The following is a 60948-nucleotide window of genomic DNA, read 5'->3' on the forward strand; positions in this document are numbered from 1 at the left end:
CGGGCCTAACCATGTGGTGGGTTCGGCCTTGCCCAAACCAATGAAGGAAGATGGCCCAGCTAAACCGGTCCGAGTCTTAGGCCGTAGGAGAAGATGCCATAGATCCAGATTGGAAATAGAAGTGCTGATTGAGTGGCAAGAAAAGCCCACTGACGAGTCTACCTGGAGTTAGAATCAGATATCATGGATCGCTTTCCTCCTACAAAAGTCAGCCCAACCAGTAAATCCTCCACCATGGATAGCTGATTGATACCAATGGAATGTTGTTTCTTAGATATGAAAGCTTGCCATCTGGACCTTTTCGTCCTCTGCTGTCCCTTGACAATCAAAGTATTGTTCCGTTTGAAACACCCAATCCATCAGATCATCACCTTGAAATTTTAGAAAGTCCTATTACGGACCAGATTTAGAATGATCCATCTGTAGGATGATTATAAAAATTTAGGTGGAGGTAGCCTCGTGAGTTGGAGTTCTAATGGCTGTAGTTTCACCTAAATCGGAGGTCAGGATGAAAAGATAAAAATAAAATAGTGGAGATAGGTCAGGGAAGGCAGAACGGTAATTTCTGACGTTGTGGCGCTTGTCGGAGGGTGGTGGATGGCCAAGGGTGGTGGTGGACGGCCGTGTAGTAGGGTGGCTGCTAGAGGTAGGAGGTGGCTAGGGTTTGGAAGCTTGAAGGGGATCTATGGTTATAATCTAATCTTATGAAGATAAAGATAATCCAACGGTTAATGTAAAAAGATGAGGACGAGAATAATAACTGGTTAAACTCAGATTTCTCTCTATTTAATGATCATTATCAACTCATGTCCACCCCTATTTATAGGAGTAAATTCCCTAATCGAATCCACATGCGGATTATCCGATTTATTTAAAATTCAAAATAGAAAGATAAAGCTGAGTAACTAATCTCTAGTAGATTGAATCCACAAGCAGATTATCTGATTTATTTGAAATTCAAAATAGAAAGATAAAGCTAAGTAACTAAATTAACTCAACTCGACTTACTCGACTTAACCCATGTGGTCGGATCATAACAAGTCCAAGCGTGTAGTTCTCCCTCGGATAGCATTGTCAGGTTTGCGAAAGATCCTTGATTTAGGTATGAATCCATGTGGTCAGATCTCCTTCTCTAAATCCTCGAGCACGTCCATCACCATCTCCAAAGGGATCAGTATCATCCTCTAAGTGCCAATCCTCTTCATAGACGAAACGCATCGATGCCTCACGCCTCTTGAGTTCCACAATCGTCAGTCTTGGGTTGTGTATCGAAGGTAGGGGATGATGTGTAGGAATAGGTAAAAGAGGATTATTGACATTAACATGTCGTGCCTAGACCTATGGGGTATCGGTTCGATGTGGCCCACCGCTGGTCTTTCTTGAGGCACCGATCTTCGTCGAGGAGATGATGAAGCTAATCAGTTCATGACATATTCCTTTAAAGCATTATGATTATTCTGCATTGCGTCAACCCTATGCAGCAATATTTGGAACATGCCCCTAAGTTCATCTGCCAAGTCCATATTCACACCCATGAACATTGGTTAATTCGGTCCTGTCGTGGTCGCTCCAAAGAAATTAGCCTCACGATTATGGTTATCGTGGATTAAGGCTTCCCTTGTCAGTGTGTTCTCCATTGATCTCCTTGTTGATGTCATTTTTCTTATTTCCACAATTAATAGAGGTCTGAGGTTCGCCTGGATCTGATACCAATAACAAGCTACGGAATAATTCCTTCAAGATCTGGATTTATTATAGAAAACAGTCCGTACAATTGAGGGAAAATATTCATCAAATATTCTCTCGTAGTAAAAAAATTACAAAATTAAGTGGACTCGATCTGTAACTCCTTGATCTATGCTTTCCATATTTATTCTCTTCACATATTCGAACTGCAACTGGGACAAAATCATGATATAGTGCGGATGATGGTGGTGGTGACGGGTAGAGTGAATGTTAGGGTTGTGGATGATATTGGAGATAAGGGTGGATTGTTGATGTAGTTTAAGGAATAAAACGAAGGGGAAGAAGTGGCCGAGATTCCAAGAAAGAAGGATGACTTGAAGTTAGAAAAGACCTTGTCGATAGTAGAGGTGGTAGGTTGGTGAAGAGGAAGGAGGGAGATTAGAGTAGAGAGAAGATAGAGAGGCAAGAAACTAATAATCCAATAGCATAATGATTTTGGCTGCCATCCACACCTTTATAGAGGTTAGCCAACAAGCCAAAATAATAATTATTAACCCTAATTCTAGTGGACTCCCGCCAATCGCGTTCAAACGCGCCCGATCATGTTCGAACGCACAATAGACATTCTCTATATTTGTGAACCTGATGTAGGCATTTGCAAAGGCGTTCGAATGCGCCCCCAACCATGTTCAAACGCGACCTATAGAAAATTAATAAAAATAAATAACTAATGCAATAAGAAAAGACTCTAATTAAGTGTATCAGTCCAACAAGAAGAACTTCTGAGAAAGTGCAAGAGGAGAGACGAAAGCTTGCTCAATCGTGAAAGGAAAGGAAGCACTCTAGGATCTGATGCCTGAATTACGCTCTTCACTTTATTGGACAATGAAAGGGTAGACGGTGATGCTCTAATTGCTCAATCGTCATTCTTGGATTGACCAACAAAGTAACAAAGTGGAACCTACTAAATTAGGATAGTCTCTTTCTTCTTTGCTTGGTGGTTGAAAGAAAAAAGAACCCCACAAGCTTCAAGAGGTGTGTGTTTACTTGGTGAAAGCCGACCAATGTTCGCATTGACCACACATTCAGCCTATCAGAAAGAGCTGAAGCAAAACGAAGATTCCTCCTTGACCGCTGGCCCAATTGTGAGCTTGAATTGAGTAGAGTCATTGGGACTCGCTAATCCCCCATTGGATGGACAAATGAGTGGTCTCTTCCTTGCAATGCCTACCTTGATGATAAGGTTCAATGTAGTTAAAAGCATGGGCTTTGACAGATCATTGGTTCTCATAAAGTCTACCATCCAATTATGTGATTGGTCCCTCAATTCTCATCAAGGAGGGTGCTTGATCAGAGAATGGAATCTGTTACAACAATCGAGGGGTCTCTTCCTGCAAACGGTTTATTCCATACATCCATACAGAAAAGATGACTCCCCTCCATGGATGATGCCATCTAAGAAGGGGAGAACTCATTCCCCCCACCCGCCCCCCCCCCCCCCCCCCACCCGCGCCTATTTGGAGTAACTACAAACTTCCATACACTGATTGATTGTACGCTTGTTGTTCTCAACTGGGCCTCTGAATCTCGTCTGGTTTCACCAATCAATGAGCTTTGCGAGTCAAAGTAATTTTTGAAAAGAAACAATCAGAGGAGATTTGTGGGCTTTAGTCCAAGGTAGTGTTGGATTAGGCTCGAGCCCAATCCAGCAAAGCTAAGGAGATTTGTGGGCTGCAGTCCAATCCACAACCCACCAAAGGAATGGGTGGGGGTTTGCTTAACTCCCACCCTTCCACATCATCTCCTTCTAAGGGAAGGAGGCAGAGGAAGAGGTGGTCAAGGATGCTACCGGCGATCGCTATTGTCGGCGGCTGAACCTCGAGGCTGGCGACCGACACACATCACCTGAGAGTGGATGGTGACAGAAAAGAGAGGAAGGAAAAGGAAAAAGGAGGAGAAACTCGAGCTTGACGACAATGGAGGGAGCACAAGCTCGAATCCAAGGTGGAAGGGGTTTTAAAGACCATTCCAATGCCTTCAATGGAAGGAGTGGGTGCAAACTACTCGTCAGCCATGCACTCCATGGCCGGCAGCCATGGAGGTTCCCTATTCAATAGAAGGCTCGAAGCCCACTAAGGTGAGCATCCACTTTTTCCGCACTGATAGGTGGAGCTCCCGGACTAGTTGGAAGGGACGACGGGCTTTGCCGATGAAGGTGAAGTGGAGAGTGATAGTAATTGAAATTAAAAAAAATGAGTACAAGAGAGGGTTAAGAGCTAACTTAAGGGTGGCTTTGGGGGCTTTGATGCTCGGTCCAACTCCGGTGCTAGGGCTTCGTTGGCTCCTGTGACGACAATAGTTGAGAAGAAAGAGAGAGGGGTGAAGGTGGAGTGGAGAAGAAGGTGAATAGTGATGGTTGGAAATAAAAAGAAAAAGAAGATGACGGGAACGGGTTAGCTAGGGTAACGCATGCGCGCAGCACGTGTAGAATTTTTTTTCTAAGTGTTACACATCTAGGCTGGGCACCCTTTCTAGCTGATAGAAATCACGTGAGGATAGCTCGTCACATATGTATTGAAAAACAACACGTATCTAAATGTCTACTGCGCACACAGACTAATAATTCGAACATAATAGGATCATGAATATATCAAGTGATTAATCATCCACCGAGTGCATCCTGACCCTCGCGCCCACTCGAATATCCTCACGTTTTCTATCAAGTATCCTATAAATCAGATTTTATGCTTTCTTTCAAAATGACGGATCCTATGTATTTATCTAGTACTATAACAGATTATGCAACACAATAATTTAGGTGGTTAGAAAGTCAATAAAAAGATGATGCAATGCAGTCTTTAATCATATATCTCTTACATACATACTCATATTACATATTAACTCGACATAAAGTATAGATAATACATTCATCTCCGATCATCACTATATATCATTAGTATATTTATATCCAAAATTGATCAAATCATATGAATGATAAAATATGCTTATCTGTAACCATTTTTATACAGGATCATATAATCATAGTGGAGTCCAAAACATGTATATATATATAATTATATAATATATCATAATTTAAGAAAGACGTCTATGGGATAAGACTACTCACCATAATTATAATTACTAGACAATTACTTTTCACATTTGCTACACTAACTATCAGTTTTCGTTAGCAGGGTCCAAGGGGTCTTGAATAGGAGGGTCGGTGTAACGCCCCTGCCCGACACGAGCACGTGCATGCCCACACCCACACGCTCACACGGCACGCACGGCTCACGCAACAAATCGAGAGGGGCCCGTCACGCACAGATACACTCCTGTGCACATATAATCATGACATCATCAAATAAAACTTGTTAACATATTCATGCTCATATAATCCATCATCAAATAAACCATACTCTTAAGTCCACAATAATATACACTAGACAATGGTATGACCCACATAGGCTACGCTAAACCATAAGATACAACTAAAACAACTGATACATGAGTGTACTATAATCTGACATGTATTATACAAATCATCATCTAATACAATAAAATACAAATGTAACAAACAACGATACAACTCAATTTCTATATAAAATATTATCTATATCATCTCGCACCTATAGCTCACCTCATCATTCTAAAATATCTTCTTAGGATATTTCAAGTTGGTATCACGTACCACATATCTAAGGGGTTTAGAAAAGAAATAAACAAAGTCATGAGCAAAAGGCTCAGTGAATAGACCTTACTCTAAATCAGTAATATCAAACAGAGAGTAAATCATGTACTGCATAATATGAATCACATAAGAGCATTATGTCATGAATGAGTATATGAACGTATCCTTAATACTATGTAAATAAAATATAGATATGATGTCACAACTACTCAAAGTTTATAATTTTCAATAATGTATAAACAATCTCCATGCTATACCATCATCATAATTTTCTCTTAATTTAACACATATGATGCATGCTGATCATGACCATGCTATGATATCAAATGCAACCATATATGATGCATAATGACCACTTGAAAATCAGGTACATCAAATAATAATGAAATCATATGTATTTCTCAATATCTCAATCATCAATGACATCTTGGTATAATATCATACTAGACCACTGTGCACAGTCAACACCTGATACCCGATCTCAACATCATGTTCGTAGGCTCAAAGTATACCTTGCCATATGCTAAGAGTATCTCAGTCATAATTATACCCTATCATACGTTAAAGATATATCAAAATCCATCTAGATCGAGTTTCCACTAGTTAATAGAAATCACATGAAGGTAACTCGTCATACACATTTTCTAGTGAACGGTAGGTGTCCGATTATCTGTACGCACAGACTCAACTGACCTCAGACATAGGCCACAAGATATCGCATATCAGCGACCATAATTATCAATCCAAACACCCTTAACCTTAGCGCCTACTCGGGTACCCACATGTTTTTTCTATTAACTTTCCTATCAATTAGATTTATTCATTTTTTTCTATATGATAGATCACGTGCATATCCAGTACTATAACAAGTCATGCATATCAAAAATTTAGGTAGTAAGGAAGTTAAGAGAAAAATAATGCAATGCAATTTCGAATCATGCATCTATCACATGTATACTTCTGCTAGTCTATCATATGCATACTCATAATAAAAATCATCTCGACATAAAATCATAGCACTATAGTTATCTCCAATCATCTCTATATATCACCAGCATACTCATATCTCATATCAGCCTAATCAAATGCATGATAAAATATGCTCGATTAAAATCATCTCTAGATAAAGTCGTATAATCATACTAGAGGTCAAAACATGCATACATAATTGTATAATATATCCTAATTTGAGAAAGGCGTCTAGAATATAAAACTACTCACATACACAAACTACGTATCCCTCACGTCCGACAACCGAGTGTCAACTCATCGCTAACAGGGTCCATGGAGTCTTACATAAGGGGGTCGGGATCTAAAAATATTTAGGTAACATAAAGTTAGTCATTTATCCGATTGTAATCTGTTCGAGTAAAATATGATGATTTATTAGGTTTTAGAATTTCTACTTATCTTTATAACTAGTTAAATTTATAATTAAAAATAAAAATATAAACATAAATATAGATAAAAAATCTAATTATAATTAAGTTGTGGTTTTCACTCTATCTTGAGTAATTAGGGACTATATAGTATTTACTTTATAAAATAATAAATACGTAAGCCTAGTATTTCATTTGTTACAAAATAATAGTATATAATAAATTATTAGAATTACTTAAAAAGTATATCATAAGAATAATAGTACATAAACCTAATAATTATAATTTACAAATCTATCTAGTCTATCTATTATTTTAATAGAGATATAAATAAATAAATATAAGCATTACCTATAACTATGAGTAATAGTTTATAACCTAATTAATTATTAATTATACTAATTATAATTAATAATAATCATATTGAAGAATATATGTTATTATTAAAATAATTAATATCTAAATAATCTATTTGCATTAATTTAGAAAGAAATACCTAAATAAATAACATAAATAAAATAAAACAAAATAAATAAATAACACTACCACCAGTGCTGGGCTGAGCCCAGCATTATGCAAAAAGAGAAGGAGAAGAAGCTGAGGAAGAAGAAGAAGAAAAAGGAAGAAAGAAGAAATAAGAAAGAAGATAAGAGAAGAAGAAAGGAAAGGAAGGGAGGAGGAGGACTCGCGCCGGCAGGGAGGGCACCGACCGCTAGTGGCCAGCTAGCGGTCGACCTCTCGCTGACGACTCGGCTCCGACAAGCCCGAGCCCAAGGGCAAGAAAGAGAGAGGGCAAGAGAGAAAATGAGAGAGAGAGGAAGAGAAGTAAGGTGTAATAACCCAAGTAGGAAAAATAAACTACTAGTAAAGCTTGCAGGGCACGACGCGACCGACCACGCTGTAGCCGGTCTCGTGCCCAGCATGCCAAGGATGCTGTGGCGCGGTGGGGGTGCCACACACCTCCACCAAGCCACTTTTCTCCACGCCGCGGCGATTTGTGGTGGTGGGACCCGGCCCACCGACCACTCCGCCACTATCGCCTAACCCGCTTTTTCTCTCTCTAATATTCGTCCTCTCTCTTCCCCTCATTCTCTCTCTCTCTCCCTCTCTCTCTCTAGCTCACTCTCTCTCTCCCTCTAGTGCACCAGCAGTCACCGACGCCGGGAAGAGCCACCGTTGGCCCTTCGGTCTCTCTCTCTCTCTCTCTCTCTCTCTTTCTCTCTGTCTCTTTCTCTCTCTCTTGCTCTTCCTCTTTGTCAGTTGTCATTCGGGACGCCAAAGGTTTGAGCCGCCGGCGAGAGGCCGACCGCTGAGTGGCCACTAGCAGTCGTACCCCTCCCTTGCGGCCCAACCCTCTTCCCTCTTCCCTCTTTTCTTCTTCTTCTTCTTCTTCTTCTTCTTCTTCTTCTTCTCCTCCTCCTCCTCCTCCTCCTCCTCCTCTTTCCCTTATTTCCTCCTCTCGATTTGCATCCTGCAATTGGTGCTGGGCTGAGCCCAGCACGGTGTATAGTTTATATATATATCTATATATATATCTATATATATATATATATATATATATATGCATATTATTGATTTCTAATTATATTTGATTATGTTATTAATTATTCAATTAGCTTAGTTAATTTAATATATTTAATTTATATGAATTAAATATAATTATATCATAGTTAGTAAATAATTCTAATTATATCATGTCTAGCAAAATACCTGCAATATAAGTTACTATTTTAATCCTAGGTAGGTAATAGTAATTATTAGGGTTATGTACGTATATTCTTACGTAAATATTTGCAGTAACTTAATTCTTATTTTCTTAATTATCAAGGAGAATAATAGGTAGATAATTATGTTTTAAATACTCTATTAAATAATATAATTAGGATTAATAAATAATAAACAAATATAGAAATGAAGAGTGCATAATTACAACAAGAAACTATCTTTTTGCTAGGTTAATTTTAATTAATAGAAAGACTGACATTATTTGTTATAAATAATTTCAGATTTTGACCCTCCTATTCAAGACCCCGTGGATTTAGCTATCGAGGCTTGATCGTTGTCGTAACAACGTGAACGAGTGGTTATTTAGTATTTGCAGTGGTGGTGAGTAGTCTTATCCCTTAGACGCCTTTGTCAAATTAGGTTATATTATATATTATTGTACATGCATGTTTTGGCCTCCAGCATAATTATATGACTTTATCTAGAGATGATTATAGTCGAGCATATTTTTATCATGCATCTAATTAGACTGATCTTGATATAAGTATGATGATGATAAATAGAGATAATGAGAGATGATTATACTGTTATAATGTTATGTCAAGTTGATCTGTAGTATGAGTATGCATGTAATAGATTAGTATAAGTATGCATGTATTGACTACATGATTGGAGACTACATTACATTATTTTTCTCTTGATTCCTGTTCCACCTAAATTCCTATTATGCATTGACTTGTTATCGTATTGGATATATGCATATGATCTGTCATTTAGAAGGAAAGCATGAAATGTGATTGATAGGATAGTTGATAGAAAGCGTGAGGATACCCGAATGAGCGTGAGGGTTAGGACGTGCTTGGTGGATGATTGATCGCTCGACATAGTCGCGATCTTGGTGACATATTTATTCATTATCGAGGATTATATACTTCTATCAGTTATGACATGTTATTTACTTTTCAATTATGTATTATTGAGGAACATCCATATACTCATTTATTACATAATACTCTTTCTGATTCATATTATTCAGTACTTGATTTACTCTCTATTTGGCTTCACTAATTTGGGATAATGTCTATTCACTAAGCCTTTAGCTCATGACTCTCTTTGTTTTCTCCTTTCCAAAAACTCAGGTGAACAAGTGGAGCAGGATACTCCCTTAGAGATCTTGCAAGTGAGTGATGAGTAAAGTGTGGTTAGTGTTATATGCTATATGAGTTATCTTATCTGATGTATTTGTGAACATCCTCCAAAGTGTGTCTGTATTCTTGTCCTATATTTTAGTAGATGACTTTGTACTTGTATATTATGTATATACTACCGTTGTGTAGCTCACCTCGACGGTGATGACAGCGACGGCGGTGGTAGGCCGGTGTCAGCAAGTGGGGGAGAGAGAGAGCGAGGGAGAGATAGAGACAGAAAGAGAGAGAGAGAGAGAGAGAGAGAGAGATTTAAAGGGAGAGAGAGAGAGAGGCTGTGGCTGTGACATCGACGGGCCGACCGGAGCTAGTTGGCTCGACCTGGTTGTGGATGGCCATGTCGTGCCATGCAAATTTTTTTTAAGGGATAGATTGTTATAGTCGGTATGTGAAATTGTTTATAACATATAATGTTAGTCTTTTCACTACTTGAAATTAATCTGACAAAATAATAATTTCTCAATGTAATCATATGTTACATTGAGAACGTATCAAATCCAACAGTCGTTTCTTGGATATGGAGGATGATTATGGAGGATTAAGGATGAATGGTGGAGATGGAATGGCTATGAATGGTAGATGAAATATGATGGAAGGGAATAGGGAAGAGATGGAAGGATATTTAAGGAAATATAGGAAAGAATTCAAAATAGATGATGATTGAGATCTAATTTGGATCTAAATATAGCCATATCTTCCAGGCTGATTTACCGATGATCCGATCGTTGGATACTTATCAAATTTGGATGAAGATAGACCTCTAAGTCAGCTTTCCAAAATAGGGTTGTGGGATCTAGGGCGATATGTGGATTTCTAGATATCAAGGTTTTACCAAAATACTCCACTAGATCAGAATAGATCTAGAGGTGGATATTTTGAGATAAATTATGGTCGATCTAACCGTCCAGAAGATCTGATATTCTGGTAGGTTGTTCCCCTAGAATTTAGGGATCTAATGAAATCGAAATCAGGTCGATCGGATGAGTAGATCAAGAGTTATGGTGAAAACATTAACCAATGATCAGATGGTTGCGAGATGGACGTGAAAGGTGGAACCTACGGATTGACAGGATGGAGGTCGTCGATGGATGGTGGAAGGCCTATGGGCGTAGGGAAAACCTTAGGACGTGGAGGAGATGACTGATAGAAGAGGGAAAAGTGGGCTCAAGCCAGAAGTTTCATAATAATTCATCCATGATCCTCAAGTGAAGATCAACCCTCCTATTTATAAGAGGGAGATATAAGTGGGCTTAGCCCATTACCCAATATGGGACTAAACTAAAGCAAATGCAATAAGTAAATAAGCAAATAGAGTGGATAACTGTATTGAGCCCAATCCAATACTCTTTGAGTGGATCAATTGGCCTAAAGCCCATCTTCTAGACTGACCCAGCTCACCCGGATCATATCATAAATTAATGCAAGTACCTACATATAAGTATATGTACATAACTCCAATAATTATTATACCTGGGTATGATTAATATAGTAATTATATTACATGTATTTTGCTAATCATGGTATACCTAAATTAATTACTAATCATGGTATAATTAAATTAATTTATGAAAATTCATACTTTAGATTAAATATAATAATTAAATAACTAATAACATAAATTAAATAATTAAAAAAGAAAGGAGAAGAGCATAAGTTTGTTGTTAAATAGTGCTTGGCTCGGCCTAGCACCTCCTTACTATAGGGTGCTAGGAGCAAGTTGAGGAGAGAATAAGGAAAGGAGCATACCAACGAGGGAAAAAGAAGAGCATACTGACAAGGGAAAAAGAAATGAATGATAAGAAGAAGAAGACGGAGAGAAAGGAAGAAGAAAAAGAGATAGGGAGGGGCCTAGGCCGTAGAGGAGGGGAACGGGTGCTGGTGGCCACTTTAGCAATCGGTCTCTCACCGACGACTTGGTCCTTCGACAGCCATGAGTGGGATGATGAGAGAGGAAGAGAGCTAAAGAGAGAGGGGGGAGAGAGAGAGAGAGCTAGAGAGAGGAGAAAACTGAGAGAATAAGAGAGAAGAAAATTAGAGAGAGAGGGAGGGCAAGGTGGTCATGTAGTGGCGACAGAGTGGTCGATGGGCTTGGTCCCACCTCCGCACGTCATTGTGATGCCAATTAGTGGGGGTTTGTGGCACCTCGACCACAGCCCTTACATATAGTGCATGTTAAGTAAGAGGCCAGCCACAGTGTGGCATTGTTGCCAGCTATTTTTTTAGCTTGGGTTATTGTAATAACTGTGCATAATAACTACTCGCTACAATGTACTCGACCTCCATAATAAACAAAGAGATCGATTTTTGTTTCTTACTATGTCAAGCAATAAGATTATTCCCAATATAAAAATATCCACCTAAGGTACTGTAGCACTCGCCACCAAACACGTGCCCCTCACAAGGGTAAAACCCACATGATTACCACGTGACCTGCTAGTAATGTTTCATCATTATATACAAGCAAAAAGCCTACATTTCTACAATTAATATAAATAAAGAAGCCCATAACACTAAGGCAATAACAAGCCTAAATCTATCCATAACAAAGTAAGGCAAAGCCGACACATGAGCTACAAGTTATTTAGCTTAATTTATATGAATAAATAAGAATAAGAATTAGAATAAGAAGACTCAAGCCAGTCTTCGCTAGATCCTCCATGGGCCCGGGGTTCATCTACTAATCTGAAAATAATTCTACTAAATGGTGGTGAGCATAAAGCCTAGCAAGTATCCACTACTATGGCCTAAAAGTAATGCGATAAAAGATACAATAATAAATAAATATGAATATGCGCATCATGATTATATAGATAAATCAGTACCATGTACTCATCATGCTCATCTAATTCGCACATGTATTAGTAATCAATAACCTACCATGCATCATCTTGATAAGCTACGGAACGATCTCTTTAAGATCTAGATTGATTACAAGAAGAAGTCCGTGCAATCAAGGGAAAATATTTGTCAAATATTCTTTCGTAGTTAGAGAATTATGAAACCAAGGCTGATCAATCCGTAATTCTTGATCTACGTTTTTCATATTTGCATCCTTCACAGATTCGAACTACAACTAGGACAAAAACACGATATAGATATTGAACATCATAATCCTAATGAACCAAATGAGGAGAATGCATATTCTTTCTCATCTAGTCATGCAATTTTTTCAAATCAAATAATATTTGATATCTTATATACTTACTTTTAAAAAATTATTATATTTCTGTTTTAAATTGGTTGACAACACATTGTACTATAGTTTCATCTACCAAAAAGGAAGGCAATTCAACATGACATCCCAAGGAAAATAAGTCATTATATAAACTTCTTTTTCTCTACATATGTACAACATTTCATATATGTTATCTATGATTCTCATTTTATTTATGAGTGTGGTATATGTTAATTTTTTTTATAGAGTGGAAAAGAAGCAAAATTGTTGTCTATTGGAAAACCTCATTGTCCAATAGCCAAAAGCATTTTATTTAGCAATGAGCCATATATAATTGTAGGTGGAGAAAGGTTAAGAAAATGATTTTGAGAGGTCCATGTTGAAGTGGTAATCGTGGCTAATAAGAATTTAATCACATTATAGGAACCTTAAGGAAAATTGGTGATATTGCGGGACAAACAATTACTTAGCCATCATATCTAGTTTATGGTAGTAACTTGTTTTACATATCTTTTAATTATATAAGCTTTTTTTCTCTACAAATTTGCAACTGATTAGACGTCATATCTTTTCTATAGATTAAACAAACGTAAATGAAGTAGCGGCCCCACTTCCTCACTCCCCCTCGTTCTCCCGCTCCATCTCTTCTTCTCTTTTTTATCTATTTTCTCCCTTTTCTCTCTCATGACCACCAGCCACACATCTTTGATTCTCTTCGTGCCGAAGCGCCATCCAAGGACACCGACCTCGTGGAATGACTTGTCGGAGCATCCTTTTCAACCAGATATGAGTAATTTGGGTTTAATAATTTATTTAATGTTTCTTCCCAATTTAGTTGAGTTTAGTTTTAATTTCCTTAGGTATTTTATTAAACTTGACTTTATTGAATTGAGTCATATAAATTTAATTTTCAAGCAATGGTAATTTATTTGTTTAGAATATTAGAGGTCATAAACTATAATAATTGTGAATAATATTTTATTAAAATTAATTATTTATAATAACTATTATGTTAAGTATTCTTAATAGTCTTTTTGACTAGACAAAAAATTATACTTATCCGAGCCCACGTCTGAAGCCCGGCCCGAGTGGTTTTCAGGCTTAGTTGCATTGGGGTCTTTGGGCTTTGTGCTAGCCTAAGTAGATTAAGTACTCCCTAATTTGTATCAGTTTACTTTAACTATTATTTATTCTTGTCAACTTGAGCCTTAATTATTAATTATCCTTAAAGGGTAGTTTTGGTTAGTTTTAAAAATTTTACTAAATTAATATTAATAAAGAATAATCATATTAAATTGATGTGATTCGGACCTCACCGAGTCGTCTCGAGCATGGATACATCCTATGAGAGTCTTTACTTATTGTGTTTAGTTGTTTATTTTAGAAAAATAAGGATTCTGTATGTCGCAGGAGGGGGTGTGTTTAAATGCCTACAGGCGTTTACATCGATAAAGAACACAACTTGTGTGTTCGAACAAGTAGACCTCGTTTGAACGCCCACATGCGAACGCTTACATTCATTCGCATCGGCGGAGAACGTGAAATGCTTATTTGGTTAGCTTTTTAAAGTGTGGATGGCAACCAAAAATATTATGATAAATGAATATTGAGTTATATGTGCTTTCTTGCCTCTCTACCCTAATCTTCCTTCACATTCGTTCAAGCCCTAGCCGTGTGCCATCTTGACGTCGGTGATCTTCTAACCTCCCTCGTCTATCAAATCTTACCTCCTCCTTCAGATCTCAACCCCTTTTCCCCCCTCATCCTTATCCCCTAAACACCACAATCCATCCACCTCCTCGCCATTATCATCCCTAACCTCATCATCATCACCAGCCGCCACTTCCACCACCACCCTTACTTTTATGTATTTTTGTCCTAGTTGCAGTCAAAATCTACAAGGGGCATAAATACCAAAAACGTAGATTAGGAAGTTATAAATCAATCACCTTTAGTTTTGTAATATTCTGACTACAGTATAATATCTAGTGAATATTTTCCTTGACTGCGCGAGCTGCTTTCTTACAATCGATCCAGATAGAGAAGTGGACATTAGGTCCACAACAAGCGGTATCAGAGCCACCTTTTCTCGGCCACCATGCCAACCACCAGATCCATGGCAATAAGACCCAATGAAGGCACCTCAGTGGAGGGAGAGGCCATAGATATTATCAAATCGGATGCCAACCCTAACTCACCGATCGAAACGTCTCCAACGATCTCCACGGTCAACTCAGATCTGATCAAGATGTCTGCAGATATGATAGAGACACAAAGAGCCATGCAACCATTAATGGAAGTCATGACTCAAGCCCTCTTAGGCACACACAAGGGGTACAGCGGCGACCGAGTTTCCAACTCGGGACTGGGCTGCACCACCAAGAGAACTGCATTTTTGCCAAGGGACACCGCCTCCATCATTCCGTACTAGGCGGAAGGAAGGCCATGAAGATCCCATGTGTAGTCATGCTAGGAGGCCCTTGCTGCCCATGCCGGCTGAAAGGCGCAACATACCACCGTCGGTCTTTCACCGTGACGTACCACCATCGGTTAATCATCGCGACTGAGCACCATATCTATCACTCCATGATGATGATGACAAGTGGGCAGATTATGAAGAACCAGGGACCCCACGACACCATCCTAGGGATGCTGGATTCAATCCAAAAGAAAGGAGGCCTAACCGATATGAAGAAGAAGAAGTAGGCATTCGTACCGAGACTATTCGCCTCAACTTCCCACCCTTCAATGGAGGAGACCCACTCGATTGAGTTTATCGAACGGAGCAGTTCTTCGAATACCAAAGAACACCTATTGCTGAAAAGGTGTTATTGGTATATTTTCATCTCAAAGACACCGCCATTCGATGGTACCAAGCCACAAATCGAGCTCAACCCTATCGATTGTGGGAGGAGTTTACTGAAGCGATTTGCGTCGGATTTGGACCCTCTAGCTATTAGGATTTCTAGGCTGCTCTTACCAAGCTAACTCAAAGGACTATAGTGAGAGCATATCAAGAGGAGTTCGAGCGAGTTAGCAATCGAGCGCAGGGCTAGTCGAATTCTCAACTCAAGAGCACTTTCTTAGTGGTCTTCGACGAGACATTCAAGCCAAAGTGAAGGTCGCCTGATCAACCATGTTGTTGGAGGCTTTCGGAACAGCTCAATTGATGGAAGAGAAGCTTCAAGAGTTGCGGATAGCGACAAAAGAGGACTGGAGCACTACGGGGTCTAGAGGAGTGCCTTGGCAAACAGCAGCCACATATCTTGTGTCAGCACCTCCACTGAGAGCAATGGGTGCAAGAATACCTCCACGGCCACAATCAGAAGTGAGGGGACCTTCTTGAACTATCAAGAGGAGACTTACTCCAGCCCAAGTTGAAGAGAGAAGAGCAAAAATGTTATATTTTTATTGTGATGAGCAATTCACCCCCGGGCACAAATGTGTTCGACCGACGGCCATGGGGATGGTGTTGGACGAAGCAGAGGATATGGAGGAAGAGGAGATAATGGAAGCTGAACTAGAGGATGCGACGGAAGACCAAGAAGCATTGGAGGGCAGCGAGGAGATCCACACTGAGATATCCATGCATGCCTATATCGGTGCCAATGCACCTTGGACGTTGTGGGTCGATGGCACGATGAAGAATCAAATGATGAGGATCCTCATCGACACAGAGAGCACTCACAACATCATGGACGAGCATGCGGTCAAGAAGATAGGGATGGCTATAGATTCTACTTCGGGATTTGATGTAGCATTGGGAGATGGCACAACACTCTAGGCAAATGGTGTATGTCGCGAGGTTCTTTTGAAGATTCAGGGTAATTCCTTCACCTTGGATCTTCACCCATTGGCTTTATGAGGGGCTGACATTGTACTGGGGACGTAGTGGATGCAAAGTTTGGGCCCGATAACTTTTGACTTCTTGGAGATGTGGATGGACTTCCAACAAAGTAGCAAGCAAGTACGATTAGACAAAATTCGACTACGGCTCAGAGCGCAACTTCAACCGATGGTGGGACTGCCAAAGAATGGATGCCATGGACTTTTAATGCAACTAATCCAAAGTCGGCGTATGAAGATTTTGTTGCCACATTAAGCAAGATGGTTTAGAGGACAACCGTGTTGGAGTACCAAGCAGAATTTAAAAGAGTTAGTAGTCGTTGCGAGCTACTTTGGCCAGAACCGACATTGATGAGCACATTTATTTCAGGACTGCCAGAGGAGATTCAGGCGGATGTTCATGCTCTTTGTCCTACCACTCTTGAGAAGGCTTTTGAGAAGGTCGTGAGGATGGAGCAAAAACACAAGGCTCTAAAAATGGCAGTAAAGGCAAGTTGGGGCAACCGAGATAGGCAGTTTGTGCTGAGAACGCCGGTTAGAAATTCTACAGGTTCAAAAGCAACGGTTACTAGTATTGGGGTATGACTACCCTTGAGACCTTCTTTCGATGTTAGAGGAAGCATAAGACCCCCGTTCGAACTCTCACACCTGCCTAGGTGGAGGAGCAAAGAGCGAAGGGGTTTTGCTTTCAATGCAATGAACGTTTCACCCCCGGTCATCAGTGTTCCAAACTGATCGGGAGTATGATGCTCATTGATGATCTCAAGGGGGACGATGAGGTTGTTAGTGATGGAGAGTATATAGAGGATGTCCATAAGGAGGACGTGGAGGAGGACGTGGAGGAGGATGCAAAAGAAGATATCAAAGCTGAGATATCTGTGCATGCATATTCTGCTACTTCCGCACTGAGGACATTACAGGTGGACGGACTCGTTAGAAAGCATTGTGTGTATATCCTCATCAATTCTGGGAGTACACACAACTTTCTAGACGAGAGGATGGTGAGGAAGTTGAGCTTGGATGTTGAATCGACCGCCAGGTTTGAGGTCGCTATTAGAGATGGTATAAAGCTTCGAGCGGAGAGCTTGTGTTGCCGGATCGGTATACGGGTGCAAGGACACGACATCATTGTGGACTTGTATTCGTTAGCATTGCGAGGAGTGGACATTGTCCTTGACACTCAGTGGTTGTAGAGCTTTGGACTCGTCACATTTTATTTAAATAAGGAAATAAGGAGGTACGGCTTGATGGCATTCGGCCCCTACTGATTCTAGTGATGTAGCCGATGGTAGGGCTGTTGTGTGTGAGTGATTGGGCCTATCTTCTTCAGTTAGGACCAGCTGGAGAAGAGCCTCAAATGAGTCAAAGTACTGTAATTGATTTGTCTAATTTGTTGGATAAATTTACTAGACTATTTGAGGAGCCAAAGGAGTTGTCGCCGTGATGAACGGCGGACCATCGCATATAGATTGTGCGGAGAGCTGCACTAACGAATGTGAGACCGTATCGGTATCCACATGTGCAGAAAGAAGTTATCTCCAAGATGGTGGCCGAAATATTGGAACAAGGTCTCATACAACCAAGTCATAGCTCTTATTCACCACTCGTGTTATTGGTGTAGAAGAAGGATGGGTCGTGGTATTTTTATGTCGACTATCGGGCACTAAATGCTATCATCGTCAAAAACCGATATCCCATTCCAGTTATAGAGGAGCTGCTGGACGACCTTGTAGGGGCGATCATATTCAACAAACTTGACTTGAGAGCCGGGTATCATCAAACTAGAGTTCACCTGGCGGATGTGCACAAAACTGCATTTCAGACTTTGGACGAGCACCACAAGTTCTGGGTGATAGCATTTGATCCCACCAATGCTCCAACTACTTTTCAAGGCCTCATGAATGATATTTTTCGACCTTTATTACGATAGTATGTATTAGTATTCTTTGACAATATTTTGGTGTACAGTAGGACTGAAATAGAGCATTGACAATATTTAGAGGATGTGCTGAATTTGTTAAAGCAAAATCAGCTGAAGATTAAGAAATCCAAGTGCCTATGGAGAATACCACAAGTGGTGTATTTAGGCCACATTATCTCAGCAAAAGGTGTAGTGGCGGATCCTTAAAAGGTAGCATGCATGACCGCTTAGCCGATCTCTATTACCCCCATAGGATTACGAGGATTCTTGGGGCTTACCGAATATTATTGCCGCTTCATCGCCTGGTATGGCAAGATCGCTATTCCTCTTACTTCTTTACTGAGGAAAGAACTCTTTTAGATGGATGGATAAAGCTACTAAAGCCTTTGAAAAACTAAAAATAGCAATGACAACGGTGTCGTTCTAGCTCTACTGGACTTCACTGAAGAGTTTGTTATGGAATGTGATGCGTCGGTAGTTGGCATAGGAGCTATACTAATGTAAGAAGGATGTCCCATAGCCTTTCTTAGCAAGGCTTTATCATAAATATCTTAGCAATTATTGATCTACGAGAGAAAGATGTTGACAATTCTGTATGCGGTGACAAAGTAGAGGCCTTATTTAATCAGTAGGCAATTCATTATTCGAACTGATCAAAAAAGCCTTCCATACTTTATGGGACAGCATATTCACACTCTGGCATAGTAGAGATGGATCACAAAATTGCTGGGGTATGATTATGAAATTCAATACAACAGGAATAGAAAATAGAGTAGCAGATGCACTGTCACGCCAACTCGATACCGCCGAACTTGCGGCCTATTCTTTGTCCATGCTTGCTAAATCTGTTAAATGGCTACATTGAAATTGGCCAGATTATTTCAGCCTCTACCGATATTGGATCGTATTTGGGAAGATATTTCTATAGATTTCATAGAGGGTCTTCCACCGGTATGAGGTTATTTAGTTATTTTGTGGTCGTTGATAGATTGAGCAAGTATGCGCACTTTTCTATATTGTCACATCCATTTTCAGCCAAGTCAATGGTTGAAATTTTTGTTAGAGATGTTGTTCGGTTACATGGCATACCACGCACGATTATCTCGGATTGTAATCATGTATTTATGAGGGACTTTTAGATGGAGTTTTTCAGATTGCAGGGGACTCGATTAAACTTCAGTTCAACCTATCATCTATAGACAGACGGCCAAACCGAGGTAGTCAATCGAGGCATTGAGCAATACTTGAGGTGCTTTATTAGAGAGATATCGAGACGATAGTTAGAGTTCTTACCATGAGCGGAGTGGTCTTACAACACTGCCTACCACAGCAATATTGACATGACTCCATTTGAGGCGGTGTATAGGTGCACGACTTCGACATTACGCGCTTATGATTCAGTGGCATCTACAGATCCAACGGAGGTAGACTTAGCTTTGATGGATAGAGATGCCACATTGAGGAGGTTGCTTGCCCATCTTAAACTTGCTCAAAACTGTATGAAGCAAGTTTTTGATCGTAGCCATAGGGAGCAAGAGTTCGACATCAATAGATGGGTGTTCGTGAGGGTGCAACCGTATCGACAGGTGATTTTGCGTCCGATGCAAAACTAAAAATTAGCATATCGTTGCTTCAGTTTGTTTTCGGGTGTTAGAGCGTATTGGTCCGATTGTGTATCGTTTGGAGTTGTCGGAGGGGTTGAGAGTGCATCTTATCTTTCATGTTTCATTACTGAGTGAGCGGATTGGTAATCATCAGATCGTTGGATTGGTTTTACTGGCCATTGGAGCAGATAGAGATCATAGAGCCAATTCATGTACTTGTTAGGCACCGACGACGTCATGATACCAGATTAGAGATGGAGACTCTAGTCGAGTGGCTTGGCAAGCCATCCGATGAGGCGATATGGGAGTTGGAGATGGATATCTTAGAGTGTTTCTCTAACTTTACACCTTGAGGACAAGGTGGAGGAAGCGTGGTGGGCTGATACACTTAGTTAGAGTATTTTCTTATTATATTAGTTATTCATTTTTATTAAAATAAATTTTCTGTAGGTTGGACGCGTTCTAACGCCTGCATTAGGTTCGCAAAAACAAAGAATGCCTTTTGTGCGTTTGAACGTGATCAGGCGCGTTCGAACGCGATCGGCGAGAGTTCACTAGAATTAGGGTTAATAATTATTATTTTGGCTTGTTGGCTAGTCTCTATAAAGGTTGGATGGCAGCCAAAGTCATAATGCTATTGGAATATTGGTTTCTTGCCTCTCTATCTTCTCTTTACCCTAATCTTCCTCCTTCCTCTTCACCAACATACCACCTCTATCGTTGGCAAGGTCTCTCCTAACTTCTAATTTCCCTCGTTTGTCGAGTCCTTTGATACATCTTTTCTTATTGCATTAGGTGTTTATTTTTATTAAAATAAAATTTCTATAGGTCGCGTTCGAACGTATGTGAGGTCGCGTTCGAACGCCCTTGTGAATGCCTGCATTAGGTTCGCAAATACAGATAACGCATATTGTACGTTTGAACGCGGTCGAGCGAGTTCAAACGCCCACGTTCGAATGCTTGTATCGCGTTCGCACATCCAGAGATAAGGCTTTTTGAGTGCGTTCGAACACGATCGAGGGTTTCATATTATTTTAGGACTTGTCAGCTAGCCTTTATAAATATGTTGGATGGCAGCCAACTTTATTATGCTATTGGATTCTTGATTTCTTACCTCTTATCTTCTCTCTAGATTCCTCCCTTCTCCTTCTTCACCATCCTTCCACCTCTACCGTTGGTAAGGTTTCTCCTCGCTTCTAATCTCCCTCGATTGTTAAGCCACCCATCTTCTTTATGATCTTGACCACTTCGTTCCCTTCATCTACTTCCCTTAATCACTTCCACAATCCACCCTCATCTCCATACCCATCCATAACCCTAACATCCACTTCACCACCACCATCAACTACGTTATTCCATATTTTCGTCCCTTTTAAAGTTAGAATCTATGAAGGGCATAAATACAAAAGTTGTAGATCAGGAAGTTACAAATCCAAACCAATTAGTTTCGTAATTTTCTGACTACTATAGAATATCTAACGAATATTTTCCCATAATTATGTGGACTGATTCTACTTAGTTTCGTAATTTTCTACCTACCGGAGAATATTTGATGAATATTTTCGCTCAGTTGTGCGGCCTCCTTCTTGCAATAAATCCAGATCTTAAAGGAGTCATTCCATAACCTATCACAAAAGGAGAAGAATATCAAAGAGGAAGAAGAAAGTAAGAAGAAAATGGAAGAAAAAGGGAAGGGGAGCAAAGATGGGCTGATGAGGAAGAGCCTAGCTGCTGTACTAGTTATCTTTTATCTGACGACTTGATTCCAACGAATTTGAGCTCAAGAGAGAAAAAAAGAGAGAAGAAAAGATAGAAGGAGAGAGAGAGAGCTCACCGGCTGTGAGAAGACTAAGAGATAAATATACATAGAGATAGAAGAGACGACGACGGACCAATTATAGTGGCAGTGGGGCACACAGCTAGCTAACGGTGTGAGCAGGTGAGGGTGTGTGGCACCCTCATGCGCTCCCAGTGCTTACTTGGGCATGAGGCCGACCACGTCATGCCCTTAATTTTTAATTTTAATTTCCTTTATTTGTTTAGGATAAAGTTGTTACAAAAGCAATGCATGTATTAATGCTTGAAAATTTCTTTGATTATGAACCCACTAGTCCTACTCTTCGAGAATATATTTGTAAAGAATGGAGTGATGTGCCTAGTGTTTTTTTGTAACCGAGTGATTTGAAGAAATGTATTCATCTACTGACTTTTATTTTTTATTTTTGAAAAAGGATTTGATACAAATTTTGTCCAGAGTTCAAACCAAAATGTGGGTGTGGTTTTTGTAAACATAAAATCTTAATTATTTCTTATAAAAGGAAAATGTAATCACCTATTTGTCCAGTTGTTTGACAAACAACTAGCTAGTTGATTCGCAATCGTGTGAGAGCAGAGGGTGTGCCGCCAGTTCCGCAAAATGGAGGTGACAGATATGATTATTCAACAATATCTACGTGCTCAGTTTTCAAAACATGGAAAGGTTCTAATTTGATCCTTATAAACGAGGACAACTGCCACACAAATTTGACCTTCAGGGATCATTAGATGCAAGTTTGGGACAAGTGATTTGGCCATTCTGGACTCTCCAAACAATTCCATCCCCTATGACTGACTGACTGACTATTTCGTTAACGAATTCTGATCGAGATGGAACATACATTACATTATTTTGAATCACATACTCGATCACGACATCTACCCAAATATTATTTTGGACTAGGAGGAACTCTGTCCAACCCGATTATTAGCACGAGAGAACGACATCATTGCGAATTAACAATACAAGTATACAACTAATTTATTTAGTTAGTCACATCTGGAGTTGTCGGTGTTAGCTAACACTTCTGTTGGGCCAACAAATTTCCGGACTACACCACAAATCACGGATTCAATCGAGTAGGGTCTCTGCTCAGAATTAATATGAAAACTCCCTCGCCTCATTGAAATATCGAGCTACCTCGAATTGGCTAAGAGTTATATGTACCCTATCAAATTTTTTTTTTTTTTTGATATGGGATTTAAATAGTTAAAGATTTCGATGTTAGGAATCGAAACTGGGTAGGCTAGCTTATAATAAACAAGCTTAACCGGTTATTCTACGTGAAACTTTTATATATCTGATTCTATTTGAGATGAGCTTGAACGAGTTGGCTCTAACTTAATTCGGCTCAATTATATTTTTGAGACTAAAATTCTAAATCTACTTAGCTTATTTAGAGCTCGAGTTAAGCTAAATAAGCTTTTATGAGTAGACCTGTTATTTTGATGGCCCTATGGTCGATCTAGCCTCTAGATCTCAAATAGTTTTACAATCATGTCAATTGATAAGTTGTTCTAAAATAATATTAAAAAAAGTTGAAATATATTTTAAAAATATTTTATTAATTATTTAAGAGTCTATAGGTTAGTTATAAGCTAGATAAATAATCAATATACACAGGCTTCCTTAAACTTTATATCCAATATACAATACAATCAAGTCTAAAATTCAAATTATTTTGCCGTCGAATCATCACTTCTAGCTAAGTATTATTGAACCATCACCCTAACCCATCTTACCGCCGAGCTTCTCGGAAGTCAAGCTAACCACCACTAACTAAATAATTTACTCGCGATAAGTTTGTTTGAAATTCAGTAGTGAATTGATACCATCCCAATTTCGCAAGGAAGGAACCGGCGTCAACTATTAATTTCCTTGGAACGAGGGAGGAAAAGAAGACGTCCGTCGCCCGCCCGACCATTTCCTTGGGACTAATGAACAGAATAATAAAAAACAGGAAAAAAAAGTCGGCGAATCCCCAACAGATTAGGGGTGATTCAGACAATTCCGCTTTTTGGCCACCTAACCCGCTCCTACCCCGCTCCTACCCACACACGCAGACGCAGTATACCTCCGTTTTGTTGTTCGGGAACAAATAATAACACAATATCCCATGGGATGGCCGCCCTCTCGGCGACTCGTTCCTCTTCCCTCCCTCCGCTACGACTCTTCACCTTCCGTGTATGGTCCCATTCCTTTCCTTCCCTCAATTCTCCTTCCCTTACCGGAATAACACGCGAATAAAACCATTAATTTACCTGTTCGCATCCAATTCCTTCCCTCTTCACATCTCATCCATCTCTTGATCGATGCGCCCCCTATTTCGGTTCTAGCTTCTTCTTCTTCTTCCCATGGCCTCAATCCGCCGTACTCTCTCTCCGTCTCTCCACCACTACCACCACCACCACGATCGCCTTCCCCTCACCTCCTCCGCTCGACTCTTCTCCCCTTCCGCCGCCGCCAAATACTCCCACCACTACGCCTCTCCTTCCACAAACCCCTGGAGGCGGCCTATCCTTCGCTTCTTTCTTTGCTTCCTCATAGGCTTCTTGCTCGGCCTCTTCCCCTTCGCTCACCTCCATTTCGACCTCGACCTCGATCTCGATCTCGACCTCCACGACTCTCACCACTTCTCCTCCGAACCCCCTCCCCACCCTGATCTCGCCTCTCTCGTCCATCGCTCTCAAGAAGTCAACACCGGCACCTTCACCTCCGTCGTCGAGCTCAACAAGAAGACCGACACCGAGATCCCGCCGCCGCATTACAATAAGCTTCTGATCGTGGTGACGCCGACGTACAATCGAGCGTTGCAGGCATACTTCCTGAACCGGCTTGCTCAGACGCTGCGGCTGGTGCCCCCGCCCTTGCTCTGGATCGTGGTGGAGATGGGGGCCGCCTCGCCGGAGACCGCCGAGATTTTGAGGACGACGGGAGTCATGTACAGACACCTTGTCTGCAAGCGCAACTCCTCGGAGGTCAAGGACAGGGGTGTCTACCAGCGGAACACCGCGCTCGACCACATCGAGCGACATAGGCTCGATGGAATCGTCTACTTTGCTGACGACGATAATATCTATTCGCTCGAACTGTTCGAGCGAATGAGAGAGATCAGGTACCTGTCTTGGGAGTAGCTATTCCGTATCTCTATCTCTTACTTGCTTTTGCCTCTTCTTCACTCAAACTTGAGGCTTCTCAAAATTCCTTACATGTTGCTCAACCCATATTTTGATTCGATTCGGGAATTATAATCAAAACTTGGTAATTTTAAACAACTCTGGCCCCTAAATTGGATTAACTTGGTTGGTTCGGTTGTCAGGAGTTGACGCTTGGGAACTTGGAAGCAACTGTTCCATTAAACCATCAGTTAGATGTATCTTGATTGTGAAAACCCTTGAAAGTTCTCAACGTGTAGTTACTGCCACATGTAGTCCCCTCACATTGAAGATATTGTTGATCATAATGTACTGGCTTCTAAGCTGGTTAGAGAGCACAAACAAGACAGCAGGGAAAGAAATTGAGGTGGTATCACCGATAATCTTTAGTTTGGGATTTTCTATAATCCAACCCTTTCCACATCTTGGATGGAATGTCCTTCAAGTAATTATTCCACTTCCATTACTCGTCTTTTCCTTCTCTCACTCTTAATTGGCACCAGGAATCATACTCTTACTTAAAAGCTAGTCATATCTTTATGTTGACATCAACTTGGTACACCAAACCTGGTAATGTCTATGTGGGCTTAATTTTTAATGACCTATTTTCAGTGAAAAGAAAATAATATGTATTGTCTTGTGGAACTATGCTATGCTGCAGGAACTTTGGTACTTGGCCTGTTGCAATGCTTGCTCAAAGCAAAAATAAGGCGATTCTAGAAGGCCCAGTATGCAATGGCAGGCAAGTTATTGGATGGCACACAAATGAGAAAAGTAAGAGACTTCGCAGATTTCATGTTGATATGTCAGGATTCGCATTCAACAGCACTATGCTGTGGGACACAAAGAAGAGGCTCCATCTCTCCTGGAATGCCATTAGGCAGCTGGATACAGTGAAGGAGGGTTTTCAGGTAAGATTCATAGTTCTTTAACTGCTCTTGTTCAAGATTTTCAGCTTGGAACTTCTATGATGCATGCTAAGTGTAGACCTGAAAAAAGGAAAACTAACATCTTAAGAAGAAATATAGCTCTTTATTAATCTTTAAAAATAGGAACCAGAGAAAGTCTGCTATATGAGCTATTATGTTTAGAATATATTATATTGGGGAATACATGATTATAAGCTGCTGTCTATGTGTACGCGATATTTGGATTTTTTAATAGAGCATTTCCACTCAGCCTAAACATATTAACCCCTCAAAAAAGGAAAATCTCCTAAATTCTGATATACTGTTAACAAATTTCATCATTTACATATGTGCAAAATCTCCAGAACTTGCATAAATGTTGGCATAAAACTTTTAAATTTTTGGCCCTATTATTAGATGACTTGCAGATGAGGAATATTCCTCTTTTGAAGGGTAAATATGTAAATAATCTCAAGGTGACATGCAAAGCGTACAATAGCTTTTTCGAAACTTAGAAATACATGGCATTGTTAGCAGTTAAGAAATTGATCTCTAAATCATTATATTCTAGTTATTTAGAAATACATGGCATGGTTTAAAGTGTTTTTTGAGGTCACTGTTTTGTCTTTGCAAACTTTTGCTCATGTTATAGCATAGAATGATAGCAATATAGGAACCTCAGTTCTTGTTGGTGTTTAGGGGAAATTATAGAGAGTTACATCACTTGAAGTTTTCACTGTACAGTTCATCTTGCATGCCTGCACTATTTAAATGATGCTTAGAGTAATGGCTGAGAATCTGTCTTGAACTCTTTTATAGTTATCAAATGTTTGTATGTCTATAGATTAAACCACAGTTTGAAATATTGGGATTACAATTGGCCATCTGAAAAAACAATACATATTCAATCATATCAGTTGTTTTGGCTGCTAGTTTGGATTTTTGTATCAGATTATTTTTTAATTACATAGAAATTCTAAAAGTTATTTTAAAATAAAAAAAATATTTAAAAGCTTCTGTATTTATGGCATATAAGTGTCAAATAGAGCAAATAGCTTTTCATATACTTTCATCATCTGATTAGAACTACCGTAAATATTTCTTATAGAAGTCCACAAGTTGAAATTTATAGTATGGATCTAGAATGAAAGCTATAGCTAAGATAACACTGCACTTAGTCTAGTGCTTTTCAAATTTGTCACTCATTCGTGTAGTCATGCGACAAATAATACTGTCCAAGTTTTGCATACCTTCAACTAATTTAATTAGATCATAAACACCTTACAAAAATATGTGTTAGCTGTAGAATAAGTTGATTGAGAAAATATGCATGTAACATCATAATACAACTTTAAATACTTGCAAATCTTTTATACCCTACATTCTTCTTAAGATGAGCAATGCTTATAAATTGAATCACTCAATTGCAAATGAAAAAAATGTGAAAATAAAACAGATAGCACTTTTAAGTGCTCGATATGTTGAATTCCCTATTATGGGTACATTCTATCTAAATCCCTCAAAGTCTAAAGAACTTGTTTAACACAATCTAAAAACTTTTATTTCCTTCCTTGTGTACCTTTGACATACTTTATGCTTTCATGACGTTTGCATATAGAATCATTTATTTTTTTTAAACCTTTTTGGACAATTATATGAAAGATGTGAGTGCAATAATGAGCATTAGAGAATTCACTATTACATAATTGAGTAATTTTGAAAGTGAGTTGATTTTTTAACAATGCAATGAACAAGCCGTTTGTGAAAGCATTATCTAGTGTTATAAAAAACAACTTTCTTTCTATGATCCATTTGACCAACAATGTGTAAAGGACTATATTCTATTAGAAAGAGCAACTTCTATGTGTGAAGTTGGCATTGTACAGAAATTAAGTCTTTTTTGTAGCTTAAAATTCTCATCAAGTATGCAATGAGATAGAAATACCCCTCAATGGTTATGGAAATCCACAAATTAGATGTCAACTTATCCTCACAAGAATTGCCTGTAGCAAAGTTTTAACCTTTTCCTTCTCCCTTTTAGAAATTTTTGAAACATGACTTTCTTGTGTTCCTACTTATGTGTTTAACACCATCACATATGTAAAAGCATATGGTTGTAATAACTTCATAATCAACAAATAGAAAAGATAATTCATGCTAAAGAATTGTCATTGTTAACATCTCACAATAATTATACTGTCTTATCTATCAACTGAAAAAATACAATCTACACTTTTAAAATAAAGAGTAGTATCCACATACTTTAAAAATATTGCCCCAATGCTCGAGTATATCAAAAAATTAAATATATTTCTCCTATGTTTTGTAGTCCACATATCACGCATCAATGTACATTTAAATTCATTTCAATACTCTTTAAATGTCTCAATGTACGTGAAGCTTATATATCTTCGACTCAAGATATTTAGTAGCAATATCATTTGAATTAAAAGAAAAACATCAGGTCCTATTGATCTTATAATATTCCACATAATATGATAATAAAGACTATCAAGTACATTGAAAATTTATGGTTATAAAAGAAAAATTTAGAGATAGCTCTACTGATGTGGTTTTTTGTATTTTTATCCCTTTGAGAGTTGTTTTGATAGTGGTATATGTACGATCTTTTTTTTTTTTTTTGAATATATATATCCATTGGTTTAATATTTCTATACTCTATTGTAATACTAGGAGTTCTAGAATTATTGTTATCATATTCTCTTTCTTTCTACATATGAATTGATTTAGATTTTTGAAAATTACCACTACTTCTCTCATCTCCTCTCTATGTGCATTTATATATTTTATTGCTTTCCTCATCATCATTTTCACAATACTCACTATTATCATTATCAACGTGTTTAGAATTATGCATTAGTTCTTAACAAAACTATTGAATATCTTTATTTTGCAAATTATTTATTTTTCTTTTTACCTATTAGATAAGTTAACATCTGTTTTCTGACTTCCATAGCTACTATGGTCTAAGCTATCATATTTCTATCTTTTAGAAAAAAAATTTCATATGATTGACACCCTCATTCATTTTCTTTTTATATCTGTTGTATTTAACATGTCTTTTATTTTACCCAGTGTTGTATTTTTTGTCATCAAATGTTGGTAATGTGTGGTTTCTCTTTTGGAACCATTTTAATTTTTAGTGTAAATCAAACCTAAATAGAATCAAATTCAAAATAATTCACAAAATGAAGATAAAATAATTTCAAATTTTAAAAAATGAAACCTTTCTTGTCTCTCTCATACTCAGTTTCTCCCTCTCTCTAACAAACAAGTAAAAATGTAAAACTCTCTCCATCTCTCTACCTCTCTCTCTTTGTTGTTGCGACAGAACAGAGAGGGAGACAAGTAGAGAACTTCCTCCCACTCACCGTCTTTCTTAATCTCTCTTCCTCCCCTCTCTCTAGCAATCTCCTATCTCTTTCTTCCCCTTTTCTTTCTTCTCTTTCTCTTCCTTTGTTACTGTAGAAAACTTACTGCAGTAATAGAGCCTTTCCACTCTCTCTCTAGCCCCTCTCTCTCCTTTGGTACTACAGCAAAATGATTCCTAATAACAGAGACAGAGAGAGAAAAAGAAAGAAATAGAGAGGGAGGAAGACAACGAAAGAAAGAGAGTGAGAGTAGAAAGAGGTGGGGAGAGAGAAAGAGAAATTGGGGAGTTAGAGAGAGAGAGAGAGAAAAGGAAAAACATAAAAAGAAAATAATTTTTTAAGGTTGCGGAGGTTGAGGTCGTTGGATCTTGGTCAGAGGATCTCATCGATGTTGACGGAGGTCGAATCTTGGTTAGAGGAGCTCATCGTATGTCGATAGAGACCAGATCTGTGTTAGGTGGTTGTTGAGGTTGATGGGAGAGAACGAGTGAGAAAGGCAAGAGATTTTCTCTTTCTTCTATGGCTTGGGGACATAAAATAATTGATATTCCTATTTAATTGGAAAAAATCCCTATCGAGCGGTATCGACCAACACTCCGATCTAATTAGAATTGCATATAGGTCGATCCCATGCTAAAACTAGTTGCAAGGGTGGTTTTGACCAATTTGTCTGGGGATTGACCGAAACTTGGATCATGCTTGCTATCTGTCATATGTTATACACCATATAATTTGCATGCAATTTTTTTTATCCCATTTTTAAGAAAAATGTAATGGTTTTTAAAACATATGAAGTTTGCTTTTTTTTAGCCCTTGTTTAATTTTATATACCTATTGTGATAAGTGGGAAATGAGTAAAAATATTCTCCAATGTTAGTGTTCACATTATTACACTGAGATTTTCTATAAATATTCAAACCACATATAAAAGTCTGAAAAAAGCAATGCAAACAATATTAGCAACAATGTTGCGAAAATCGCTTGCATTATACTAGAAGCCACCCACCCGCTTATGAAGCATAGATATGGATACAGGATATGAGAATATGGAGATACGGATATAAGGATAATGTAAATTCTTAAAGGTAAGATACATATACGGTATGGATACGCTAATAAATAAATAATATATTTTTAATCTATTGTCAACTAATATAACATATGGTAAAAAATGATTATGTCTTAAAAATGATAAGATAAAAAAAGAAATAAAGCTACAGATTTAATACCTACATACCTAAAACTTTAGGATAGTATTGTAACTAAAACTGATATAAAACTAAAAATTTTGCAAAACATTGAAATCTAATTCAATTATTAATCTACAATTAATTTGGATCTATAAATGACTTTCAAGTTATATGTTTAATTTATTATCAAATAAACAAAGCCTTTAAATATCATGAAGGATTGGAAAATCATATAAACGTATATATATAATATATGTTTTATAATTTATATCATCTGTTAGCAAAAAAAAAAAATGATTGGATGATAAGAAATATATCATAGCAGTATCCCTCTGTATCGACATCATATTGGAGTATAATCCCACCGTATCAATGTCATATCGGAGTCGTATTAGAAACAAAATTAACTTTTTTAATGCCAACACTCCTCTAATTGTATCTAATACGAATTGGACTGTATCGATGCTATATCGGGATCCGATACATATCGGATACCGGTACGAAGGGGTAAATGAAATATCTGTTCTTTATAATCGTGGAAATTGTACGACATGGAAAGACTACTGATAATTTTGCAGCAAGACTGCTGCATAGCAAAGAATATCTAGTTAACCCTCATAGATCTATCCACATGTGAGACAAGAATTCAAAGGTGTTCACTCTCATTCTATTACTTCTATGGATGTAATCTATGAGAATAGTCAGACATGGACAGTTGGACACATGGTTTCTGAGAAGAGGGCTTAATTGCTTTTTGACCAGTTAGCATTAGACAAGTAGGTCGAAAAAGGGACATTTGAGTGTTGTAAATCTGATCAAAAAATTAATTCCAGATCTTACCTAGGCAACAAAGATCTCAGCAACCTAGATATTATTCAAGTCTAAATTCAATCAAAAAGAATATTTCACTGCAAAAAAATAATTGATCAGAAAGGGTATTTTGCTGCAAAAACTTTGAAAAATCAAGAAAGAAAAGAAGACAACAAATCCATTAAGTATAGAGGCAAATAGAGAATATCTCAGCTCGTTAGAACTGTCGGTGAGAAAGAGAGCGAGGTGAGGAAGGTCTCACCGTCTCACCACAAAATAACTTGGGAATTGGAGTAAGTTAGGGTTAGGTATTTAGGCTGAGAACTTGGGATGGTTATATATATAGTTGGATGGGTTAGTAGGTTGCCCGGACCCAGTTAACCTAATTAATAAATCAGTCATATCTGGCCAGATGATGAGTTAGTGGCTTAAACTCAAATACAACCCAATTAATAATTAGTTTAGCCGGGTTGACTCCTTTATGACCTGAAGCTGATTATATTAAATCCAAACATATTTAAAAGCTAGATTATTGAGTCTGATTGAAATTTGCCATCCCTAACCAACTGAGAAGATCTTGCCCAACTATTGGTTAGGATTGTATTGGTTAAAAAACATAGGAAGGTCCCCCCCCCCTCTCTCTCTCTCTATATATATATATACTTGGTCAAATACAGTGTTTTGAAAAGCGGTAAAGGCGACCGCCTTGGCGGCCGCCATGGCGGGGCGGTGCATCGGCCGCCCCGCAAAGTAGCAATGCGGCCTGCCAAAGGCGGGTAGGCCGCATTAGTGCTCGGGGCGGGCCGCTTTGGCACCTAGCGGCTTGCTTTGGTGCATGGCGGCCCACTAGACGCGGGTCGGGTCGATATACACGGGTAGGATTTTGGCAAACTTTAAAAAAGAAAATAACATCGATCTCCTCAATCTTCTCTCTCACTCTTTCCTCCATTTCTGCCCTAAGCGACAGCACAAGCGGCGGCAAGCGGCAGAAGTAGCACAAGCGGCAGCGACGGCGAGCGGCAACGGCAACGACGGCAAGCGGCAGCGATAGCACGAGCGGGAACGGCAGCAGCGACAAGCGGTGGCATGAGCTCATCCGCACCTGTTGCCCTTTCTCACTCTTTCGCTACAGCTTTCTCTCTCCGGCGATGAGATGCTGAGCTATCTCTCGCTCTCTACTTTCCTCTTTTTTAAGCTTTTTTTTCTATATTTCCAATTTTACCCCTACTATAAATGGATGACAGACTGGCATTTAAAGTGGTACTGAAGGGTAGTGTGGGGATTTTTTTAATTTTCTAGTTTTTTTAAGATCTCAGTGATTGTTAAACGAGAAAAAAGGATTAGTTATGATTCTATTTTGGCTACTTGTAATTTTAGTATTAATTTTTAGTTATATTAGAATATATTATATATCATATATAATTATTTTTAATTTTTTCTATATTAAAATACTACACCGCCTTAGCGTCCGCCTTGGCACCCGCCTTCCGCCTAGGCGCTAAGCGGTGGGGTGACTGCCCGCAATCCGCGGCCGCCTTTCAATACACTGGTCAAATATGTTAAAAACCTAGAGAAAAATCGAGAGATTTAGTGAAATCAGATATTGATGTGCACACAAGTAGTCCCTTTTTCAAATCTAGAAAGTCATTTTGGTCCAATCATTTTTGTGGTTCGAAGTAGACACTAGATAAGCCAATCACTCATTGGCCAACTTGGTTGTGTTAGAGTTTGTTGATTCAATATGTGCATATCATCCTTATGCAGGGGCATTCTAATCTACTTTGTATCATTCCAATTTTAGTAGATGTTCCCCCAGGAACGAATTAGAGTCTGTTTACTGATCCTCCTAAGGTACACCTGTAGTTTTGCCAATTTTTTTTATTGCATTCTGATGACATCCGAGACTTCCATTACCTACTTTTAGACTTATATATGAACTAAGTAGCTCCAGGCTAGGCTATTTACTATCTAAGTGCCTTATAATTAAATCTGATCTGAAATTTAAAAGATGTTATTGTTGTTTTTCCCCCTAACTAGTGAGCCACAATGCAAATCTGTGTCATTGGGCTTTCTATGTAGCAAAACCTCTGCAGCCAGAATGCGGAGTAAATAGTAATACAAACATTTAGTATTAGAAACTGAAGGTTAAGTTCAAAACTTAAGTTAATAAACACATTGATTTTTTAAGAAGCACTGGCATACCCTCTGCTGGTACCCGGGCTTTGATAGGCAAGATTTGGAGTGGAAAAAGTAATGTGTAATAGATCTAGGCCTTAGAGATGGTCCTGTTGGTAGTCTATTTGATGCACCTGCTGTACTGAAAAAGCAATATTTTGGGTTCCATACGCATAGAACTGGCATTTCCTGTTGATGTTTTCAAGGATCTAAGTTCAGCTTTAAGTCTAACTTAGCAGCTGTCAAGGTTTCATATCTTTTAACATATTTTGGAAGTGTACTTATTCTTTTAGAATGATTTGAGTATATTTTATCACTGCCTCTTTCATTTCAAGACATATTGTATGAGATGTAGTATGACTCTTCTGCAGGACTATTATAATCCTCCTTTTCATCCATTAGGGTCAAACAAACGAACAAGAAATGATGTATGGTGGAACTGCAAACAACATTCACCTATGGAAGTGCAAGAGCATATGTACAGTTTTGTATCGTTAAAATTGTCTATGAACACATCACCTGAACACAATTGACCTATGGAAGTGCAAGAGCATATGTACAGTTTTGTATCGTTAAAATTGTCTATGAACACATCACCTGAACACAATTCCTTTTTCCTTACCTAATAAACTATCTAAATATTATAAAAAATAATGACATGCATGTGATTTCAGACTATTGAGATCTTCACAATGTTCACATATATTTTTGCTTGTTTTGGGAAATATAAATTAACTTGATGATCACAATGTTTGCAGGAGACAACATTTATAGAGCAGCTGGTAGAAGATGAAAGTCAGATGGAAGGCATACCTAGTGGTTGCTCAAGGATTATGAATTGGCATCTTCATTTAGAAGCTAAGCATCTTGTCTATCCTAAAGGATGGCAAATCTCGGGGAATCTCGACGTTGTTGTTCCTCTGTAATAAGAATTGCAGCTGTGGTATACCTAGTTTGACAGGTAGATTATTGGTGTCAAGTTTTTTTCCCCTCCATTTTCTTTGTTATTGTTAGGCACTAGGCAGTTTTTATGAGATGTGTCAATATTGAGTATACAGGAGAAAATTCCCTTATTGAGGGTACAGCAGAAAAATCACTTAAGCCATTGCTATGAGAAGACTCCTATTCTTGATATACTGCTTTTAAGAAGTGCTTTTGATTTTCAATCGTCTAATTTTTGCTGCTGTGATAGTAAATAAGACTGACAAGCAGGATGTGATATTTGTAGAAATGATTTCATTTTACCTTCTGGTTATATATTGGCTTGCGGACTGTCTTGTGATTTGCCTTGTTTATGGTATTTCTCTGGTTTAATTTTGCAGTGGAGTTTTCTAATAGCATTACTATTTATCAGTTCACTTCCTAACTGTTTCTTTGTGAAAATTTCCAGCAACTCTTTTGACCAAAAGTGAGAGTGGGCTTTAGTTCTAGTGGGCTTTCACAAAAGAGCGGACGGCTAAAGATCGACCCTGGCTCACAACTTCAAAGATTGTCTTGAATTCTTTTCAATATTCTTTCTAGAGGAAAGACCATCTTGACTGTCATACTCATTCTTATTGTGTAGAAGGCATACATACCCATTGGTGTACAGACTAAATAGAGTCGTTTTTGTATCATTCCTGTTTACCTTTTAGAGGTCGTCTATGTAAGAAGCTGTTTTCAGCAGCAATTTTGTGTCTGATTGAAGACGATTATGAATTGCTGCTCTTCTACTTATTTATTTCACGCAGTGGTGATTTTATGTCTTGTTTGAACTAGAGATGTGAATTCTTGTCTGAAGTCGAAATTACATGGACAACAGTCTGAGAGTAGGATTGGGATACGAAGAAAACAAATAAATGGCTAAATAGGAGGGAGTTTGGCTCGTGGGGAATAGCAGCCCTTCGTTTTCGTTAGTGATGTAGAGGCAGACATATTGACAGCCTGATACTCTTTGGACCCATGTTGTGTTACTTTCAAAGAAAATTAATACCAACCTTTGTACCTAGCACAAATATGCATGATTTATTGGTTTTCCGAATGAGTTCACAGGACGGATGGACAAAATATAACAAATGGGTAAGATGCTTATTTAACTTAAATGCATACAATAACCTTTATTGGCGTAGAAAATGTGAGTATGCATTACCACATAATGGGAAAGATGTTCATTAAACTTGGAGATATACAATAACCTTTATTGACATAGAGGAATGTGAGTAATGCATTACTACATATGACTGAGGTCAAGTATATCAGTACAAATATAACTGTCTATCTTCTTGTGTACATGTGTTATAATTAGACATTCAAAGTGCTGATACAAACCAACTTGGACATCTATAATCATATAGTTAGGGTGAAAACAAATTAGATATGGATTGGATAGTGATTAATCCACATCCGGAATTTTTTATTTTCATTTTTTTGCTTTGAAGTTTGAATATGGATATTATATATAGTTACCAATATATAGACCTATATCTACACTAAATGGATAAGAATAAAAATATGATAAAAATCGGATTTTAAACGGATTCAAATTGGGATTGATACAATTTTATTATTTGTATCCATTTAGATCTAATCTAAATCATATTTGTCAAGACGTAGTTTGTATTTGATGTATGTTGATAACCCTTTAGTGTGAATATGGTCTTAGATATTGGTATCCTACTAACTGTATCTATAGTAAAAATATGGATGGAACTATTGATTAACCATTATTTGACCTATATCTGATCTAGTACTATAGGAATGTAAAGAAAGAGAGTGGTGCTGTAGGAATGGAAACTCTAAAACATATTTTAGTTAGTTTCAACCTAAGGGTGAATTTAGGATTTAGTGATAGTGATCCGATTGATTGGTTGATTGGTTGTATCGAGAGGAGCAATTTCGAGGGAACATCGGTTGATTGGTTGATTAGTTGCATTGGTTGATTGGTTGTAGGAATGGAAACCCTAACTTTTCCTAAATTCAATAACAGTGATCCGGTTGATTGGTTGTATCAAGAGGAGCAATTTTTTGCTTTTCAGAGGATATCGAAGGACCACAAGGTGAAGTTAGCAAGTTTCCATTTGGAAGGATCAATCATTCTATTGTTACTGAGCCGTTGCTGTGCATCGAAATCTGTATCACTAGGTGACATTCAGTGTCAACCTCACTAAATGGATTGGAGTAGTGGGTTATGGGGACTTCGGCGCTTTTCTCACTAAGATGGTTCAGCAAACTACCATACTTGCATATTAAGAAGAGTTTGATCAAATCAGCGCACAATTATTTCCACCTTAGTCGGATGAGCTTTTCAAGAACACTTTCATATAGGGGCTATAAAGTGAAATCCAAGCCGACATCAAGCGCTTTGACCACGAACCTTAAAGGAGGCCTATGAAGATGTCATACTCATGGAAAAGAAGCATATGGGCCTCTAAAGTCAGATGAGGGCTACTAGACGAAGCGAAGATGGGAGTACTCGGTTTGGTCGATCCCAACGATGAAAGGTTTTTCTACTAGATCAAAGATGGTTGTTGCTGGTTTAGATTGAGGCCACCCTTTTGAACCTCAACTGGTGTGTAAAATGAGGGGCTAGACCTACTAATCATACTCTAACACCTACCTATGTGGAGGAGAAACGAGCTAAAATCACTATGCGCACACCTAATGGCCATCCGAGTTGTCCCTTGCATTCTAATATGAACCAGCTTGACCCGATTTGAATCAGATTCTACATAGAATTAAGTACGTAACTTGCAACGAAAATTTTAGATGATCCAACTATTGGATCCTTTTAAATTTTGGATATATTATCATTATTATAAAGAGAGCTTTCCAATAAATTCAAGATCTCTAGGTTTAAACAATTAGATCTAGACTTATCGACTAAATAGTGAATGAAGGTCCGAATAAATTTTGCATGATCCAAGAGGAAGAGGAGGCGACCCTAGGGACAACGGTGGTGTGGTGGATGAGAGAGATTAGAAGCTAAATGAAATCTTCATTATCTAGCTCGGATTAGGATTTGCCTCAATGACTTACATTAGAGATAAACATGACTAGCTAAATTAGTCTTTATTATCTAGCTCGGATTAGTGCTTCGTAAGGCTATAGATAGATTTCAAATCTGAGGAAACACTGAATATAAAATTCTAGATCTAGACGTTGTCGATCTTCTCCAACTAATTTCATATTATTTAGACATCTGTTGAATATCCTGCAAAAAAATTTCTAAAAAACTGCCCAAAGATAGATTTAGCTAATAAATTTGTATGCTACTAAGACTAACTAAACTATAAAAGTAGATAAGATAAATAGACTCAACACATTGAGCACAAAGTTTCCTTGATATGATTCGATCTGACTTAATTCGCATCATATTCTGATCTTGCCGAAGTTCACAACCGGGTTGAGCCTTGGTTAAACCCTTGCTAAGGTCTTCCACTTCTTGGTTGGGCACCTCCCCACCTTGGGCGAGCTTTAGAAAGACTTGGATGCAACTCACAATCAACTGGCCCAAAATTAGCCTAAGTCGTGCTCACGTCAAACCGACTAGGCCTACTTAGCCTCTTTTTTGGTTTTCTCTTCCCTTTTAGAGTTGAGGGAAGTCCACTTAGGTAGACCGAAGCAATTGATTTGGCTCCACAACCTCGAACACGAGCATGAAGGGATCGAATCCACCGAATTGCACTGAGCTGAGGATACATAAGTTTAGAACATGATGTGGTGAATTAGACTCGAACTGAGTTTAAGAGCGAAGAGGCTAAGCTAAATCAAGAGGGCGCAACTTGGAGACGGAGTTGCCGATCGAGTGGCTCGGCAAATTGATGGAAGAGTCCACTTGGGAGTTGTAATTGGACATCGTGGGGTGCTTTCCAAATTTCACACCTTAAGATTGTAATGATCACCTTCTTAACCTCATGATCGCTGCAAGTCCAAATCCAAAGACGGAATTGGATTTCGACTCACATAGAGAAAGTCGAGGTTACCGCAGATCTCCAAAGTGAAGAGTGAACTAGAGATCCAACGGTTGGATGATAGAGCACTTTTGGAATTGAGATAGATTAGGATGGAGAATGAATATATTAGAGCGGATCGTGAAAAGGCGAGACCAAAGAGGGATGGTGGTCAACGACCTAGGGATATGGCAAGGAGGTAAGGATGGCAATGGTGGAAATCGGTTGAGAAGGGATAGAGAAGAAGTAGAGTCGTTCCTTAGAGTAAAGGGGGTGTGGCCAGATAAAGAGGAAGGCAACAACGAAGATCCTAGATGGTGGCTAGGGTTCCAAAGCTGGGAGATAATCGAATAAGGAGAAAGGAGACGTTCTTGTAAATTAACTTTAATAATCAAAAATGACTATTCAGGTGCACACTATATCTATTTATAGGTGGCTCCCCAACTTGACTTATAACACCCGTTTAAAAAATTTATAATAAGCGCACACGCTTGGCGCGTGCACTCTAACCGCAGCGCACACGCTTGGCGCGTGCGCTGACCCTTTCTTCCTCCTCAACCCCCCCACACCCACCCCCACCCACACCACCTCTCACAGTTGGTTATGGGAGGTGGGAGAGGAGTGCACCAGAGTGGAGCTAACTCCACTCCGCTGCCCTCTCGGCCTCACCCTATTTAAACCCCATCCCCTCTCACCTTCTAGGTTGGTTTCACTCTTCAAAATTCCTCTCACTCTCGTTCTACCTTCCTCTCTTTTCTCTCCCGCGCCGCCGAAGTTTTCGTCGCAGGTAGTGAGTCACCGGAGCGCCGACAGCCAACCAAAACCTCTCACCTCGATCCTCGGGTTAGCCTCCATCCCCTCTTTAGTTTAATTTGAAAATAGCCTAGTTAATCATGCGTAATTAGGAAATTATTTATGTCTGCCTTCACCAGCGAAATTCGTCGGCTGGCGACCTCAGGTCGACCACCCACCGGTCCGGAAAGTTTTCCTGCTTCAACCCCTTGCTGTGAGTACCTAAATTGGGTACCCACGGGGCGCGAGGGAGGCGATGCCATGTCGCCTCCCACTGCCGGGTTTCTTTGGCGCAAGCGGCCACCACCGGCGGTGGTGGCCTCGCTCGTTAATCTCGACTGACCCACCTCTTCACTTGGAAGAGGTAGGTACCCGAGATGGGGGCTTCGAGCCCACCTAGCATTGAGTCGAAAGCTCCACGGCCGTCGGCCATGGAGTTCCTCAACTCTCACCCTTCGGTCGCACTGGCCGGAGGTTCTGATCACTCCTGCACCTAGTCGACTTAGGGAGGAGTTGCCGGAGCCGAGGGCTGCCGGTGACGAGGATCACCACCACCGGCAGCAACACCCCTTTCTCCTTTATTTCTTCTTCTTTGGCAAGGAGACGAGGAGAAGGTGGGGGTTGGGCCAACCCCCACCGCTCTCTCTGGGCTGTGGTATGGGCTGCACTGCAGCCCAGGTCCTAGACCTTCTCTAAGGCCTCAGTGGACTAGGCTTTGGAGCCCAGTCCACCCCCTTAGTTTCTGGTGGGCTGCGCCCGCAGCCCACCTCTTCACTCTGTTGGACTGGGCTCCAGAGCCCAATCCACCATCTCACCTTGCTGGACTGGGCCCTTGAGCCCAGTCCAAAGCGCCTTAGAACCTAGTGGGTTGGGCTCAAGGCCTTAGAACCTGGACTGGGCTCTTAAGCCCAGTCCACTATCTCTAGTCCAGTGGGCTGCAGGTAGGTCTGCAGCCCACTCTCTCTCTCTCTCTCTCTCACCTAATTTGTTGGGCCTTGAGCCCAGCCCAACCATTAACCCTAAGACTGATTTATTTATTAGTCTGTTATTTTTTTTTAAATTCTGTTAGCTACATAAAATTGTAATTAATTAAATTTTTCTCAACCATGTTATTAATAAAATTAGGATTTATACATAATTTAATTAAATATTTGAATTTATTAGTCTTTTCATTTATCTTCGACATTTTTATTGTAAACGACTCTAAATGACCGTTATTTTTTTTTTAATTAAGACAAATAATATTTCGGACCTAGAAAATGAAACTTAAATTCATACAACCAGATAGTTAGTCCATAAGTCCATTAATCTTATGTTTATTTTATTTATAAATTATTAGATCCATTATTGTGCGGGAAGGATCTCGAAAATCAAGAAGAGCCGATTGGGTAAGAGAGTAAGATGGATTCCAGAAATAACTCAGGCGAGTAGAATTATATAATAGTCTACGAAAAATGCATACTTATGTAATTTCTTATCTGTATTAATATTGTTTTCTTACTTGTGAAAATTACATGACATTTCATACTTACATTTAATTACATGTCAGTTCTTACTTGCATTATTTATCATTTAATGCACATGTATGGTAGACTTTATGCTTGTTTATAATGCCTGTTATTTTAATGATTTTGTTAAATAAATAATATTGGTCATGGCACCATGTGCACATATCATTGTTAGTTAAGTCCCAGCTAGGTAGTGCCCTTTCACCCACTCAACCTGGGGTTAAGGGTAGAGTGTATTATATAGTATTATATTAGCGGTCTACACCTGAGGTCGGTAGCTGGTGGAGCATTCAGGTGATTATACTGCCTTAGTTGGAGACTAGTCTAGGATGATATTAGAAAAGATGATTGAGAGGTAGGGATTGTAGTTCTAGTGATACCCGAGGACGTAGGGTCAGGGCGTTTATCGAGCTGTGTGCTCTTATCCGCCATATGTGATGATTTCGCTCTATGCAATGATTACTAGAGCGGTGTTGATGGGTCTACGATTGGGGTCCTTAGTCTGATGGTCACAGACAACCGGTCATATGTAGCGTCGCCAGGCATGTATGGGCGATAATACCGCTAGATGACTAGTCCCCCTCGATTTTTATGGTGCTTTTGTGAGATATATCATTATGACTTGACTTTTGTGTGGATTTCTACGTAAAATGAGCTATAATAATGAAAGTTATTAAAAGTCATAATGTACACTTTCCCTGACATGTTATGAGTTTGCATTTCTATTTATCATGTAATATTTTTAGATTATTATTGGATTTTACTTGTTGGGCCCCGTGCTCACCGCCATTTTGGTCGTCAGAGCTGATTATAGAGGATGCGAACATCGAGGAGTAGCAGATTCATTCCTTTATTTTTAGCATTTGTTTATTCTAGTTGGACTTAGCCCCTGCGAGGGTATTTATGTTTTAACAAAATTGTGTTGGACTTGTATTCCTAGAGACTTGTTGAGGCCTGTGATATTGTAATTCTGGTTTATTTGTTGGATTATTATGGTATTTCTTGACTTATTCAGATACTTGTGAGATTATTTCACTAACAGGTCACGTGAGAATCACGTGGAAATTCTCCACGTGAGGAACACGTGAATTTTGGAAGTGGGTATTTCACGACTAGACTTGGCAATAGAATTAAATAGGTTTGAATCTTATTGCCTAACATAGGCAAAAATACTTAATTAAAACACCTAAACTAAGGGTTCCTCGCTCTTTCTTCTTCTCTCTTCCTTCTTCTTTTCTTCTATACGACTAGATGGGGTTTCTCGTTGTTAGACGTTCGAATGGGCTTGAGGGCGTTTGAATGCCTAATTTATTTTCTAGCTCTTAGGTAAATGCATTTGAACAACATTGAGGGCGTTCAAATGCCTAATTAATCTTCTACCCTCGGGTATATGCGTTCGAATAGACTTGAGGGCATTCGAATGCCCTATCCCGAGACTTACTCCTTTGATTAATTGGAACTTTTATTTCTTTTGCAAACAAACTATTATATAATAGAGTCCACCACTCTTCCTCCACCATATCATCAAGGTGTAGAGTAAGAAAACAATACATTATCATCTAAAGCTCCCATGTCCTCATTCGCATCCTCATAACTATCTATCAGCATCACACTTTTTATCATCTTTACACACCGGTGACCAGGTGTGAAGCACTCGTCACAGCGAAAACAAATACCCTTTGCTCGTCGCTCTTGCACCTACGCAAGCGCGAGAGTTCAAACAACAAGTGGATGGCCTCCCTTCATGTTAGCTAAAGGCTTGAGTTAAGCCTTTAGGGCCTAGAAAACCTACCGTTGATCTCAATACACCAGCCTAATCACTTGTAGTCATGGCTTGAGTTATTTGTTTTTACTCATCAATTATTTGTGCTTCCTCTCCATTAATATAACATACTGAAAAGCATCATCTAAGGTGACCAGACGCAAAGTTTTGACGTCTGCTTGGATCTCTCCTCGCAGCCCCGACACAAAGAACTCTGTAGAAGCACATCCAGTTAAGTCGAGTTGCATCTACTACTGATTTTCTTAAACTCCTCTTGCTAAGCACTAATAGTAGTTTCCTACACAAGCTTGGTGAAGAGGACATCAAAATCCTCATATCCTTCAGCGCCGAAACAACGAGAAATTCTAGCACTAAACTCCTCTCGATGTTCCAACCTGCCGTTAGTAGAAGTCGATTTATACCAATAAAATGTAGGCCCTTTTAAATGAAATTTGCTAGCTATACCTTGACATCTTCCTTAGTCTGATGGAAGGCAAAAAATTGCTCAACATGGTACAACCACTCAACTAGGTCTCCGCCCTTAAATTTGGGAAAGTCGAGGCTCATCATTCGGGTGTGGATGCCTTAATCTTTCGTTGGTGGACGTCGTAGTGCAGACCTCACAAATGGACGCTTGTGGTCTATTTAATAATGGCCCCTCATTTCTTTTGTTGTGGTTTATCATCTTGAAAGTCATGCCACCCATTGTCTTCCTCAAAAGCCACTGGGTTCATCTAGTAAATTGATATGCCCAACAGTGGTGCGGTAACTCCTATACTGTCGCTTCTTCTTACCTTTGTGGCATGGGCAGCAATGGTTCATTCCTTGGCTGTGGACATCCCTGAGGTTGTTTCATGCAAGTGGTCTCCATGGTTATGGCAACCAATGGAGGGTTTGGGATGGTCACCTTAACCGCAAGTGCATTGGCTAAGAGTGCAAACATCCTCTTTTACGATGCCCTTACTGCTTTCCGTTCCACCCTCATCTCTTCCAACATACGAAGGAGTAGTATGTTCGTGTAGGCAAGTCTACTCTCCGATCTAACCTAGCCAACCTTGGGTGGTTCCAATTGGCTCAAGTTAATCGGAATATCCCCCTATCTTTTTTCATGGTTCATGGCGATCGAATTACCCTCCATGATCATCATTTCTTCTGAAGACTTTTGAGACCTTGTATTCACCATTAATAGACTTCTTCAAGATGGTCCAAGGTCTGATTGACTCTGATACTACTATAATGATCATCTTTCTAAACCCACAATCACTATAAGTCCAAATCTAAATACAGAACTGGATTCTAACTCACATAGAGAAAATTAGAGTTATTGCGGATCTCCAAAGTTAAGAGTCAACTAGAGATCCAACGATTGGATGGTAGAGTACTTTTGGAATTAAGATAGATTCAGAATGGAGAATAAATCTATTAGAGTTGATCATGGAAAGGGGAGGCCAAAGAGGCATGGTGGTGAATGACCTACGGTTATGACAAGGAGGTGGAGATGGAAACGGTGAAAATCAATGAAATTGGTTGAGAAGCAATAGAGAAGGAGTATGGTAGTTTTTTAGAGTCAATGGGGTGCGGTTAGACAAAGAAGAATGCAACAATAAAGATCCTAGATAGTGGCTAGAGTTCCAAAGCTTAGAGGTAGTCGAACAAGAAGGAATAAGATGATCTTACAAATTAACTTCAATAATCCAAGTTGACTCTCTAACTCGACTAGACTTTGGCAATAGGATCGAATAAGCTCAGATCTTATTACGTATCATAAGCATTAAAATGAAGTCATAAAACTTGATATTTTTCTTTTGGAAAAGGAAAGGTAACCGAGGGGTGTGCATTTGTGTCACCTAATTTAACTTGTGTTGATTATTTGGTGGCTTTCAAATAAATGAAGGTGCCAGTACATTAGAATGGTATTAATAATTATGAAATGTCTTCAAAAGTTTCAATACCACAATATCTTTCTTGCTTCTCATGATCCTCCTTTTTTATGACTATAATTCATAGTTTATTTACAAAATTTGTAATTAATTTATAAATTTTTCTACTATATTCTTCTTTTACTTATTATTCTAAATTTTACTCTTTCGGCACCTTATTTCCCTTATATGAGAGGTTTGCATATAATTGTTTCCAATGGAAAAAAAAGAGACAAAGAATGTTAGTAAATATAATTGTAAAATTCCTAAATTAACTCCAAAATTTAGAAATTAATTATGCACCTAATATGAAAACATACAATAAAAAAAGTATTTGTCCCCTTCTTTTAGTTGCTCATAGCACCAATATTCTCTATTTTTGAAAGGTTAATTATAGCATTTAATTATTTTAACTCTTTCAACTAGGAAAAAAATATAAATTATACTTAAGAAATTGTGTTAGATAATTGAAAGTGCTTATGTACATTAGAATGGTATTAGTGATTATGAAATATCTCCAATACTTTGAATATGATAGTGTATCTCTTATTTATCATCCTCCTTTTATTTATGATTGTAATTTATAATTTATTTATAAAATTCACAGTTAACATTACAAAAATAAAAATTTACTCTATCTTCGTATATATATTCTTCTATATCTCACTCTAAACATCCACTCTAAAAATTCGCAATTAATTTAATGATCTCCTTATTTCTCTTGTATAGGAGATTTGTATAGAATTATTTTGAAAAGAAAAAAGATAAAAAAAAAGTTAGTAAATATAACTATAAAATTCATAAATTAAATATGTAACTAATATGAAATATATAGTAATATAAATATTTTCATTTCTTTTAGCTGCTCATAGCACCAATATTCTCTCTTTTAAAAGGTTGATTATAGCATTTAATACTTTTAGCTATTTCAATTAGGAAAAATTTCATACACATTTAAGAAATTATGTTAGATAGATAAAAATGCTCATATACACAGTAGTAGTGATCATGAAATATCTCCAAAATTTTGAATAGAATAGTATCTTATACTTAAGAAGGAGCGAGAGATAAAAAAAGAAGAAAAAAAAAAAAGCAAACAAACAAGCAAATAAACAAAGAAGCAAGTTTAGAACAAAAACGGAAAAAAAAATGGGCCTAAGTGAGAAAAATAAAAACCAAGTATATTTTTTGGTGCAAATTTTCCAATTTATATTGTATATAAAAGAGAAATTTATAACTCAGACCCCATATTTTTACTATTCACAAGTCAAACATTACCGAGTTAGGGAGGACTTTAAAAAGGAAGGCTCTTCCATTCTGTATGCACATTTTCATCATATCTGACTCTAACAGTAATTCATTACATATAATTCTATTAATATAAATCTAAAAGGTGGAATGTAAGTGCGATAGTCTTATAATGATAAATTCCTGAACAATTTCACATATAATTGAGTTGTATAAATTAGATGCAAATATATAATTAAGTCATATAGATAATCAAATTATTCTAAGAAATTAAAATATTTATAAAATTTGAAAATAATGAAGCAATCTAGGGCATGTGATACTGCTTGTGATGCCCCTTGTTACCTCTAACTCCTCCATACTATAATGCTTCTTTTAACACCCAACCATAATAGCATAGCATGTGGTAGGACAATGACATTGAATCGTGTCACCCCCTTTTCTCCCTCTTTCTTCTTATTTTCCTCCCCTTGGTTCTTTTTTTTAGTTTCTTCTATAAAAGTCATATTCTCTACCTCTCTCCTATTTATGTCACCCTCAATCATCGGACCTATAGACCGTCACCATCGTCGCAACCTCTACCCTCTCCATCCTCTTTAATTTAGTTTTCATGGCATGTGGGTTCTTTTGGTCTTTTGATCTTTTCGGTGCCATTGAGCTTTTACGAAACAATTGGTCAGCTAGCGATGGTCAATTGCACCCTTATGACTAGTAAGCTTCTCCTCGTTAGGGCATTCCTCAAAAGCCTCTTCCTTGTACCTTATCATAGTCTTTTCAACCTCGCGGTGGCTCGGCTATTCTAACCTTAGTGAGCTTGCCAATTGCAACCTTGTGTTAGGCTAGTGTTGAAACTCCATCGCACATTTTCCTCCACCTCTAGTGTCATTATTGGTGTGTAACACCTGCCACCAAATATATGTGCCTCTCACGTGGGTGAAACCTATGTGATGCCCACATAACATATTGGTCAATGTTTCAATATAATAAATCAGAGAAAACTCACATTTTTACAAATAATACAGACTATAAAAGCCCATAATACCAAGGCCACAACAAACCCTAAAATACATATCCAAAAATAGAAGCAAAAATGCCCACATAAAGGTTACAAGCCGTCAAGCTTAAATTTATATGGGAATAAATAATTAAAAAAATATGAAAAAATCCTTATCAACTTCTCTACGAACTCAGGCTCATCTACAAGTTGAAAATATTTTCACCAAAAGGTAATGAGCATAAAACCCAACAAGTTTCTACTTCTACAATCTAAAAGTAATAAAATAAATATGTAATAGTAGGTAAATATAAATATGCACATCATGATCAAAATGAATACATCAGCACCACTTACTCATCATATGCATTTAATGTGCATCTACATTAGCAATCTACAAGATAACATGCATCAATTAGACTATCAAATCTTCAAACTTGAGCTCACACTGATCTCCACCCAAGGCCAAGTCAACACTATACCACATGATAAGTATACTATCAAGTCTGTAACTTAGGCTCATGTATAACTAACTCGTAGGCCACATCAACACTAACACCGTACTCTTAAGGGATGGTATATCTTACCTTTCACTTTCTAACTTAGATCCATAGTAAATTGCTCATTGCCCAACAAAACGATTGTTTGATTGTTTATGATTAACATAGTGACACTTTAAACGAGGGCCCTAATATATAAGTATAATACTATCCTCTGCCCCTAACATTAGCTAAGGAGGTGTTGAATACCAGCGAGACACAAAAATCACTCTATTTATGGTCATGCATGTTTGCAAGTAGCATGATAATATACAGCACACGACAAGTACAATGAAACACACATCATTATCATGTATTGCATGCTATCACACATGATCATGCCCAATAGATAGATATGGAAATTATAATACACATAATCTTACTAAACATCAAATAAAATCATCATGTATGACATGCATTACTAACATAAGAAAACTTATGCACATGCATGACATGGATCCGATAATGCCATAAGTTAAGACATTGTGTTCTTTACACTACTCCTAGATTATAAAAGTTTTAATTGCCTAACATTGCTTCCTAAATGAAGAGTTGTAACTGCGTCACAGGATCATCCTCGTAGGGTATGGGATCCACCTCAATATAAAGACAATAAAACAAAAGCATCACATTCCTATCACTAAATAATTAAATAATCCTACTAATGTCCGCTATAAGCTTGGATAGGTCCATTTAAAAATTCTCATATTTATTACTCAGGTAGGATTGGCACAGTTATACCAAAGCCTAACACATTATTAAACGTAATAGAAATAATTTACCTCAAATTATCGTTCATATCGTTATTATCAATTTACAGTAATTCACGTAGTCAACATTTAATTAATCAACTTCATTAATTAGTACAATTTGCTTAATAGACTGACTCTACATTGATCTGTATTAATTCTCCATTATGAGCAATTGATATGTATACACCCTAAGCAATTGATATGTATAAACCCTTATCACTGCCTCCTTGTTATAATTAATTTAACCAAAATCCTAATCAACCACGCTAAACTCTACTAAGAGCTAATTCCTTTTTAAATTATCAAAATTGATTTATTAATTTATATTCCTACTAGGCTATCCTCTAGAATGATTATTTTAAGGCTAAACTTTGACAATGATAATTAATAAAAAGGGAGAATTAAATTATTTTGGTGAGTTTGAAGCCCAAAGAAATAGGGTGGGCTACAACTAACCCAAAGACCACTATAAAAACCAACAAAATGATAGGCTCTAATACCAATTTGTTAGGATCTGATACCAATTGATAGGCTTTGATACCACTTGATAGGCTTTGATACCAATTTGATAGGTTCTGGAACTAAAAATAGGCTATGGAATAATTCCTTAAGATCTGAATTTATTGTAGGAAGTAGTCCGTATAATCGTGGGAACATATTCGTCAGATATTCTCCGATAGTCATAAAATTACTAAACCAATTGGATTGGATCCATAACTTCCTAATCTACAACTTTCATATTTACGCCCTATGCAGATTCGAACTGTAGCAGGGACGAAAATATGAAATAATGTGGGTGATGGTAGTGGTGACGGATGAAGTGGATGTTAGGGTTATGGATGGGTATGGAGATAAGGGTGGATTGTGGAAGTGACTAAGAGAAGTAGATGAAGGGAACAAAGTGGTCGAGATCCCAAAGAAGAGGGGTGACTCGATAGACGAAGGAGATTAGAAGCGATGAGAAACCTTGCCAACGGTAAAGGTGGAAGGATGGTGAAGAGGGGGGAGAGAGGAGTCTAAAGAGAAGATAGGAGACAAAAAATTAAGAATCCAATAGCATTATGAAGTTGGTGGCCATCCACATATTTATAGAGGCTAGTCAATAAGTCCTAAAATAATATGAAATCCTAATTCTAGAGGATTCTCGTCGATCGCGTTCGAACACATTCAAAAAGCCCCTTCTCTGGATTTGCAAACGCGACACAAGCGTTCACAAGTCGTTCGAACGCGGGCGTTCACAAAGGCGTTCACAAATGCGGGCGTTCCCAAGTGTTCAAACGCGACTCCACCTGCATTCGAATGCGACCTACAGGAATTTAATTTTAATAAAAATAAACACCTAATGCAATAAGAAAAGATCCTAACTAAGTGTATCACAAAATTAGACCTAAAGCCTAACCAATAAGAAGGCCAAGCAAGCCACTCGAGCTAGGCTGACGATAGCCCAACCCCAAAACCGTGGGCTAGGCTGCACCCAGTCCAAGCCCAAGCTGGTTTAAGCTGCACTCAACCCAGGCCCTACACCATGAGCTAGGCTACATTCTGCCTAGCCCACCACCCCTCTGTCCTTCCTCATCTCAGCCGAGAGGAAGAAAGGAGTGATGGTTGCCGACAACTACTACTGCTGACAGCTAGGGCCAATAGGTCGGTCGACACCCATCTAGTGGAGAAGGCACCCATTGTGTACCTACCCGGCCGACGAAGAAGATAGCAAACCACCAATAAGCAAAAACCTAATCGATGGGGTAGGGGCAGGGGGAGGGAGAGGGAAAGAGCCGTCGACAAATCCAGCTGACCCCACCAACACACTCCCCTCAATAAGCAAAGCTAGCCGAGGGGAAGCCCAACTACCAAAGGTGGTTGGCGGCAAGAATCCACCTTGCCACAGCCGCCGGCCAAAGCGAGGAGATGCTTGGTGGTTCCAACCGCAAGGGCTTCGTTCACCAAAGGCATCCACACAAGGAGAGGAAGTTCACTAGATCGACGCAGCAAGGCACGAGGTCAGCCAACGAGGAAGGGAGCTCCCACGAGACCGAGAGGATAAAACTTTGGAGAAAAAAATCTAGGTCACTAACACATTTTTAAATTAAACTTACCTGACAAGGGAGGGAGCTTCAACACTTCGATCCCCGAGGTCGGCAAGCTCAGTAGTTCTCCGGTGCGACAACATCCTCTATGGGGGAAAAAGTTAGCTAGTGGGGATAAGGAAGAAAAGAAAAAGGAAGAGAGAAGAAGAAAGAGGGAGGGAAGGAAAGAGAAAGAGAAGGGGCGCATGTGTCCTACACGTGCACGCCCTAGTTACAGCACACGTGCGATCACGTGCAAGCCAAAAAGAATTTCTAGGTTGTTACATGGTGCATGCTGGTGACCAAGGGCCTTCTCCACCCTACAGAGTGTTGTGAGGGCTGGCTTATCTATGATGGGCATCCTCGGGGTGGCTTCCATTGGCTATGATATTTTCTTGCGATATAGGGCATTAGCCTATGGCACTAGGACTAATTTCCATTTTATCAGCAAATCCCCTCCCCCTCTCTTGACCTTCTCAATGAACTCTTTTGTTTCCACATGTATTCCCATAAGCTCTCTTCACTCTTATTTTTCTCGCTGTGTCACTAGATTACACACCCTCTCTGCTTTCACATGTTTGATCGGCGAACCACTAATGGCCACTTAATGCCTTTCTTTCTCTCCATCCTGATTTCATCCTTCCCTTGTTGTAGTTCCTCTCCCTTGTCAAGCTTTCGATTGGGCCATTTGTGGGTTTGGGGCCAATCAGGCCCTTGCTTGGTATATATATATATTTATTTATTTAAATTATTTGAATTATTATTTGTGATCGATAACATTGTCAACTGGACTAGCTTTCCTTGTTTTTAATCAATATTTATTTACAATGGTGGATCATATATAGTATAATATCTCATTAGTGATATATAAGTCTCACTAGATCATTTTTCACATTGCTTGTGTTAGTCATAGACAGTATGTCTTATAATAGCATATTTTGTAGTGATGATGTATATTTTCATTATGATGTTATTGCTATCATATTTGTTGATTTATCGTTTCTATTATGTTTACATAATAGCATGTCACTAGAACACATACACTATCTTAAGCAGTGTGACCTCTATGTCTTGACAATATTGCTAGCTTTTATAACCTACATGTGAATGAAGTGTGGCGCGTTAGGGATGTTTAAATATTTAAACTGAAAATCAATTTCAGAAAGCAGATTTCAAGATCTCATTCGAACAGGGTCATGGCATTGGAACAATTGGAACACTCAGTTAACAAAACTTAAGTGGTATTTGGATGGCACATGCAGGACTTAAGTGGCGTTTGGATGGCATGTGCAGGACAGCGAAGAAAGATCAAAATTCAATTCGAAATTGGAGGTTCCTTTAGAGATTTGATTTAGCACAAATCACTTTAGTTGAGAAACTTAGACCTAGAGGGTGAACTTAATTAGTTTCTAGTGTCAACTTAGAAAGAGCTTGAATTCTCTTACGAAGCATATATTTCATTTTGAGTGAGGAGAATTACTTCATATGTCTGATTGAGATTTGATCTAGCACAAATCACTTTAGTTAAGGGACTTAGACCTAGAGGGTGAACTTAATTAATTTCTAGTGTCAACTTAGAAAGAGCTTGAATTCTCTTACGAAGCATATATTTCATTGAGTGAGGAGTTTAAGTAAACAAGTCGTTGCTGCAGGTGGTGTTTATAAATGAAACTTGTTTCTGTGGTTTAATTGAGTAGATCGATCCGGTTTGGCAGATCCATGATATTTTCCTCTCTTGGGTGAGAGAGAACTTTTCTACTTTTCTTATCCGTTAGCAACCTTTTATTTTCTATTTTTACTCGGTGTATTGCTCACTAACTTGAGTTTTATTTTTTTAGTTTGAATAGTATTCAAATTAATTTTTCTTACTCAGTCTTAATTTTTAAGTACGATTCTAAATCAATTTTTCAGACGACTAGGATCTTGAAGAACTGACAGATACCTATTACCTGCTTAATTGAATGTATGTGCGTGGATACCACATCCCAGGCAAAATCAATGTCCAAAAGTTTACGGTGTTTATATTGTCTAAAGTCAAATGTTACCATGTTTTGAAGGAAAGCTCTGCCATTCTGTACACGCCTTTTCGTCGTATCCAATTGTAACAGTAGTCTATTAAATAGAGTCCCACTAATGTGGATTTGAAATGCAAAAGATACTTAAGACCTCCTTTAGTAGTATCTACTTTCAACACAAATACCTCTAATGTTGTAAAGGTAAAAACTATAACTGTTCATATTTCATCAATCATCATTAACGCCATCGTAAGTTCATAGGAAAATGATAAAAACTTCACATATCAAACATGCTGGAGATTTGAGACAGTGGATATTTGAGTGATAGAACATCTCATACATTTTATTCAGATAATTTTTCATGCATCTAATACCTTCTTTCCTGTTTGCAATACCAAAACTTCTGTCATATTATCAAGATAACACCCTTGTGACCACTCTTAAAGGAAACTTGCATAAAATTTGTTAGATGCTGAAATTTGTAAGACAAAAAAGTTCATAATCGTTGGACCGTCTTCATCTTTTCATAACATCTTCCATATCCTTTTCCTTGCTCATTAGGTTCCTGTGTAGAAAGAATGTGCAAATATAAATTATGATTCTATATCAATATCCAGAGAGAACAATTCTAATGTGCAACAGGTACATTTATTTGGATTTTTCTCAGACTGGGCATTACTTGCATTTAGTAACAAAGAGAAGTAATAACTACCTGAAGATGCTTCAGCATGAGCGTAAGGAGAATAAATATGCAAAATGATCCTTCATAAAACAGGGATTGCAGTAATTGTTTGACATTTGAGGTTGACCAAGCTGTCCAAGGTAATCACCTTTGTTTAACTGAGTGACCTTAATGGAAGCATATCTTGACAAATTTCAAGGAATGAATGCCACTCTAATTAGATATACTAATGGAAATGAATTGACCAATCAACTGCAATCATAATGGTTTTCACTGTATTATTCCCTATTGTCAATAACCCTTCATATAATGGACCTCTTTTTTCTACTCTTCCAAAACTCATCTTTCTTGCCCTTTTTCGGTTTTATATCAAACTTGCTATTGACTATTCCCAATATAGCACTTCTATCTCTTCTGTTCTTTGTTGCAGCTTTCACATCTAAAATAGCTCGCAATTTCTGATAGGATCTGGCATCGGGCACTTGTCCGCTTCGAACCATTTGTTTGTGATAATAGAAAGCCCTAGTAAAATCACGTACCCGAACATAAGCGTATATCATGGTGGAATAAGTAATGGAATCGGGCTTCAAATTAAGAGCTGCCATCTCTTTCAGTAACTGTGGCAATTTGTAGTGTTGTCCTCCCCGTGCATAGGCATTCATCAATATATTATATATCATGACAGTGGGCTGCAAACCTATCTTTCCGAATTCATATATCACATCTCTTGCTTGAACATAAAGGCCATGTTTTGCCAAACCATCTAGAAGAATGTTAAATGTGACTCTTGTACCTTGAACTTTATTGTTCATCATTGATTTCCAGATCTCCATTAGCTTTTCTGTTTCACCAGCTCGCCTAAATGCATCAAGCAGAGCTGTGTAAGTCTCTATAGAAGGTTTTACTCCTTCTCTTTTCATATTCTCATATGCCATATAAGCTTTTTCATGCCATCCATCCACTGAATATGCATGAATCAACACAGTATATGAATGCGATGTAGGCTTTATTCCTTCCCTCTTCATTCTCAAAAAAGAATCTGCTGCCATGTCGCTCATTTTTCTCTGCCTACCATAGGCACTTATAAGGCAGGTATACGATTTAACATTTGGTTTTAGACCTAAATTTTGCATCTCAGAGAGTAGAGATTCAACAATCTTAGGTTGCATTCTTCTACTATAGGCATCCATTAGAATGTTATAGGTTGCTGTTGTTGGCTGTAAGCCCTTTCCTTTCATTTCTGCAAAAAGACCTTCTAGCTCTTCAACCTGGTTAGATTTTCCATAAGCATCTAGCAAAGTATTATATATGATTGTGTTGGATGCAATTCCTTTCTTCTCCATTTCTGATTGAATGATGAGGGCTTCCTTTTTCAGCCCCTCATCGCAAAAGGACTTCATAAGAGCACCGACGACTTCCAAACTCCATTTGATACCTTTCCTGTTCATTCGTTCAAAGAACTGCCAGGCATCCTTTGCACATTTCCCACTTCTCCTCATCATAGTTATTAGAATAGAACATGTCACATGATCTGGCTGGATATTGTTTGCTTCCAGAAGATCAAACACTTTCCAGGCATCTTCATACCTGAGATGACCAAAAAACATAATAATATCAGAGCAGATTAGAGGATACAAAAGAGAACACCAATAATATAGTATACAAGAGGTTAATGGTGTCATTTTTATGCTCACCAATAATATAGTATACAAGAGGTTAATGGTGTCATTTTTATGCTCTCCAACGCCACTGATCTCTGCGAATTGCATAGTAGCCAAAAGATGCCTTTTGATACTCCTACATCTTGCTCATATCACAATGTTTTCCATCTCAATTTATTCATTTTCTGATAAAAGATCTTTTTTTCCTTATATATTTATTTTTAAGAAAAAAAATCTCGACGACCCTATTAAAATTAAGATAGTATGATATTCAGCTTACTAACTGGCCCGGAGCCCTGATTTTACTTGAGCAAAATCGTCTTCTGACCAAGTAAAATCAATGAACAAGACCTTCTTGAGGTACTTCAATAAATAGAATAATATTCCATATCGAAGACTTTTAACATTAATACAAACTAGAAAAGACCAACTGTCTAAATTCAAAAAAGAAAACAAAAGGTCATCAGGATGTGCCTCCTGAACAACATTTCCACCACAAAATAATTTAAAGGAGAACCTTTAGACAATAGTGAATTGCACCAATCATCTGAAATGAATGAATTACTTTGCAAGCCTTCTTTACGAAGCCAGGGAGAATGCAAAATATGTACCTAAAGTAATATTAAGCCAAGTTATCCAATTGTACTATCTTTCACGCTAGGAATATGCCCAGCTCATAGACTCTATGCTTTAACACATTCATTATCCCAAGCTGCAGAAGAAAAGAAACGCACCTTCCGCAGCAGGCGAGGCCGGAAATCGCAGCATTGTAGACACGCACATCCCTAAACTTCTTTGCCCGAGGCAAATTCCCCAAAAGAACCATCAGCTTCTCTCCCATCCCGGCCCGACCTAATACCGGAAATAGAACTGAGCATGCCCTCGGGGTCACCAGCGGCGGCTCCTGCAACCCCATCCATTCGAAGAAATACAAACACCCCCAAACCAATCCTTCCTCGCCCATCCTCCCCAACAATTCAATGCATTCCCCTTCCCCGATCTTTCCGACATAACGATCCAAAAAATCTCCTAATGTAGCATTCTCTGGGAGCTTCCTTGCAATCCCAAGAATCTCCTCCGCAACCCCATTTTCCGAACCCGGATCATTTAAGACCTCAGGACCCAATTCCTGTACTTGCTCATCTTCCTCTTCGTTGTCATCACCCAGGTTGGAATCGTCAGTTTCCACGTCAGCGATGTGCCACGAGGAGCAGCGATTCCTCTGCAGAGAGAGCCGGCCTTCCTGCTTCGGGTCTTCGATTTGAGTCCGATTCTTGAAGAAACTAACAATTGGGTCAGATTCCTCTTCGTCTTCCACCTCGGATTCCGATACTTCTCCGAGTAATCCTTCCACTTCGTCCCCTCCTTTCTCGTCTTCTCCGGATGGTTCGGCTCCTTGGTCATGGAACTCGAGGTGGGGAAGAAAGATCGGGGCGGAAGAGGAATACGAGAAGTTTTGGATTTTTGGAGGTCTCGAATGGAAGCGGAGTGAAGATGGGAAGGGAGAAGGAGAAGCGGAGGGATTGAGGAGGTGGGCATTGGGAGTTGAGGACGGGAAGGAAAAGGGTTTGAGGATTTTGAGCGCCATGGCTAGGAAAAGGAGCCGAGAAGCGGATAAATGAAATATCGATTAATCATCTAAAAACTATAGAACTTCTCAAATCGTCCTACTTCTTAGTCCATAAGTTTTTTTCTTTTTTCTTTTTTCTTTTTTCTTTTTTCTTTTTTCTTTTTTCTTTTAAACAAACAACGAATACATTATCCTTTACCCGGGTAAGGCAACATCTCCGCCCTCGCGTGAAAGATAGTACATCTCCGCCCTCGCCCACGATCGCTCTGACGCTCTCGCTAGGTAGCATTAATGAACATCCGAGTACAGGGTTATAACCCTGCATAATGCGGGGTAAAACCTTGCATACTAGAGTGCGGGGTTATAACCTCGTACTTAACCTTGCACACCGGTCACCTTTTTCATCTTCCGATTGGGCCTTTAATGTAGGGAAGTCCACTATAGAAATGCCCCATACTATTTACTATTTAACATATAGTCAAGGGTATTTTTGTCATTGGGTCTAAAACATCACCAACGCCTAATACAATTTTATTATTTTAATATCAACTTTATATCACATCAAATATAATTATTACACCTTCTACTAGTATTGAACTAAACATTACAATTGCTTATACTAGTATTAGCCATCTTCTTCTAGTTTTAAAAATTAGAATACTTATGCTTATTCCACCTTTATTCTACAAGTGAAGGGGGGCTTGGTGTTTTGAGCTGATATCAGTGGCCAAAATAGGTAGCAAGGAGGGGGAACCGAGCCCTCCCAGGTGCAGCTGAGAGCCATATTCCTAGCATAATTAGCAAGTCAATCAGCCGACTGATTAGCTTCACGATAGTGTTGCAGTTTTTTATTTAGATGCATAGTGAAACCGTTTCAATTTGTATCTGTTTCTATTTATATTTTGAGAAAATAAAATAGTTTCTAGCAGGTGTGTTTGAACCTAATGGACTGCATTCGAACGCAATCATTCAAATGCCTAATCTCTCATTCACACATACAGAGAACGCATTTTGGTCATTCGAACGCGATTTAGGTGATTGGAGTTGCGTTGGATTTTGAACTCATAGAGGAACGACATATCAAAATTTTATATCAATCTAATGGTTAGATCAATCCTAGTTACCTTCACAAGTTTTATATTAATTTCTGTCCAAATTATCAATTTGGACAGAAACTAAAATTCACTAAAAGCAACCGTAACAAGTTGGTATTAGAGCCAGCCTTTCTTGGTGTGCATCCGCAATGACACCAACCACTAGATCTATAGCGGCTCAAAGAAGAGAAGAAGGGGAGACATTCTCGCGCATGGGAGAGAGAAACTCTACACCTCCACGCACAAGCAGCCCAAGGGCAAACGGATCACGCACACACAATGCTACCTCCTCCATCCTCCTTCATAGATCCAAACATGAAGATACTATCAAGGTCCATTAAAGTTTTGGGACAGAACCCTTCCAATTCTTCTGAGGAGGTTTCTCAAAGAGTTTGAGCAAGTGGTAAGCCGACTTAGTCGACGCCCAGCCCGAAGGGTGGGGTGTCCAAATCCAGTAATCATCCCCACCCTAATGGGAATATTAATGTTCACAATACACTCATAAAGCGATAGACCAAACAGATCAAGAATATCCGAGACGTAATGAAACCTGGCCAAATGTCTAGTGTTAAGAAAAGTAGGCCATTTGCTGAGAGGAACTAGGCTGATCCACGGATCTATAATTAATGTCGTGGACCTTCCGTCTCAAATAACTTTTTTGGAACCTAGTTTTAGTTTGGGTGCGAGTAGAGATAAAAAGTTTCCAAATACTAGCAGAGTGAGAAGCATAGTTCGTTTTCCAAGGGTGGGGAGTGCCATACGTAGCCTGAACCAGTCGGACCCACAGGGAGTCCTCATGATTGAGGAGGGCCAAAAGCCTCTTTTCTTTGAGGACAAGTATGATCAACCTAAGATCTCTGATGGCCAAGCCACCTTCAGCCTTAGGGGTGGTGACTTTATCCCAACCAATAAAGTGAAGCCCTTTCTGGCCACCCCCCTTATCCCATAAAAATGTCCTAGCTAATTTGGCAATACGATCCACCACTGCTAATGGGGTCTAAGACGAAGGTAGGAGGTAAACATGCATAGAATTAATTATGGAATTTATCAGAGTGAGGCGACTAGCTTGAGACAAGTTGGACTGTTTCCACTCGGCCATCAGCTTATCAATGCGAATAATTAAATTCTTGTGATCACGAATTCGAAGGCGGAAGAAAAACCTCCATAAGATATTCAAATATGACTCAAAAATCGAGGGATCAAGATTAGGCTGAAGAAAAACCTCAAATTTAGACATACTAATTTTAAGATTAGTATGAATCTCAAATTGCCTTAAAATCTCCATAAGAGAAGCACAAGAGATGGGATCAGCTCTGATAATAACCATAGATTGTCGGCTTACATCAGGTGACTAAGAGTAAAGTTGCCAAGTTTAAAGGGAAACAAATCTTTGGAGTCGTCCGCATCATTAATCAAAGCAGTAAGTAATTGCGAGATAATAATGAACAGATACAAGGATAAGGGATTAACTTGACGGATGCCCTTGTGACCCACGAACCAACGAGAGGGGGACCCATTAACCATGGCCGCGAAGGAGACCGAAGTTAAACAAGCCCTAATCTAGTTAATATACTTCACAGGAAAGCACATCCAAGAAAGAATATTAAAAATAGTCGACCATGAAATACGATCATATGCCTTTCCAAGATTAACTTTGATAACAATATAAGCGGTGGAGCTAGAGCCCTTATACACCGAATGAGTGAGTTCATGCATAACAAAAATATTATCATGAATGTGCCTGCCAGCGACAAAGGCGGACTGCTTAGAGGTGATGATCTCAGACAAAAATATATTTGATTCTATTTGCTATAATCTTCGCTAAAATCTAATAGGCCACGTTACAAAGGGAGATGAGTCGAAAATCCATCACCCAAGTAGGGTTAGGCTTTTTCGGAAGAAAAGAAATAAAAGTTTGAACTCACGAGAGAGGAAGAATTTCGTTATAATGGAAGCTCTACAAAGCTAAGACAAGATCTAAACTAACATCATCCCAGTAAGTGTAGAAAAAATCAACAAGAAAACCGTCTAGACTAGGGGCCTTACCTGCTGGCATCGAATAAACAACCAATCTCACCTCCTCAATACCAAAAGACCTGAGAATCTAATCATGGCAATCCAAATTCAGGGAGGGGAGAGGGGCCAAAGGGGAGATCAAAAATATTAGGCTAATCATCGGCCCAAAGAGCCAAGTAAAAATCAACAAAAGACTTAGTGATAATGAAACTATCAAAAGTACTAGAAAAATCATCCAATTCAATGGATTTGATCAAATTCCAGTTAGCAAGAATTTTATCTGATAATTGAAAGAACTAAGTATTAGAATCACAGTCCTTAATCTGGTTGGAGCAATTCCATGAGCTCCAACTCAGAGATGGCTGGTCGGACCTTAGCCAGGATTCCTTCCAAACGGCCAAGCCCCAGGTTAATTCCACTTGGAAAGGTTATGGGACACACAAGCAAGTATGGAGTGGAAGTGTAACAACCAGAAAAAAAAATTTAGGCGTGCACGTGCAGGGCACGTGCGTCCCTTTCCTCTCTTCCCCTTCTCTTTTTTCTTCTTCTCCTTCTTTCCTTCTTTTCTTTTTCTTTCTTCCTTCTTCTCCCTGCCAGCTCACTCTCCCTCTTTCTTTTTTCCACCATGTCAGAGTGCCGTCGACCCCGTGGATCAAAGCGTTGGAGCTGCCTCTATCATTGGGTAAAATTTAATTTAATAATGTGTTAGCGTTTGAGTTTTTTCTCCTTCAAAACTTTCCCCTCTTGGTCTCGTAGTGATTCGACAGGTCAGCAGCTTAGTACCTGTCCGCGTTGGTCCGGTGAGCTTCCTCTCTTCATTGGGCGACCCCTCACTTTGACCGACGGCCTGTATGAGGGCAGTTCTCACCGTCGGCCGCCTTTAGCGGCTAGGCTCCCCCTTAGCTAGCTTCTGCTAGCTAAGTGGAGGGTGTTGGCAAGGTTGGGCGAGGCTACTGATGGCTAGGACCGTCGAAAGCTTCCCCTCCCCACCATTGGGCTTTTTGTTGCCTAGTTGGTAACCGTCACCTCCTTTGTCGGTTGGTTGGCATCGTGATAGTTTTCTTAGCCAGTAGGGAGTCGATCGTCGTACCAGCTTGGCTGCCAGTGACGGTGCTTGTTGGCAACCCTTTTCCTTCACTTCCTCGGTTAATCTGAGTCAATGAGGGGGTGGTCAGGCTCGAGCTGGGTGTAGCCACCCTGAGCACTAGGTCGAGCTGTAGGGCTCGGGCTAGGTGTAGCCCAGCTCGAGTGCCGAATTTGTGTTTTGGGTTAGGCTGGGTGTAGCCCAGTCTGAGCTTGGAGTGCATTGGGCTACTTGTAGCCAAGCCCAAGTGAGTGGTGGATTTAAGGCTGCAAGTAGCCTAGCCCAAACTTGGGCTGCAAGCAGCCTAGCCCAAACTTGGGCTGCAAGCAGCCTAGCCCTAAATTATGGGTGTAGCTTGGCTTATGTGACTTTGGTGGATACTGTGGGCTTCGGGTCAATATCTTAGTAGATCAAGTGGTGGTCTTTAGGTTGGTTGTAGCCCCAGCCCCTTTCTTTAGGCCTGATCTAAATAGGTTAATCATTGTTCATCTATTTTATTATAATTTCAAATCCTTGATGTAATTATCTATATCAACGGGAAATATATTTAATTATTTAAGAGGGCCGTTTGCTAATCATATCATGGGTGTAAATCAATTTTAATGAATTAGACCATGAGCCTTAATTAATCGATATTTTT

At 38.9% G+C, this 60948-nt stretch overlaps 2 protein-coding genes and 1 non-coding gene across 4 annotated transcripts; 1 reads left to right on the plus strand and 2 right to left on the minus strand.

The window, feature by feature from the left end:
• Positions 1-24117: 24117 nt before the first annotated feature.
• LOC140760919 (probable beta-1,4-xylosyltransferase IRX9H) lies at positions 24118-35432 on the plus strand. Of its 2 annotated transcripts, none has more exons than XM_073098010.1 (4): positions 24118-25163; positions 25865-26114; positions 34050-34156; positions 34437-34595. In XM_073098010.1, exons 1-4 carry the CDS (start codon positions 24403-24405, stop codon positions 34450-34452), a joined length of 1134 nt encoding a protein of 377 aa, XP_072954111.1. In that variant the 5' UTR covers positions 24118-24402; the 3' UTR covers positions 34453-34595. The 2 variants fall into 2 exon arrangements, with proteins under 2 accessions (XP_072954111.1, XP_072954110.1); XM_073098009.1 differs by lacking the exon at positions 34050-34156 and adding an exon at positions 35069-35432 and having other exon boundaries at positions 24122-25163; positions 34437-34639.
• LOC140761815 (U6 spliceosomal RNA) lies at positions 33226-33323 on the minus strand. Its single transcript, XR_012104630.1, has one exon. It is a non-coding gene; the product is annotated as a U6 spliceosomal RNA (small nuclear RNA).
• Positions 35433-52438: 17006 nt separating the features above from the next.
• Positions 52439-56183, minus strand: LOC140761679 (pentatricopeptide repeat-containing protein At5g50280, chloroplastic). Its single transcript, XM_073099109.1, has 3 exons — positions 55279-56183; positions 52914-54470; positions 52439-52766 (listed from the first exon to the last, which is right to left on the minus strand). Exons 1-2 carry the CDS (start codon positions 56130-56132, stop codon positions 53186-53188), a joined length of 2139 nt encoding a protein of 712 aa, XP_072955210.1. The 5' UTR covers positions 56133-56183; the 3' UTR covers positions 52439-52766; positions 52914-53185.
• Between the last annotated feature and the right edge of the window lie 4765 nt (positions 56184-60948).

This window comes from Typha angustifolia, chromosome 6 (assembly GCF_048772165.1).
Source record: "Typha angustifolia cultivar Huaian chromosome 6, ASM4877216v1, whole genome shotgun sequence".
Classification (NCBI taxonomy): domain Eukaryota; kingdom Viridiplantae; phylum Streptophyta; class Magnoliopsida; order Poales; family Typhaceae; genus Typha; species Typha angustifolia.

Excerpts from the sequence above, each read along its gene's own strand:
- LOC140760919 (XM_073098009.1), top strand. The coding sequence starts at position 24,403 with ATGGCCTCAATCCGCCGTACTCTCTCTCCGTCTCTCCACCACTACCAC. Across the intron at positions 25,164-25,864 it reads GAGCGAATGAGAGAGATCAG|GAACTTTGGTACTTGGCCTG; the intron begins GTACCTGTCTTG and ends GCTATGCTGCAG. Across the intron at positions 26,115-34,436 it reads CAGTGAAGGAGGGTTTTCAG|GAGACAACATTTATAGAGCA; the intron begins GTAAGATTCATA and ends CAATGTTTGCAG.
- LOC140761679 (XM_073099109.1), bottom strand. The coding sequence starts at position 56,132 with ATGGCGCTCAAAATCCTCAAACCCTTTTCCTTCCCGTCCTCAACTCCC. Across the intron at positions 54,471-55,278 it reads GGCCTCGCCTGCTGCGGAAG|GTATGAAGATGCCTGGAAAG; the intron begins GTGCGTTTCTTT and ends TGGTCATCTCAG.